General features: G+C 42.2%; 2 protein-coding genes and 1 pseudogene across 4 annotated transcripts; 2 read left to right on the forward strand and 1 right to left on the reverse strand.

The window, feature by feature from the left end:
- Window positions 1-2,796: 2,796 nt before the first annotated feature.
- On the forward strand, window positions 2,797-20,889 carry LOC142748644 (rho crystallin-like). 2 transcript variants are annotated; one of them, XM_075855791.1, is made up of 9 exons: window positions 2,797-2,976; window positions 3,411-3,578; window positions 4,405-4,532; window positions 12,775-12,829; window positions 13,715-13,837; window positions 19,480-19,589; window positions 19,665-19,830; window positions 20,496-20,578; window positions 20,710-20,889. In XM_075855791.1, the coding sequence occupies exons 1-9, from the start codon at window positions 2,878-2,880 to the stop codon at window positions 20,750-20,752; spliced, it is 975 nt and encodes a 324-aa protein (XP_075711906.1). In that variant the 5' UTR covers window positions 2,797-2,877; the 3' UTR covers window positions 20,753-20,889. The 2 variants fall into 2 exon arrangements, with proteins under 2 accessions (XP_075711906.1, XP_075711907.1); XM_075855792.1 differs by having other exon boundaries at window positions 4,405-4,521; window positions 12,752-12,829.
- Window positions 20,890-23,418: 2,529 nt separating this feature from the next.
- On the reverse strand, window positions 23,419-37,088 carry LOC142748646 (aldo-keto reductase family 1 member C23-like protein). 2 transcript variants are annotated; one of them, XM_075855795.1, is made up of 10 exons: window positions 36,986-37,088; window positions 30,615-30,712; window positions 29,155-29,322; window positions 28,550-28,666; window positions 27,334-27,411; window positions 26,002-26,124; window positions 25,474-25,583; window positions 24,968-25,133; window positions 24,362-24,444; window positions 23,419-23,667 (listed from the first exon to the last, which is right to left on the reverse strand). In XM_075855795.1, exons 2-10 carry the CDS (start codon window positions 30,699-30,701, stop codon window positions 23,625-23,627), a joined length of 975 nt encoding a protein of 324 aa, XP_075711910.1. In that variant the 5' UTR covers window positions 30,702-30,712; window positions 36,986-37,088; the 3' UTR covers window positions 23,419-23,624. The 2 variants fall into 2 exon arrangements, with proteins under 2 accessions (XP_075711910.1, XP_075711909.1); XM_075855794.1 differs by having other exon boundaries at window positions 36,981-37,035.
- A 27,907-nt stretch (window positions 37,089-64,995) lies between these two features.
- On the forward strand, window positions 64,996-68,466 carry LOC142748645 (E3 ubiquitin/ISG15 ligase TRIM25-like; annotated as a pseudogene).
- Window positions 68,467-72,089: the final 3,623 nt, after the last annotated feature.

A 72,089-nucleotide genomic window follows, 5' to 3' on the forward strand; every position in this document is an offset into this window, starting at 1 on the left:
CGGTTTTAGAACTCCACTTAGTTCACAAGCCACTTAAACCACCAAGCTCAGAAAGAGCTTGTTTGATTATTATTATTATCATCATTATTATGTTGTTTCTTTAGGCCCTTGGTTGACGCGGGTCGGGGGATTTTCTGTTAGTACTTTGGATTACGTTTATATGATGTTTGTATATATTCTAGTTATTGTTTAGCTTCGGATGAAGTGTAGATGTAAGTATATAAGAGTGGGGTGTATGTGGCCGGGTCTGGAATCGTTTTCTCTTCTCATATACAGAGATGTATATAAGAAAATTTGTTTATAAGAATTGGGTTGTGACTTTTTGGTTATATGGAATTAGTTATGTATTTGTTTTTCAGTTTATGTTTTGTAAATTTATATAAAATAAAGAGATACAGGATGTAACTCAGGATCAGTACAGGATAAGTAATGTATGTACACAGTGACTCCACCAGCAGAATAGTGAGTGCAGCTCTGGAGTATAATACAGGATATAACTCAGGATCAGTACAGGATAAGTAATGTAATGTATGTACACAGTGACTCCACCAGCAGAATAGTGAGTGCAGATCTGGAGTATAATACAGGATGTAACTCAGGATCAGTACAGGATAAGTAATGTAATGTATGTACACAGTGACTCCACCAGCAGAATAGTGAGTGCAGCTCTGGAGTATAATACAGGATGTAACTCAGGATCAGTACAGGATAAGTAATGTAATGTATGTACAAAGTGATTCCACCAGCAGAATAGTGAGTGCAGCTCTTGAGTATAATACAGGATGTAACTCAGGATCAGTACAGGATAAGTAATGTAATGTATGTACACAGCGACTCCACCCGCAGAATAGTGAGTGCAGCTCTGGAGTATAATACAGGATATAACTCAGGATCAGTACAGGATAAGTAATGTAATGTATGTACACAGTGACTCCACCAGCAGAATAGTGAGTACAGCTCTGGAGTATAATACAGGATGTAACGCAGGATCAGTACAGGATAAGTAATGTAATGTATGTACACAGTGACTCCACCAGCAGAATAGTGAGTGCAGCTCCGGAGTATAATGCAGGATATAACTCAGGATCAGTACAGGATAAGTAATGTAATGTATGTACACAGTGACTCCACCCGCAGAATAGTGAGTGCAGCTCTGGAGTATAATACAGGATATAACTCAGGATCAGTACAGGATAAGTAATGTAATGTATGTACACAGTGACTCCACCAGCAGAATAGTGAGTACAGCTCTGGAGTATAATACAGGATGTAACGCAGGATCAGTACAGGATAAGTAATGTAATGTATGTACACAGTGACTCCACCAGCAGAATAGTGAGTGCAGCTCTTGAGTATAATATAGGATGTAACCCAGGATCAGTACAGGATAAGTAATGTAATGTATGTACGAAGTGACAACTTTTTATGTAGATTATATCTGTATATGACATGTAAGACGGTGTTCAATGCTGTTTGCCCTTTGAACCATAGCAATATCCCTAGTTCTCACCCTAATACCTCAATCTAAACCAAGTGTATGCCCATCGTGTATGCTGTAGATCACAGAACTGTTCTAGAAGTGTTTGTGAATTTGACCTTGAATGAAGCTCTGTCATCACAGCTCAGCAGAATCCATGTTTATGCTCCCATTCATATTGCAGTCAGGAGCAGATTGTTGTCTCATGGATATAAAGTTTATTGTTTCATGGCATTATTACAGAAATAAGTCACTTTGAGTGTGAAGTTACAAGAATTTTCTCTTATGTGTCATTTGTACGTTTTCCCAGGTTCACGAATAGAATCCCAAAAGTGGAGTGAAGACTGACACTGAAACACGTAAAGCTCTAATAGAGAATAGGCAAAAGTAGGTGGATGTAACTCTGCATCACTGCAATTATGCAAATAAATATTTGCCATTTAAGGTCTGCCAAAACATGAAACTGCTGCCGTTTGTGGTATCTAATGTCTATAATAAGGTCTTACAGTTTTCTAAAAAGAGAAAAACAATTTGGAGGGGCATTTATAGAAATCACAGGACCCATAGCAAATCTCAGACTGGCCCCTAGCCCAAAATGTGATAAAAACATTAAAGGGTTTCCAGTTCTAAAAACTTGATGGCCCATCCTCAGGATAGGCTATCAATACCTGATTGGTGGGGGTCCGACTCCCTGCACCCCACTGATCAGCTGTTTTAAAGGGGGCGTGGAGCTTGTACGAGCGCTGCTTCCCCTTCTTTACTGTCACTTTAAATTACTACATTTTAATTGATTTGATTAATTTATTATTATTCCCTTCTTACCCTGATAAATTTCTGTTTACCTGCAGCCACCACTAGAGGGAGCTCACCACATGTAGATTTATACAGTCACTGCTGAACTCATAGGGAGCTGTATAAACATGTATGCATTGAGCTCCCCCTAGTGGTGGTTGCAGGTAAACAGCATTTTAATCATATAGGAAAGCAGCTGGAGCTGTTCAGTGCCGGCGTCTATGGCGAGTGTGTCACTGATAATCTACAGGTCATTTTATCAGTCTCATTGTGGCAAAGTTGGTGCCGATCCTGACCAGAACCCTATGAATCAGCCCTTATGGTGTTGTCTGGATTGCACTTATTTCCCATAAACCCAGTAATGAGTTTTCACCTTTAAGGGGGTATTCCCACCCTGATAGATGCGGGTTCCCAAATCTAGGATCTTCCATTAACGTCTAAGAAGTAAATAACCCTCAATAAAAAATTTTTTATCTTGCTTTGCCCTCCAGTTCTGCTATCTCACCCAGGGTTCAGCTTGTCGGATGTAAACCACTCCCATAGCTGATAGCAGACGAGGCGTTCCCATATATATATATCCAATATATACAGGTGAGGTGACGGCTTCAATGACAGACAGCATGGCCCTAACAAAGGACACCCGCATCGCCCTAAACGATGGAAACACCATACCGATCATAGGGCTGGGCACCTACGCTTCTCCTGATGTAAGTCACAATTATCTTCCTTCTCCCATCGTTATATCTGCAGCTTCTGATCGTGTCCCTTTGACACTGCTTAGAAATTTCTTGACAAGGGTAGAAGTCTGATTTACTTGTCTGACCGTCCAATAATCCAGAACATTTGATAATCCAGCACTGATCAGATTCTATAAGGAAACAGCCAGTTCTGTACATTCACAATGACATGCACTTCACTACTCCGGACCCTTAGCAGTGCACATTCTCTTTGTACTGGTTCATGAATATAATGCCGGAGCTGCAGTCAAGACTGACACAAAGGAAAAGAGATGGAAGATATGAAGTGTAACTCTACATGATATTCATATATTATTTAGGAACTGTGGAAAGCGGTGTTGGTGGACGATGTAAAGGCAGAAACTTACAATAGTGATGACTGTTGATGATTTTTTTCATTTTAGGTCCCAAAAAGTCTTGGTGAAGAGGCCACAAAAATCGCCATTGATCTTGGCTACAGGCATATTGATTGTGCTTACATCTACGGCAATGAAGTTCAGATCGGGAATGCCATTCGTGAGAAGATCGCTGATGGCACAGTCAAGAGAGAGGACATATTCTATACAGGGAAGGTAAAGAGTGCAGCTTACCCAATCAGAATCTACTGTCATTGTTTTACATTTAACCTCTACATGTCCATCCTGAGTAATTTCTTAATATATCTTCATACCGGTCAATACAGAGCTCCAAAGCCTCTGCATAGACAGTTACATTATAAAATTCTGTCTACCTGCAGCCACCACTAGAGGGAGCTCAGGAGAAAACTGCATACTGTTTATACAAAGAAACAGTATGTGGTAAGCTCCTGAGCTCCCTCTAGTGGTGGCTGCAGACTGCAGAATTTGTTGTACCTTGTAGTCGGTTTCATTTCCATGTGCAATAATTTTCAGGACCCTACCCATTAACCCACATCCCTAAATTATTCCATTACCCCACCTCCTATGATGTCATGCATAACTCTCCCAATTAGACCACACCTCCAGATATTATATTATGAGAAGTTTATCACACCTCAGCTGTGAATTTCCCTTTTTGAACCTATATAGTCATTTATTTGACCTTATTTATGTATTTATTGATTTATTTTTTTAATGTCATTCTTTTTATCTACTTATTTATGTATTCATTCATTTTTTTCATTCAATTTTTCTAATCCTTGATGTATTTTTCATGAATTTGTTTAATTAGTTGATGTTTTTTTAAATCATCTATTTAATTATTCATTTATTGAATCTTATATTAATTTATGTATTTTGTTTTATTCCGATTTTATTCATTCGTTTCTTTTTTTTTTCATTTATTCATTCACCTATTCACTCATTTATTCATGTATTTATTTCCCCATTTATTTATTTTTAGTTCATTCATTCATTCTTACTTTTTATTTTATTTTTTTAGCTTTGGTGTACTTTTTTTTCTCCTGAACTTGTCCGCAAGGGTCTAGAAAAGTCTCTGCAAGATCTTCAGCTGGATTATCTGGATCTATTTATAATGCACTGGCCTTTCTCCCTCAAGGTATGCGAAATGTGAAGAACTAACTTGTTTCTTAGAAGTAAAGATTTTTCATAATCCAAGTATTAAGGGGAGTGAAAAAACACGGCGCCACATGTGTGTATCAATTATGAATTTGATAGGCAAAAGATCGTAACTGCTCACCTGTAAAGTTGAAAGTAATCCGCGAGTACAAAGCTGCTGCCGATCCCAACGCAAAACTCCAAAGAGATGCCAAAATTGATTGATAAAGAATAAAAAACGGGATACTGAGGCGCTGCTTGATAAAGAGTTAATACATTTAATTGAGGTAGTATAAATAGACAATTGCTACGCGTTTCAACGCCGGACTGGCGTCTTCCTCAGGCAAGTTAAGATGACAGCAAGGAGGCACATATTTATACACATACGGAATGCAGGGCTAATTAAGCCTAATTCAGACCAGAGTCCTGAAAAAACCGCCAAAACCAGCGGGTCAGAGTTCAATCCAAACGTAAAGTGTTAAAACAATTCATTGTTGTCATATGTTAACAACATTAATGGAATTAAAATGATCAGACAGTACATAACCGCATAATTGCATAATTATATAGTAATTAAATCATTTAAACGAAATGGCATAAAATATTTGCGCAAAAAGGCAATGGATTATGAAATTGCACATTGAACATAAACTTAAAATAACACAAGAATTGAAGTAAGATAAATAAAAATGCATTTGCAACTGCTGGATACATATAGAAATAATTGTACCAACAATAGCAACGCGTTGTCATGGAGACCAGAAGCGACACAGCCGGGAAGGAAGTCAAAACGCCAGTGGAACGCAAGGTGAGACGCACAGCAAGCATCTCATAGGGCGCAGGCAGGACAAGTGTTTGTTTATGACACAGCAGGGAAGGAAAATCAGAACGCCAATGGAACGCAAGGTGAGACGCATAGACCGTTGTCATGACGACCGCTATCAAAAGAGATAAGGTGGCCGGGAGAGTCCAATCGAACCCATGGAACGCACAGTGACACGCAGGGTCGCGCATACAGAGAACCTAAGGGTTGCAACGAAACGAGGTCTGGAGCATCACGAAAATGTAAGTAGACAGATTATATTTAGATGTTATTCTGTCAATAATGTGCAGACTATTGAAATAATGGTCATTTTGGTAGGAAAAAATACAGGTATTGTCTGGAGTGCTGATGAAATAAGAAAATAAAAGAAAAAACTGGACACCTCCTCTATAATAAAAGAATAAAATATTAAAATGAAAAAGAATTAAGCAATATTAATATTCATAAGAAGAAGCTCATATGTAAAAATGCTTTAAAAGGTGCATTTTTTAAAATTAGTAAAGGATATCAGTCCAATGTAGATTCTGCGATGTCATTGAGGCCATTTGGATACAAGGTCCCCAGTTTGTAGATCCAAAAGTTTTCCCTTTGTTTTAACCTAATGAACCTATTGGATATATCTACAGGAATATACTCAATAGGGGTGACAGTTATGAGATCAAAGTTACATTTGTGCTTTAAAGCAAAATGACGTGATACACTATGTTTGGTGTATCCACTTTTAACATTGAACCTGTGTTTGTTGATCCTGTCTCTGAGGGTTTGGGTAGTACGGCCCACATATTGTCGGTTACATGGACATTGGAGAAGATATATAACATAGCTGCTTCCGCAGTTTAAAAAGCTTTTTATCTGAAACTTTTCGTTAGTTGACATAGAAGTAAAATCCGTTTTTTTATTAGTAATACTCAGGCAGCACAGACATCTCGTTCTCCCGCAGCGATATGAACCATTCATAATCAGAGAAGTTTTGATAGGTATTTGGGAAATATTCCGAAGTTTACTAGGTGCAATTAGGTTCCTCAGGGTTTTCGCCCTTCTGTACGTAATTTTTGGTTTAACTGGGAGGATGTCTTTCATAAATTGGTCATTTTTAAGGATATGCCAATATTTATGTATTGTAGAGCTAATGTACTTACTGCCTTTATTGTATGTGGTGATAAAATTACAGCTAAAATCAATCGATTTTTTAGGGTCTTTAGCCACAGGGTTGATGCACTCAAATTGTGTCAGAGCCTTCGCCCTAGTCTCTGCACCATTAATCAGACTCATTGGGAAGTTTTTTTCTTTGAACCTCTTTTTAAGCAACTTACATTCGTCAGAGAAATCTTTATTGCTCGTGCAGTTTTTCCTTATTCTTTTATATTGTCCAAAAGGTACATTTATCAGCCATGGTGGGTAGTGAGCGCTCCTAAAATTTAAATAGCTATTCACATCTACCCCTTTAAAATGTGTTTTCGTGATCACTGACTGACCAGACTTCTCTATCGCAAGGTCCAAAAAATCAATTTTAACAAATGAATAAGTGTATGTGAAAGAAATTCCAAAGTTGTTATTATTGAGATGGTCAATAATTGCAGGAATCACTGTTTGGTTTCCTTTGATGATAAAGAATAGGTCATCTATGTACCTTTTATAGAAAATTATATTGTCCTTATAATTGTGATCTCCGTAAATATATAGATTTTCATATGCTCCCATGTACAGATTGGCGTACGATGGGGCAAAGCGTGAGCCCATCGCACAGCCTCTAATCTGTCTGTAGAACTTACCCTCAAATGTAAATGCATTGTGTGTAAGAATGAAATCAATACAGTTTATTAGAAAGTCTATCTGATTGCTTGGAAGACGTGAATCCAGAGTTAAGTATGATGAAATGGTTTGTAGGCCAAGGTCGTGCGGAATGTTTGTATATAGTGAGGATACGTCAGCTGTTAAAAACCAAAGGTCCGTAAAATCATAAAGGGATTGTAGGTTGTGCAATTCTCTGATTAAATGTGTAGAATCTTTAAGATAAGATGGTAATTTTAAAACATATGTTTGTAGGTGCATGTCAATAAAATGGGACATATTGCTCGTTAATGACCCAATCCCTGAAATGATTGGTCTACCGGGAGGGTTAGACAAAGATTTGTGTACCTTTGGCAAATGGTATAAAAACGGAGTAGTAGGAAATGGGACCGTTAAAAAAAGTTTCTCTTTTTTACTTAAAATTTGGTCTAAAAAAGCTGTCTCAATGAGTAGTTTATATTCCTGTTGGAACAAAGGTATTGGATTGCACTGTAATTTCTCATAGAAATTTGTGTCAGACAATAATCTATATGCCTCATTTGTATAGTCTAAACGATCCTGGATGATGATACCCCCCCCTTTGTCAGCCGAACGTATTACTATTAGATGGTTTTTTTGTAGATTCTTCAATGCAATACGCTCAGATTTGGTAAGATTGTCTGAGGATAAAGTCGGTTGTTCAATAGTCTTAAAATCATTACTAACAAGATTATAAAAGGTCTCAAGGGCCGGTCCCCGATGGTGTAAAGGGTAAAATGTAGATTTAGGGCGGACATCTACCGCTAAGGGCTTAGGGATATGCGGGGGTATGTCGGGACTCTGTATGGCAAGGGGAAGGGCTATTACTGGGGAAATTTCAAATGCCGTAATAATGTAAGCTTGCGCATAAATCTATTTAAGTCCATAAATAAATCAAATCCATTAGGGGGGGTATTTGGGCAAAAGGAAAGACCCTTGGATAATAGACTGGTCTCGTCCTTATTCAATACATATTTAGACAGATTAAACAATTTTATTGTGTCTGCCTGTGTTTCTTTGGGAGGAGGGGGAAGTTTGTGTCTGCCACCTCTACATCCTCTAAATCTTCTACCAGTTTTCTTTTTGATGTAATTTTCTGAAAAACTGGGAAAAAGGGAGTTGTCATCTGTATTTTTGGACTTTTTATAATAGGTAGTAGGATGTCCCTTGTTTGTGATATTGGTGTAATTGGAGGCCTGGTGAAATGTGACGGGAGTCCTAAAAAAGATACTGCTGCCAGGGTATTATCCAAAATGGGCCCCAAACCATCAGTGGTGTTATTAAAAGGATATGGTAAAGTTATATGGTTACTGTCCTGAGTGAAGTCATCGTGTGTGGATAAATTCACCAGGGATGGTGGGAGGGGAGACATGTTGTCAATTTCAATAGAGTCATTAAATAGAGGGGATCTAGGGGATAAATTAGGTGGGGTGTCTGGAATAAGATTGTATAATTTCAAATGCGCCTCCAAATTGACTGCTTTGAAGGCATGTAGAGGAACCTGTCCTAAGGGAGTGAAATGGGTAGTATTAGGGTTGTGAGAAATTTTTGGATGATTTTGAATATTAGAATGTGAATGTTGGGCATGTATATGGCTGGCAGAAAGCAATTCCTGATTAGAAACAGAGACTATAGGCCTTATAATTGGATCAGTGTTGTTGGACCTACTGGTACTCATGTTGATTATAGATGTATGTTTAGTCAAGTTTTTATTTTTAATCAATTCTTTGTTTTTATCCATATTGACCATGGGACTATTAGTATTGGAAGTAATTCTTGATCTGGAGCGTTTACAATGATAGGATGAATTCCTTAGAGGGGTCTCGAGGATCTTTTTGGGGGGTTCCAAATGAGTGTGTTTGCTAAGTGGAGGTTTGGAGGTCCAGTCCCCTAATACATTGTCAATGTAGTCAGTTCTATCTCTTTTGAGTTTCCTCATTTTTTTAGAGATAGTGTCTCTTTCAAATTGTTGCAAACGGTCAATAGTTGACAGTTCCAATTTTTTAAAATCTGGAATGTTAGAAAAATGACATAGCTCATCGCTCAATGCATGTATAGTGGTTGCCAAACCGGCACAAATTTCAAGCCTTTTTCTCAATAAACAATAAACAATTTCCCCAGTAATAGCCCTTCCCCTTGCCATACAGAGTCCCGACATACCCCCGCATATCCCTAAGCCCTTAGCGGTAGATGTCCGCCCTAAATCTACATTTTACCCTTTACACCATCGGGGACCGGCCCTTGAGACCTTTTATAATCTTGTTAGTAATGATTTTAAGACTATTGAACAACCGACTTTATCCTCAGACAATCTTACCAAATCTGAGCGTATTGCATTGAAGAATCTACAAAAAAACCATCTAATAGTAATACGTTCGGCTGACAAAGGGGGGGGTATCATCATCCAGGATCGTTTAGACTATACAAATGAGGCATATAGATTATTGTCTGACACAAATTTCTATGAGAAATTACAGTGCAATCCAATACCTTTGTTCCAACAGGAATATAAACTACTCATTGAGACAGCTTTTTTAGACCAAATTTTAAGTAAAAAAGAGAAACTTTTTTTAACGGTCCCATTTCCTACTACTCCGTTTTTATACCATTTGCCAAAGGTACACAAATCTTTGTCTAACCCTCCCGGTAGACCAATCATTTCAGGGATTGGGTCATTAACGAGCAATATGTCCCATTTTATTGACATGCACCTACAAACATATGTTTTAAAATTACCATCTTATCTTAAAGATTCTACACATTTAATCAGAGAATTGCACAACCTACAATCCCTTTATGATTTTACGGACCTTTGGTTTTTAACAGCTGACGTATCCTCACTATATACAAACATTCCGCACGACCTTGGCCTACAAACCATTTCATCATACTTAACTCTGGATTCACGTCTTCCAAGCAATCAGATAGACTTTCTAATAAACTGTATTGATTTCATTCTTACACACAATGCATTTACATTTGAGGGTAAGTTCTACAGACAGATTAGAGGCTGTGCGATGGGCTCACGCTTTGCCCCATCGTACGCCAATCTGTACATGGGAGCATATGAAAATCTATATATTTACGGAGATCACAATTATAAGGACAATATAATTTTCTATAAAAGGTACATAGATGACCTATTCTTTATCATCAAAGGAAACCAAACAGTGATTCCTGCAATTATTGACCATCTCAATAATAACAACTTTGGAATTTCTTTCACATACACTTATTCATTTGTTAAAATTGATTTTTTGGACCTTGCGATAGAGAAGTCTGGTCAGTCAGTGATCACGAAAACACATTTTAAAGGGGTAGATGTGAATAGCTATTTAAATTTTAGGAGCGCTCACTACCCACCATGGCTGATAAATGTACCTTTTGGACAATATAAAAGAATAAGGAAAAACTGCACGAGCAATAAAGATTTCTCTGACGAATGTAAGTTGCTTAAAAAGAGGTTCAAAGAAAAAAACTTCCCAATGAGTCTGATTAATGGTGCAGAGACTAGGGCGAAGGCTCTGACACAATTTGAGTGCATCAACCCTGTGGCTAAAGACCCTAAAAAATCGATTGATTTTAGCTGTAATTTTATCACCACATACAATAAAGGCAGTAAGTACATTAGCTCTACAATACATAAATATTGGCATATCCTTAAAAATGACCAATTTATGAAAGACATCCTCCCAGTTAAACCAAAAATTACGTACAGAAGGGCGAAAACCCTGAGGAACCTAATTGCACCTAGTAAACTTCGGAATATTTCCCAAATACCTATCAAAACTTCTCTGATTATGAATGGTTCATATCGCTGCGGGAGAACGAGATGTCTGTGCTGCCTGAGTATTACTAATAAAAAAACGGATTTTACTTCTATGTCAACTAACGAAAAGTTTCAGATAAAAAGCTTTTTAAACTGCGGAAGCAGCTATGTTATATATCTTCTCCAATGTCCATGTAACCGACAATATGTGGGCCGTACTACCCAAACCCTCAGAGACAGGATCAACAAACACAGGTTCAATGTTAAAAGTGGATACACCAAACATAGTGTATCACGTCATTTTGCTTTAAAGCACAAATGTAACTTTGATCTCATAACTGTCACCCCTATTGAGTATATTCCTGTAGATATATCCAATAGGTTCATTAGGTTAAAACAAAGGGAAAATTTTTGGATCTACAAACTGGGGACCTTGTATCCAAATGGCCTCAATGACATCGCAGAATCTACATTGGACTGATATCCTTTACTAATTTTAAAAAATGCACCTTTTAAAGCATTTTTACATATGAGCTTCTTCTTATGAATATTAATATTGCTTAATTCTTTTTCATTTTAATATTTTATTCTTTTATTATAGAGGAGGTGTCCAGTTTTTTCTTTTATTTTCTTATTTCATCAGCACTCCAGACAATACCTGTATTTTTTCCTACCAAAATGACCATTATTTCAATAGTCTGCACATTATTGACAGAATAACATCTAAATATAATCTGTCTACTTACATTTTCGTGATGCTCCAGACCTCGTTTCGTTGCAACCCTTAGGTTCTCTGTATGCGCGACCCTGCGTGTCACTGTGCGTTCCATGGGTTCGATTGGACTCTCCCGGCCACCTTATCTCTTTTGATAGCGGTCGTCATGACAACGGTCTATGCGTCTCACCTTGCGTTCCATTGGCGTTCTGATTTTCCTTCCCTGCTGTGTCATAAACAAACACTTGTCCTGCCTGCGCCCTATGAGATGCTTGCTGTGCGTCTCACCTTGCGTTCCACTGGCGTTTTGACTTCCTTCCCGGCTGTGTCGCTTCTGGTCTCCATGACAACGCGTTGCTATTGTTGGTACAATTATTTCTATATGTATCCAGCAGTTGCAAATGCATTTTTATTTATCTTACTTCAATTCTTGTGTTATTTTAAGTTAATGTTCAATGTGCAATTTCATAATCCATTGCCTTTTTGCGCAAATATTTTATGCCATTTCGTTTAAATGATTTAATTACTATATAATTATGCAATTATGCGGTTATGTACTGTCTGATCATTTTAATTCCATTAATGTTGTTAACATATGACAACAATGAATTGTTTTAACACTTTACGTTTGGATTGAACTCTGACCCGCTGGTTTTGGCGGTTTTTTCAGGACTCTGGTCTGAATTAGGCTTAATTAGCCCTGCATTCCGTATGTGTATAAATATGTGCCTCCTTGCTGTCATCTTAACTTGCCTGAGGAAGACGCCAGTCCGGCGTTGAAACGCGTAGCAATTGTCTATTTATACTACCTCAATTAAATGTATTAACTCTTTATCAAGCAGCGCCTCAGTATCCCGTTTTTTATTCTTTATCAATCAAGTATTAAGGGGGTAATGGACTGTCAGAACAGGCGAAAACACATTTGTCTTAGCGTAGAAAAAAAAAATACAGGTTTATTTCTATTGGATAGAATTTAGTCGCCGTCTAATCCTCTCCATTGACAGAATTGATAACAGTGACACCTACAGGTTTCAAAAGGAAAGACAGGCTAACTCATATACAAACTAGAAGGAATATCATAAGAAAAGTAAATGACAAATGTTTATGCTCTTCAGCCAGCAGGAGCCAAGGACCCCAGCAACCCAGATAAACCCTTTGTCTATGATGATGTGGACTTCTGTGCTACTTGGGAGGTGCGTTCCTATAGGAGAATTAAGGAAAATTGATGTCTTTATTTCAGATATTATAGAGTTAATGAATGATCTGACTTAAAAGTGTTATCTGAGATTGGTAAAACATTTTTTACAGGAACAGCGCCACTCTTGTCCATGTGGCCATGTTTGGTATTGGAGCTCAGACTCATTCAAGTGAATAGAAAACACGGCCCATGGAGTGGCGCTGTTTCTGGAAATACGCAATTCTTTTTAATGGGTATAAAAGGAAAAGAGTAGAATCTATGCAAAGAGCTTACAATCTAAATAATAAATAAGTGATCATCTGCAAGGAGAGAGGACAAGGTTCACTAAAAATAAAAATTTTGCTTTAATAATGTGTGCTGATTATTTTTTTTTATATATCTTGATAGTGGTAAGAGCTCAGAGCCTGCAGCCACCACTAAGGGGAGCTCAGGAGCTCTCTGCATACTGTTTTATCATAGAGTTCTATGTATGTACAGTAGGTAGTAAGCTCCTCAGCTCCCCCTAGTGGTTGATGCAGGGAGTCAGAAGTTTATCATGTAACTCTATGTCTAAGCTGGGGATTTAGATCTATATATCAGGAAAACGGCGCTCCGACGTCTATTAAACTATAATATGAAATTAATTGGAACAGAATTTTTGACTCTTTTTAGAAAAAAAATGGCGTGGACATTAACTCCAGAGCCGCCTCACTCTCTGTAAGTGTAGACAGGATCATGGTTGAGACCCCTGTCAGCTATTTTGGAGGCTATTGAGAACTGTGTTTGTCACCCGGTCACTTAGCATGTATAAGGCTCGTAGCTGTTCCCCCTCTTCTTTACCTTCCCTGATTCACTGAAATGAATTAATATGAATATAGTCATCATTGTACTCTGATTATAGGTTCTTGAGGCGTGCAAGGACGCGGGTCTGGTGAAGTCCATCGGAGTATCGAACTTTAACAGAAAGCAGCTGGAACGTCTCCTGAGCAAACCAGGACTGAAGTACAAACCAGTCTGTAACCAGGTATCCCATACAGAATCCCATACATAACATACCGTTCACTGGGAGGACATTTTTTGAGACACCGATTCTGCTTCAGAGTTCAAAGGGGTTTTCTGGAACTTAACAAAAATGCAATAATAACATTAAAAAAAACAATACTCACCGGTTCAATCGCTGTTGACTTCCTTGCAGCGATGATGTGACGTTTTTGCATATGACTTGCCAATCACTGGCCTCAGTAGTGTTGCTAGCAAGAATGCCACGAGACCGCTGCAGGACAAGTCAACAGAAACCGGTGAGGACCACCAGAGCGGCGGCGCAGGTGTGGCTGGGCATTGAACAGGTGAGTATTGTGTTTTTGTCTGCCATCAACTTTCCTGCGTTACTACTGTATATTAGTTTCCTCAAAACCCCTTTAACATAAAACGAAACTTGATATCTGAGGTACTAGAATTAGGGCACACTGACACGAAGGGTTTTTAGGGAGATGGCTTAGTGGCACTTGAGGGGTGGGACACCGGCACTTGGGGGTCTCCGGTCGGCTGCTCACTGTTTTTTTTCTGTATACTCTGTATGTATGATCTGTTCTCCTCTGTACACTCTGTATGTATAGACTGTTTTTTTTCTGTATACTCTGTATGTATGGACTGTTCTCCTCTGTATACTCTGTATGTATGGACTGTTCTCCTCTGTATACTCTGTATGTATGGACTGTTCTCCTCTGTATACTCTGTATGTATGGACTGTTCTCCTCTGTACACTCTGTATGTATAGACTGTTTTTTTTCTGTATACTCTGTATGTATGGACTGTTCTCCTCTGTATACTCTGTATGTATGGACTGTTCTCCTCTGTATACTCTGTATGTATGGACTGTTCTCCTCTGTATACGCTGTATGTATGGACTGTTCTCCTCTGTATACTCTGTATGTATGGACTGTTCTCCTCTGTATACTCTGTATGTATGGACTGTTCTCCTCTGTATACTCTGTATGTGTGGACTGTTCTCCTCTGTATACTCTGTATGTATGGACTGGTCTCCTCTGTATACTCTGTATGTATGATCTGTTCTCCTCTGTATACTCCGTATGTATGGACTGTTCTCCTCTGTATACTCTGTATGTATGATCTGTTCTCCTCTGTATACTCTGTATGTATGGACTGTTCTCCTCTGTATATACTGTATGTATGATCTGTTCTCCTCTGTATACTCTGTATGTATGGACTGTTCTCCTCTGTATATACTGTATGTATGATCTGTTCTCCTCTGTATACTCTGTATGTATGGACTGTTCTCCTCTGTATACTCTGTATGTATGGACTGTTCTCCTCTGTATACTCTGTATGTATGGACTGGTCTCCTCTGTATACTCTGTATGTGTGGATTGTTCTCCTCTGTATACTCTGTATGTATGGACTGTTCTCCTCTGTATACTCTGTATGTATGGACTGGTCTCCTCTGTATACTCTGTATGTATGGACTGGTCTCCTCTGTATACTCTGTATGTGTGGATTGTTCTCCTCTGTATACTCTGTATGTATGGACTGTTCTCCTCTGTATACTCTGTATGTGTGGACTGTTCTCCTCTGTATACTCTGTATGTATGGACTGTTCTCCTCTGTATACTCTGTATGTATGGACTGTTCTCCTCTGTATATACTGTATGTATGGACTGTTCTCCTCTGTATACTCTGTATGTATGATCTGTTCTCCTCTGTATACTCTGTATGTATGGACTGTTCTCCTCTGTATATACTGTATGTATGATCTGTTCTCCTCTGTATACTCCGTATGTATGGACTGGTCTCCTCCGTATACTCTGTATGTATGGACTGTTCTCCTCTGTATACTCTGTATGTGTGGACTGTTCTCCTCTGTATACTCTGTATGTATGGACTGTTCTCCTCTGTATACTCTGTATGTGTGGATTGTTCTCCTCTGTATACTCTGTATGTATGGACTGTTCTCCTCTAGATACTCTATGTATAGATTGTTCTCCTCTGTATACTCTGTATGTATGGACTGTTCTCCTCTGTATACTCTGTATGTGTGGATTGTTCTCCTCTGTATACTCTGTATGTATGGACTGTTCTCCTCTGTATACTCTGTATGTGTGGACTGTTCTCCTCTGTATACTCTGTATGTATGGTCTGTTCTCCTCTAGATACTCTATGTATGGATTGTTCTCCTCTGTATACTCTGTATGTATGATCTGTTCTCCCCTGTATACTCTGTATGTATGGACTGTTCTCCTCTGTATACTCTGTATGTATGGACTGTTCTCCTCTGTATACTCTGTATGTGTGGACTGTTCTCCTCTGTATACTCTGTATGTATGGACTGTTCTCCTCTGTATACCCTGTATGTATGGACTGTTCTCCTCTGTATACTCTATATGTGTGGACTGTTCTCCTCTGTATACTCTGTATGTATGGACTGTTCTCCTCTGTATACTCTGTATGTATGGACTGTTCTCCTCTGTATACTCTGTATGTATGGACTGTTCTCCTCTGTATACGCTGTATGTATGGACTGTTCTCCTCTGTATACTCTGTATGTATGGACTGTTCTCCTCTGTATACTCTGTATGTATGGACTGTTCTCCTCTGTATACTCTGTATGTATGGACTGTTCTCCTCTGTATACTCTGTATGTGTGGACTGTTCTCCTCTGTATACTCTGTATGTATGGACTGGTCTCCTCTGTATACTCTGTATGTATGGACTGTTCTCCTCTGTATATACTGTATGTATGGACTGTTCTCCTCTGTATACTCTGTATGTATGATCTGTTCTCCTCTGTATACTCTGTATGTATGGACTGTTCTCCTCTGTATATACTGTATGTATGATCTGTTCTCCTCTGTATACTCCGTATGTATGGACTGGTCTCCTCCGTATACTCTGTATGTATGGACTGTTCTCCTCTGTATACTCTGTATGTGTGGACTGTTCTCCTCTGTATACTCTGTATGTATGGTCTGTTCTCCTCTAGATACTCTATGTATTGATTGTTCTCCTCTGTATACTCTGTATGTATGGACTGTTCTCCTCTGTATACTCTGTATGTGTGGATTGTTCTCCTCTGTATGTATGGACTGTTCTCCTCTGTATACTCTGTATGTGTGGACTGTTCTCCTCTGTATACTCTGTATGTATGGACTGTTCTCCTCTAGATACTCTATGTATGGATTGTTCTCCTCTGTATACTCTGTATGTATGATCTGTTCTCCCCTGTATACTCTGTATGTATGGACTGTTCTCCTCTGTATACTCTGTATGTATGGACTGTTCTCCTCTGTATACTCTGTATGTGTGGACTGTTCTCCTCTGTATACTCTGTATGTATGGACTGTTCTCCTCTGTATACTCTGTATGTATGGACTGTTCTCCTCTGTATACTCTGTATGTATGGTCTGTTCTCCTCTGTATACTCTGTATGTGTGGACTGTTCTCCTCTGTATACTCTGTATGTATGGACTGATCTCCTCTAGATACTCTATGTATGGATTGTTCTCCTCTGTATACTCTGTATGTATGGACTGGTCTCCTCTGTATACTCTGTATGTATGGACTGTTCTCCTCTGTATACTCTGTATGTATGGACTGGTCTCCTCTGTATACTCTGTATGTATGGACTGGTCTCCTCTGTATACTCTGTATGTGTGGATTGTTCTCCTCTGTATACTCTGTATGTATGGACTGTTCTCCTCTGTATACTCTGTATGTATGGACTGGTCTCCTCTGTATACTCTGTATGTGTGGATTGTTCTCCTCTGTATACTCTGTATGTATGAACTGTTCTCCTCTGTATACTCTGTATGTATGGACTGTTCTCCTCTGTATACTCTGTATGTATGGACTGTTCTCCTCTGTATACTCTGTATGTATGGACTGTTCTCCTCTGTATACTCTGTATGTATGGACTGTTCTCCTCTGTATACTCTGTATGTATGGACTGTTCTCCTCTGTATACTCTGTATGTATGGACTGTTCTCCTCTGTATACTCTGTATGTATGGACTGTTCTCCTCTGTATACTCTGTATGTATGAACTGTTCTCCTCTGTATACTATGTATGTATGGACTGTTCTCCTCTGTATACTCTGTATGTATGATCTGTTCTCCTCTGTATACTCTGTATGTATGGACTGGTCTCCTCTGTATACTCTGTATGTATGGACTGTTCTCCTCTGTATACTCTGTATGTATGGACTGGTCTCCTCTGTATACTCTGTATGTATGATCTGTTCTCCTCTGTATACTCTGTATGCATGGACTGGTCTCCTCTGTATACTCTGTATGTGTGGATTGTTCTCCTCTGTATACTCTGTATGTATGAACTGTTCTCCTCTATATACTCTGTATGTGTGGATTGTTCTCCTCTGTATACTCTGTATGTATGGACTGGTCTCCTCTGTATACTCTGTATGTATGGACTGTTCTCCTCTGTATACTCTGTATGTGTGGATTGTTCTCCTCTGTATACTCTGTATGTATGGACTGTTCTCCTCTGTATACTCTGTATGTATGGACTGTTCTCCTCTGTATACTCTGTATGTATGGACTGTTCTCCTCTGTATACTCTGTATGTATGGACTGGTCTCCTCTGTATACTCTGTATGTATGGACTGTTCTCCTCTGTATACTCTGTATGTATGGACTGTTCTCCTCTGTATACTCTGTATGTATGGACTGTTCTCCTCTGTATACGCTGTATGTATGAACTGTTCTCCTCTGTATACTATGTATGTATGGACTGTTCTCCTCTGTATACTCTGTATGTATGATCTGTTCTCCTCTGTATACTCTGTATGTATGGACTGGTCTCCTCTGTATACTCTGTATGTATGGACTGTTCTCCTCTGTATACTCTGTATGTATGGACTGGTCTCCTCTGTATACTCTGTATGTATGATCTGTTCTCCTCTGTATACTCTGTATGTATGGACTGGTCTCCTCTGTATACTCTGTATGTATGGACTGTTCTCCTCTGTATACTCTGTATGTATGGACTGGTCTCCTCTGTATACTCTGTATGTGTGGATTGTTCTCCTCTGTATACTCTGTATGTATGGACTGTTCTCCTCTGTATACTCTGTATGTATGGACTGTTCTCCTCTGTATACTCTGTATGTATGGACTGGTCTCCTCTGTATACTCTGTATGTGTGGATTGTTCTCCTCTGTATACTCTGTATGTATGAACTGTTCTCCTCTATATACTCTATATGTGTGTACTGTTCTCCTCTGTATACTCTGTATGTTTGCACTTAGGACTCCGATGTACATACATTATATCCCATATCTTCGTTGTGGTTTAATAATTAACGTCTCCATAATTGCTTACGAGTCACTAAGTAATTAATGCGTAAGTTTCCTCTTCATCTTAAAGGGACACTACACCTACAGCCCAGTAAAATAAAATCTACTGCTCCCTGTTATCAGCCATTTCAGGCTTGGAGAGACAATGACTGTAGTGTTTTTCAATGTGACGAGTGACCGGAAGTGTAGAAAACTCCCTGCCCCCCATGATCACTACTTTGTCACACATCTCCAATGCTGAGAACCTCCAAAATGACAGACAACTCTTATAAAGCATGTAATACAAATTAAGTATTCGATAATAAGAGCCGATGCTTATAATAATGTCCTTTGGGTGACAGGTGGAATGTCATGTATACTTGAGTCAGAGCAAACTGCAGGCATATTGTAATTCCAATGATATTGTGCTGGTGGCATACAGCGTCCTGGGGTCCCACAGAGACAAGAACTGGTAAGTATCATGTCACCCCCAAATATGACTTTACCTTGTGATTTGTGGTATTATTAACATTAATGCCTTCTAAAGGGTGGACCTGACTACTCCTGTTCTGCTTGAAGATCTAGTCCTGGCCAATGTGGCAGCGAAGTACAACCGTTCTCCAGCAGAGGTCGCTATGCGCTTTATCCTCCAGAAGGGGATTGTTGTATTGGCCAAAAGTTTTACTGTGGCCCGTCTAAAGCAAAATCTTGGGGTAACTACAACCTCTTATGTACTGGTTTTATGTATTATGTGACTATAAAGAAAAATCCTGAAATTATCCCAGTTTTCATACTGGCCACTGCAACACACACAATTAGCTGACATTTCTTGTTTTCCGCAGCTCAGTTTTTAGCTTTGCTATGTAGATTGGGAGAGGGTCAGCAGAGTCATCTCATTATTATTATTATTGTTATTATTATTATTAGAGAGTGGGGTTAGTTGATGTCTTATTATTATATGGCGGGGTCAGCAGAGTCATCTCATTATCATAAGAGGTTGGGTCAGCAGTCGCCTTTTTGTCATTTGAGGGTGGGGTCAGCAGAGTCAGCTCATTATAGTAAGAGATAAGGCTCTCTATGTGGCTCCCCTGCTACTCCCTGGTCTCTGGAGGACAGGCTGTCCTCCATCTTTTCCTGGAGACTGTATAAATCTGTGGACACTTTGCTGTCTTTTAACTCCCATTCATTGCTGCTGCCATAAAGCACTCGCACCCACTGCTGCACTGTCTATACAGAAAATACAGGAAGGACGTGTGTCTCCAATAAGGGCGCGGCGATGAAGATTTTAAAAATAAAAACTAAACTGAAATTACATACATGAAATTTTCACTTGAAAAATGTCCCTTCTATTATCAATCTGACATCTTTTTTTCATCAGGTCTTTGATTTTGAACTGAAGCCCGAAGACATGAAAACTCTAGAGGATCTGGATAAAAACTTGCATTACGGACCTTTTAAGGAGTAAGTTGGCTCTGAGGGGGTTATAGACAACGGGACCCGTCCTTTAAGACATTGGGCAAACAGTCCTACGAATTAAACAGCAAAAAAACATTATTTTATTGAATTTTTCTGTTATTTTGTTTTTCTTCCAGAATGAAGCAGCATCCGGAATACCCATTCCATGACGAGTACTAAGGCGCCAGCGTCTGGTCACACCGGCAGTATTAAACACGACCATTTCTGTATTTTAAATTTAACGGCCTAACGCAGAGAATACAATATCTGCTCTTTTATTTCCTGCAACATGACCAATAAATGAAATTAAAAAAACAGCAACAGCAAATCAATCTTTATTTTGTGATTCACATCTAACCGGAGAGAATACGGAATACAGAAGTTTATATTTCATTATAGTTCACTCTATACCTAAACAGTTAATATGATTCCTTCCCAAATTATAATCTGTTAAAAAGTTTATATGGAAGTGACACCTGGTGGTCACCTGCGGTACTGCAGCTTTTATAGTCTTTTTTTTATTTTTTATTTTATTTTAAACAGGAGATCCTGAGTAGCTACAGAGGGTGCAGAGTTAGCAGTCACACTTGGGCCCAAATGCCCCTCTGACACATTAGAAGAGACTATTATTATAATTGGCACATGGTAGATGAGGATGGGACGGCTGCTATAGATTTTGCAATGGGGCTCAGGAGCTTCAAGTTACACCTGTGATCAGCAGTAACAAACACAGGGTTTTTAAAGGGGTGATTCCAAGTGTGTTGGTGCCCATGACAGAGATGGCAAAATTCCCTCACTTTGCCAACCTTTTACATGCATTACATCACACATAAATAGTATTTGTGTAATACTCTTCGCGGTCTTAGAATAATTTGAAAGGGTAGTGCATGACTTCTATCTTTGGTGTTCTTTAAATCTGAGTCAAGCACCGCCCCCTCATGCCCTGCACTAGTCATAACACAGTATATCCGTTTTTGCTTGAGTGTTCCTTTAAGCAGTTAATACCTAATGTTTCTGATGATCTATGTTGATGAAGGGGTTAATATTGATATCCATTATCCATAGTGGTCCAGAATGGATTATTAGCCAATATCCTTGGAGGTCTATGATGGTTAACTTGTTAATCATACATTCCTTTCAGACTAAAATTCATAAAATTCTGACAGCCTGCAGCCGCCACTAGAGGGACCTCACGGCACATACATATAAACAGATCCCATAGAACTCAATAATCAGTATGTAGCTAGCTCCCTCTAGTGGCAGCAATAAGAATTTTATCATTTAAGTTAAAGTTCTCTATCTCCTACCTAATCTAATAAACGCTTTGTTGTAGGTAACTACCGTTTTTTTTTGTTTTTTTTAAAAAAACGTTTATTATTGACAAAGTTCTGATCATTTTTACATTTATGCACATTTTTTCTAAATTAGAAAAACACAGAGAATAAGGAGTCATGCACTATTAGAATATAATTTGCCAAAGGCATAGAAAAATAATTTTATTTGACAATACAGGTTTACATATAGATTAAAAAGTAGACTACAAATCAAACAACTGTATACCTCCAAATAACGTAGGAGGACAAAGAGGAACCGCTCCTATATAGCACAAAAGATATAATGTCAACTATTTATACCCCTTGAAAAAGCTATCCACGCGAAACGCGCGTTGGGGTCTCTCCACACTCGGAAAGTTACCAGGATCATAGGAACCACATGGGTTAGTAACATTACTCGCTGTGCCCTATATTGATTCACTCGCTTTTATACTTATAACTACACTCTGGGAAGATCTGTGTGCCTTATCTAGGCTTAGTTATTTTGAACCTTCTGTTTGACGCCTTGCATACATGCGAGCATGGCTTGTGCTATTTGATGTTATTTACCTCGTACTCTGTTTTATATTAACATGATTATGAGTTTGGCTACTTGTGATACGATCCATTTAGATACCTTACCTTGGTTTCTTGCTCTGTGTCATTCATTGCTATCAAATCTTCCTCTCAGAAATAGTTCTCATTATATCTTTTGTGCTATATAGGAGCGGTTCCTCTTTGTCCTCCTACGTTATTTGGAGGTATACAGTTGTTTGATTTGTAGTCTACTTTTTAATCTATATGTAAACTTGTGTTGTCAAATAAAATTATTTTTCTATGCCCTTGGCAAATTATATTCTAATAGTGCATGACTCCTTATTCTCTGTGTTTTTCTAATGTATTTTGGAGTTTCTATTCTGACATTGGGGAGGTCTAATTCCGCACTCGCTGGTGACTTAGCCCACATAGTAATTTTCCATGTTGAGACATATGTTTATAAAAAAAATCGAAATGCCAAGTGGGTGATGTAAAAAAAAAGTGTATGACGCTGACCAATCAGCGTCATGCACTTTTCTTCATTCATCCCCAGCTTTATTCACAGCACAGCGTGATCTCGCGAGATCACGCTGTGCCGTTACTTACTCCCGCAGTTCCTTCCCCGGAGCGAAGGGAGAATGACCAGACATTGGTCCAGCCATGCCAGCATGATTATCCTCCTCAGCAGCAGTCCTGGCATGGCTGGAGGCGATGCCTGGTCATTCTCCCGCTGCCTCGGTGAAGGAACTGCAGGAGTAAGTGACATCACAGCGTGATCTCGCGGGATCATTCTGTGCTGTGAATAAAGCTGGGCACGAATGAAGAGAAGTGTATGACGCTGATTGATCAGCGTCATACACTTTTCTTTACAACGCCCACTTGGTGTAACGAAAAAAAACGCCCAGTTAGAATAAAATAGCATAAATGTAAAAATGATCAGAACTTTGTCAATAATAAACGTTTTTTTGTTTTTTTTAAACACAAAAAAACCAGTAGTTGTCTGCATCAAAGCGTTTATTAGATTAGGTAGGAGATAGGGAAGCATTAAACTGGTGACAGAGCCCCTTTAATGTTATTTTCTGACCAGGGTTGTTAGAAGACTCGAAGCCCCCCAACGGGCACCGCTGATATGATCATGAATTCGTATGGTAAATTTATTTAGAAGCGCTCCAGATAGCTTGACTTGACGAAAACCATTCTCTTCAGTATTCATCGGCGAAAGGAAACTTGGGGTGATCCTCCCATCTTAAAAAAAAAAAAAATATGTGTGAGGTCGAGTCCACTCAGATATCCGCTAACATCTCCACATCGAAGAAACTACAGCAAAACCACCACAATGGAGCTCCAAATAAACCTGCTTCACCTCATACCCTGATAGAGTTAAATGGGAAGTCTTCATGGTTATACGAAGCCTTATAGGGCATATAGACATATAGACCTTCTATGAGCCCCTCTGGCATACTCGAGCATATGCATTACATAGATGACCGTTCATCTTAATGACCACCATGTAATATTACATCTTCCCTGCAGTGGCCGATACGTTGTTTTTTTTTTTATCTCTGAAATGACCCCCTTTAAATGCAAACATTTTTTTCACTGCATATGGATTTACACACCTCTCAATTGAGCTACTTATATCTGTATGCAGTGAGCTCCCCCTGGTGGTGGCTGCAAGTAAAATTAATTTTATCATAAGGGAAGCAGCAGGCGCAGTTCATTGCCGTGCCCACTTTCACCACACCTCAAAAATACCTATGCCACCGGTTATTCCCCAATTTTCCCCACACTGCTCAAAGGCATATCTGTGCTCCCCTATATGGCTGCCTGACTGGGTAGATTTTCTGTTCAGGACTTTAAGAAAGCTGGATGACAACCCTTATGGCAGCTATAATGGCAACCGTTTCAGAACGGATGGGGGAATTTTAATTTGCCTTACCCTATGGCTGGAACGTAGCGATAATTCCTGTTGAGGGCTTCAAGGTCTTTTATATCTTCCGGTGGTAAGTAAAAATCAAACACCTGTATTAAAAAAAAATAAAAAATGAATGACCCCATTAAAAGCGACATAAGTCAGCAAAGTGCCCTGATACACAATAGTGCCAGCAGAGTACCCCATAAACAATAGTGCCGGCATAGTCTCGTGGTATTATCTACGGTATTATTTATGGTGGGGGATAAGGGTAACATCTCTGGTGGTCTAGGATAGTAAAAGAAATGTCATGAATATATCTTTATAGAGGTTGCAGTTCTACCTTTCTAACCCAGAGCTCTAAATTACCTGCATATATGTAAAGTTAAAATATTTTTTTTTTTAAAGCTGGCTGCCACCACTAGGGGGAGCTCACTACATTGGTTTTTACTAATCCCATAGAATTTAATAATAGTTGTAGAAATCCATATGTTAGACGCTCCCTCTAGTGGCGACTTCAGGCAGAATAAATGTTATTATTTAACCCTGTTGCATGGCTGGTTCTACAGAGCGGGGCCGAAGGCAATGGAGGGGATCTACATTTTTTTTTAATCATTGCATTCCCATCCAAACCTGAAAGTTTTCTTGGATCCTCTTCAGGTTGAAGCTCTTAGCCAGGACCACAACTCCGAGCTGTAGAAAATATCTCATGGCCACCTGAGCCGGGGTCTTATTGTGTCTCTTGGCTATGGTGACTAAAACGGGATCCTCAAGGACGACTGGTGAATTTTGATCAATCCTAAAAAATACAAGGTCAGTCCCATATACATTTCGACAACTATTTATAGAAGTAGTGGAATAATACATGACTACAGGATCAGACTACACAGTGTTTGTTTGTAGTCTGTAACCAAGGAGACACATAGGTCTGCATAGGAGCTGTATACATAAAACAGTAGGAAATTGTTAAATCCAGACTGTTTACAAAGTAACTTTTTATTTTAGAAGCATTGTAGCGAGTAAAATAAATGAATTGAAAAAGTATACACACCCTATAACCTCCATAGAGAAAGGCAGAAACATTTTAATGTGTGTTTATAATAACATATAGACCCCCAGCTATAAACATCGGTCGTTACCATTTTTCATCCCGGCTGGACCCGAGCACGCTGTATCCAACCAGAACGATACCTTGAGACCTGCAGTAGTCCAAGAGTTTTCTTTGATTCAGATAAATATGACATTCCACCTGTAGGGGGCAGAACTTTCCCAGTCAATCCAAATAGAATAATTGTGGCTATAGATTAAAACCTCCTATACCTCAACTATAGGGCTGCACTACTGAGAGATTCTGGTGACAATGATTCTTCTGATTTCTGTCACTTTGCAATCCAGGGATGATGTAGATATTGATGTGGATGGTGATTTGGATTCATACAAGGTTTCCATGGAAAAAATAATCCTTAAAGAAATCAGAAGGGGAGGTGATGTCATCAGAATCTCTCAGTAGTGCAGCCTCAGGCTTCAGGCCTGTAACTTCAAGTGATCAGATCTCAGGATAGAAATTAGATACTAAAGAACGGTTTTCACAATTTTAAGTGTCTGAAAAGGGACGTTCCTCCCTTAAATTGACATTAAATCAAATAAAGTTACTGTATTAAGTTTACCTGGTTGCACACGGGCTTGTACTTCAGTCCTGGCTTATTAAGAATAAGCTCAATTTGTCTACGATTAAAATTGGAAACCCCAATCGACTTCACCAGTCCAGCGTGTTTACACCTTTCCATGGCCTTGAAATAAATAGAAAAAGTTTCAATGTAGAGTTTTTTAAAGGCGTTGTCTCGTCCACTTTGAACAATTATTTTTTGTTAAAAGGCTCCACTGATTTTAAGTTGATCACAAGGTGTGTCCCGCTGCTGGGATCCACAGCGATCAGCTGTAATTTGTGGGGAAACTCAGCAGCAAGTGTTAAATTTCCCTACAGCGCCACCACAGGTGAAATGAAGCATTACACAGTTCTAACTGGAACCAATGAGCTGTCTGTATGATGCATGGATGCACCAGGTCCTCCAGTGTGAGAGACACTCTTTGTAGGCACTCTCTGCTCTGGTTAATAGATGAGGATCTTGAATGAGGGACTCTTCTCCTCTATCATCCCAGTATACTCTAATAGGATGTTTAATAATTGGGTTTTCTAAACCAGACAACCCCATTATATCTTAGATTATCAATGTCCCTGAGCGATTGGACAAGTATGACATCCATCTACCAACACATCTCCAATGCATCTTCAGACCTTCTAAACTACATTTCACCACTGGTCTGAAGAAGTTCAGTGAAGAACCATAGTTGACTCCATGCACCCCACTTCACCCTAACTCCGACAACTAAAAGCTGTCCTCTGATGGCTGAATGTTCGCCGCTGGGGTTCCTCAAGTTATTTTACAGCAATACGGTTAATTTGTCAGTAAGAGATAGAGTCAGGTATGTCCTGCCAAGCTTCTACTGCCCTCAGTCCAGTGTCAATTCGGAAGACCTGATTAAGACTGGTTGCTAGGTGCGAGCTATTGGCAAAGACTGGTTGTTAGGCAGTATATGCCTAGCAACCAGATTGTCAGATATGACAGTTGTCCAGCTCAAAACGGGATTGGCACTGTGTTAATAGCTTGGCAGTATTCACAGCATGTCATTCCACATTACAAATTTTCTAAAAATGAATTTAGTAGGCGTGCCTCATTAAACCAATACTTTTACCAAAAATGTATAATCAAATTTAGCTGGCTGTACTGGAATATGGCTGCTATCTTCCGGATACAGCACCGCGCCTGTCCATGAGCAGTGTGTGGTGTTGCAGCTCAGCTACATTTAAATAAATAAGGCTGAACTGCAATACCACACACATCCTGTGGACAGGTGTGGGGCTGTTTCTGTACAACCCCTTTAAATCATGAAACACAAATTAACACAGAGAAGAGGAAGGGAAAATACCAGAGACTCACCTCCCAAGTGTCTCGTATGTCCGTATTATGATAAAGTATTTGCCCATTTTCATCCATGGGAAATGGATCATCCCCGGGCTATAAGAAAGAAAAAAAAAGGATTAAGAAAACAACAACCTGTCCCAGCAATTGAAAATTGGTTTCTAGAGGATTTTGGATTTAGCTCTTGACCCCCTCCCTGAAATAATGGCGACACCCTTATAGCAACAATAAGTATACCACCATAAACAGTGTCAGATATCATGCTCTTATTACCAGTGCCAAAGTGTGCCCTTATAAACAGTGCTAGCCAAAACATGCCCCCATAAACAGTGCCAGCCTGAGCATGCCCCCATAAACAGTGCCAGCATGAGCATGCCCCCATAAACAGTGCCAGCCTAAGCATGCCCCCATAAACAGTGCCAGCCTGAGTATGCCCCTATAAACAGGCCAGCCTAAGCATGCCCCTAAACAGTGCCAGGCTGAGCATGCCTCCATAAACAGTGCCAGCCAGAAAGCGTCTCCATAAGCAGTAACCAAAAGGCCGAGATAGAATTGGAACCCAAATCAGTTCTAAGAGCTGATCAGGGTGTCCCACTTTTTATTTGACCCCAGGGTAATTGGACTTATTTTTTAACTCTTTGAAAACCAGGTCATTTTTGACCTTGAAGGGCCAAAATTATTTTTGGTTTTTGCCTCTTGGCATTCCGGTGGTTCTAACACTTCTAGTTTTAGGTTGACATAGTTGTTTGAGGTCTTGTTTTTTGCGAAACTAGTTGTGTTTTCTTTTGGTGCTAATTTTGAGTACATATATATTAGTGACTACGCTACTGGATGAACTGTTTGCACCCTCACTTATTGGCTCCAGTCCCCTACCTTGTAGACTGTAAGTCCTCGGGGGCAGGGTCCTTTCCCCTTCTGTACCAGTCTGTCATTCATTAATTCCATGTTTATTGTACTTCTTGTTTTTATTGTCTCATGTTGCTTTTAAACCCTTTTTCCTATTATTTAGTATGCCTATGTATGCCCCAACAACGGGCATCATAGAGAGACAGCCCTAGGGTCCTTCAATGGACCCTCGGCTGTCTACCCATATAAGGTATGGGCATAGATTAAACGTGCAGTCTCTTTACTTTTTTTCCTTGTATGCCATGAGATTGGATCGGGGCATACAGGAGGTTAGGGGTCCTTAAGGGTTTAATTATAAACCAATATTTCGCACTCTATATAATAACACCTTCATTTCCAGAGGAGTGTGAATAATGAACAGGTCCATGTACTCCAGCTGTAGGTTCTGCAGAGACTTTTCCAGGACTGGTCGAACACGATCAGGGGTTTGAAATGTGCTCCAGAGCTGGCGGAATAAAGGAAAATATTCATCAGTATAAGTCCTAAAAGGCATTTCATGCGAAAATACAAAAATTCTGTCTAACTATTAAAAATTTTATTGAGTTGTTTTTTAGTTTCACCTGTTAAAGGGACAGTTTTATGATATGCTGCCTTCAGCCGACATTAGCGGGAATTCAGGAGTGTACTGAAGACAGGCTTATAATTAAGTTCATTTGGCAGTTATATGAGCTGTATGCAGTGAGCTCCCCCTAGTGGTGGCTGTAGGCAGCATGATTTTTTTCATGTAACTTTAGTTCGTCTACTAGTTCGGAATTGGAGGTCTATTTCTGAAAAATGAAGCTCAACGTATATAAAGATATGTATTAAAAATTTATTTTTATGCAATTACATTTTTAGTTTACAATTGTTGCACTTTAACGTCCAGTTGTGCAGAATACCAGCTGATCGGAGTTTTACTGTATATATAATAAGCCTATAGGTGTTTATCATTACCTTCCCCGTGTAAAACAAATCTTCTCTTCTCACCGTCCCATCAGTGATTTTCTCTCGCATGGCTCGGCCAACATCTGCCTCATTCCCATAAAGATCGGCGCAATCAATATGTCGATATCCGACCTCAATAGCCACCTTGGTTGCCTCCTCAGCCAGAATCTTAGGAAACTCAATACAGAAAGGGGGGGGGGGGAATAATTACCAAATTACGAAATATGTTATGGATCATTGGGCAACTATAGAAAAGAGGATAAAATTCAGGGTATAGAATCTACAGGAATTGTATTATGTGATAAAATGAAATCCTAAAAGCACATAGAAAGCCACAGTATGATGTTCAGGTTGGAAATAAAAAACTAATATTGAAAAACATCTTACCTTGTCACAATGAATTAAAGTACCGGAATTCATGAAATTAATCTATAATGGGTTGTAGTTTTTTTTTGCATTTTAATGTCATTTTAATTATTAGAGTGAAAAGTTATTTATTAAGACACATAATTAGAATGTTACTTCAATTAAATTTAAATTCATTGAACTTTTATTTTAAATCCTAAATTCTAAAATTAAATTTAAGTGTTTCTATAATTTTTGGAAATTTTTATACAGATACATTTCTTCAAAAAAAACAAATTAGTTGATGATATTATTTAATTTTTTCATTAAATATATCACTAAAATGATGTAATAGTGATGATGATAATAGTAATGAAAATAATAATAAAAACAAATATAGTAATAAAACTAATAATAATATATTAACAGAATAATTATAATATTAGTGGTGATAAAAATAATAATAAAAAAACAATAATAAATGAAAATTAATAAAAATAATATATTGATAATAATAAAGTATAATAGCTACGATAATAATATTTGTGATGATGATGATGATAATGATGGTAATAATAAATAATAATAATAGTAATGAGAATTCGATTAAAAAAACTAATATAATAATAAAACTAATAATATAAAGACAAAATATTTATAATACTATAGTGATAATAATAATAATGAAAAAATGAATGATAATAATGTATAATAGCTAAAATAATAATAGTAGTGATGCATAAAATAATAATATTATAATAAAATAATAATAGTAGCGATGATGATAATAGTAATAATGCATACATTAAAATAATAATAATAATAATATAAAATAATAAAAATATAATAAAATAATAACATCTACAATAATAATAGCAGTGATGATGATGATGATAATGATAATAATAATAATATCATTAAATAATAACAACTACAATAATAATAGCAATGCTGATGATAATAATAATAGTAATAATGAATAAAACAATAATAATATAATAAAATAATAAAATAATAACATCTACAATAATAATAGCAGTGATGATAATAATACAATAATAGTAATAATACATAATAGAATTACCAAATAGGGAGATATTTAGGGTCATATTTAATGCACTCACTTTTTCTGGGGCATAGGTGCCAAATCCAATCACCGGAATTTTGTGTCCATCATTCATGATAATGTAGGACTGCGCACAAAGATCCATTTTTCTTGTATCTAGTTAAGGAGATATGAATGTCCTTGATAGGTTAGCAGCTTTTTATAAAGTCATGTCACCCCCCCCCCCCCTTCTCATGAATACAGAAAGGTCTTTATATTACATGATAAGGTTCAGAAAAGATGTATCACATTTATCTATATTTTTACCTTTTTGTGTGTAAACTTCCTTTACGGTTATGTGATATTTATTCAATACATTTTACACAAAATTGTGTTGACTATTTTTGTGGCAACTCTTTTTTTTTTTTTTTCACTTTTTTCACTTTATTTATGTTTTTGTTCCTTTAGGGGACAGATTTTTAATCATTAATTTAACTTTATTGTTCAGACATATTTATATCTTCAGCAATGAGGACCTGGCTTCTGATAATTGCGCATTAAAAAACAACAACATGATTGGTACTATTATATGGGCCCTAATATGCCTGTACTATTATATGGGCCCTAATATGCCTGGTACTATTATATTCAAGGGCAGATTGGGAATTTAAAGAGGCCCTGGAAAAAAATGTAAAAGTGGCCTCATGTTGTGGGTGGGTCCAAATTGGCAGCAGGCGGGGCTAACACAAGTAGTCGGGGTCAGCAAATTTTTAGCCATATCCACATTGGTTGGACCAATGCAAAAATACATTGGTAGCCGGAGCCTGTCGGCGACGTTAATAAACAAGTAAGCGAGGACCTGCACTTGTAACAGGGCCAATGCAACAGAGCAGTAGGCAGAGCAGACTAACAAGTAGCTGATACCATGGGAAAGAGGAAAGCCTGGACCGCACATCCACTCTGCTATACCTGATCTATTGCGGATCGGCAAAATGAAAACATTTTGAACATGCGGTTCTATTAAGTGTGGTATCAGATGGCAACCAATGCCACTGCAACACAGCACCTGCTGAGGGAGCAACCCAGGCGACCAACAGCACCCATGATGCCACCTTGGCTCTGGTTCCCCCACAGACACTACACTACTGCAAGACTGATTGCCACGCAACACCACAAAAAAGTGAACAGATGGAAGAAGCTCACCTTTCCTTGGAGTCCCTGTGGCCAAACTGAGAACAAAACCCTCATGCACTCTCCTGGTGGTCAGTGATGCTGTGGTACTGTGTCTGTGGGGGGACGTGGCCCAGAGCCAATGTGGCAGCATGGGTGCTGTTGGTCTCCTGGGTTGCTCCCTCTGCAGGTGCTGTGTTGCAGTGGCATTGGTTGCCTTGAGATACCGCACTTGATAGAGTAGGGACCCACTTTAAAGAGGTCGCCGTGAAGTGACAAGTGGCTCCTACTGTTCGATCAAAATGTAAACTAAGAACCTCATGTTCATACATTTTTTAATTTTGCCGATCCGCAATAGATCAAGTGTAGCAGAGTGGATGTGCGGTCCAGGTTTTCTTCTCTGCCATGGTATTAACAAGTAGCTGACCCAGCACCCAGTGGGTGCAGCGCACACATCAGTTTTGAAAGAAACACAGATTAATCCAATAACAGAAAGTTCCCAGGACTGACAAGGTTGGGGTAATTGGGTGGGGGAATTCCTTGCTGTTGCATGAGACAAAATAGATCCCATTGCTTTTTCTACCTTTAACAAAGACTAGGATAGTCAATGGTCAGGTGATCATAGTGATATTAAAACATATATGTTTCTGAACTTTTGTATTCTACCCCTGTCACTGAAAAGAGGTTCCACCCTCTTAATGCCCTCTGTACCTCTACTTGGGGCGCTACAAAAAACATGCTTTGTTAAGTTATTGAGTAAAAGGTCGGGGGTATGTCCTCAGGACGCAGATACAGTTGAACCCAATGCTGAAGCAGGGAACAATCAGCTCCATGCTTCAGCATTAGTTCAGAGAGGAGGAGCAGAGTGTCGGTCAACACTCTGGCAGGGGATTCCGCTCCAGGAGTAGCTCCAGGAGTAGCCCTGACACCACTCTCCATATATGGAGAGTGACATCAGGGATTCACTCTAGGAGCGGAATTCAGACCCATGCTCTGGCAGGGGATTCTGCTCACCGAGAGGGAGTCCAAATGGACCTACACTACCGTTCAAAAGTTTAGGGTCACTTAGAAATTTCCTTATTTTTGAAAGAAAAGCACAGTTTTTTTCAATGAAGATAATATTAAATTAATCAGAAATACACTCTATACATTGTTAATGTGGTAAATGACTATTCTAGCTGCAAACGTCTGTTTTTTTAATGCAATATCTACATAGGTGTATAGAGGCCCATTTCCAGCAACCATCACTCCAGTGTTCTAATGGTACATTGTGTTTGCTAACTATGTTAGAAGGCTAATGGATGATTAGAAAACACTTGAAAACCCTTGTGCAATTATGTTAGCACCGCTATAAACAGTTTTGCTGTTTAGAGGAGCTATAAAACTGACCTTCCTTTGAGCTAGTTGAGAATCTGGAGCATTACATATGTGGGTTCGATTAAACTCTCAAAATGGCTAGAAAAAGAGAGCTTTCATGTGAAACTAGACAGTCTATTCTTGTTCTTAGAAATGAAGGCTATTCCATGCGAGAAATTGCAAAGAAACTGAAGATTTCCTACAACGGTGTGTACTACTCCCTTCAGAGGACAGCACAAACAGGCTCTAACCAGAGTAGAAAGAGAAGTGGGAGGCCCCGCTGCACGACTGAGCAACAAGACAAGTACATTAGAGTCTCTAGTTTGAGAAATAGACGCCTAACAGGTCCTCAACTGGCAGCTTCATTAAATAGTACCCGCAAAACGCCAATGTCAACGTCTACAGTGAAGAGGCGACTCCGGGATGCTGGCCTTCAGGGCAGAGTGGCAAAGAAAAAGCCATATCTGAGACTGGCTAATAAAAGGAAAAGGTTAATATGGGCAAAAGCCACAGACATTGGACAGAGGAAGATTGGAAAAAAGTGTTATGGACAGACGAATCGAAGTTTGAGGTGTTTGGATCACACAGAAGAACATTTGTGAGACGCAGAACAACTGAAAAGATGCTGGAAGAGTGCCTGACGCCATCTGTCAAGCATGGTGGAGGTAATGTGATGGTCTGGGGTTGCTTTGGTGCTGGTAAAGTGGGAGATTTGTACAAGGTAAAAGGGATTTTGAATAAGGAAGGCTATCATTCCATTTTGCAACGCCATGCCATACCCTGTGGACAGCGCTTGATTGGAACCAATTTCATCCTACAACAGGACAATGACCCAAAGCACACCTCCAAATTATGCAAGAACTATTTAGGGAAGAAGCCGGCAGCTGGTATTCTATCTGTAATGGAGTGGCCAGCGCAGTCACCAGATCTCACCCCCATAGAGCTGTTGTGGGAGCAGCTTGACCATATGGTACGCAAGAAGTGCCCATCAAGCCAATCCAACTTGTGGGAGGGGCTTCTGGGAGCATGGGGTGAAATTTCTCCCGATTACCTCAGCAAATTAACAGCTAGAATGCCAAAGGTCTGCAATGCTGGAATTGCTGCAAATGGAGCATTCTTTGACGAAAGCAAAGTTTGAAGGAGAAAATTATTATTTCAAATAAAAATCATTATTTCTAACCTTGTCAATGTCTTGACTATATTTTCTAGTCATTTTGCAACTCATTTGATAAATATAAGTGTGAGTTTTCATGGAAAACACAAAATTGTCTGGGTGACCCCAAACTTTTGAACGGTAGTGTATCTACAGGGGGGTATAGCGCTATCTACATGGGGGTGGCACGATCAACATGGGCAGTGAGGCACTATCTACATGGGGACTGGCACTAGTGGTAGCTAAGGGGACATAATACTGTATGGGGGCAGCTAAAGCGGCATTATACTGTATGGGGCAGCTAAGGGGGCATTATATTGTATGGGGCAGCTATGGGGCATTATACTGTATGGGGAAGTTATAAGGGCATTATACTGTATGAGGCAGCTATGGGACATTATACTGTATGGGGGACAGCTATGGGACATTATACTGTATAAGGGCAGCTATGGGGGCATTATACTGTATAAGGGCAGCTATGGGGGCATTATACACTATAAGGGCAGCTATGGGCGCATTATGCTGTAAGGGGGCAGCTATGGGGCATTATATTGTATGGGGCATCTGTGTGGGTATTATACACCGTGTTCCAAATTATTATGCACATTGGATTTAAGTGTCATAAACATTTAATTATTAGTTTTTCAATTAAACTCATGGATGGTATTGTGTCTTAGGGCTCTTTGGATCATTGTAATCAATCTCAGACATCTGTGATAATTAGTTTGCCAGGTGTGCCCAATCAAAGGAAAACTACTTAAGAAGGACGTTCCACGTTATTAAGCAGGCCACAGGTTTCAAGCAATATGGGAAAGAAAAAGGATCTCTCTGCTGCCGAAAAGCGTGAAATAGTGCAATACCTTGGACAAGGTATGAAAACATTGGATATTTCAAGAAAACTTAAGCGTGATCATCGTACTGTGAAAAGATTTGCGGCTGATTCAGAGCACAGTCGGGTTCGTTCAGATAAAGGCAAAATGAGGAAGGTTTCTGCCAGACAAATGAATAGGATTAGGAGAGCAGCTGCTAAAATGCCATTGCAAAGCAGCAAACAGGTATTTGAAACCGCTGGTGCCTCTGGAGTCCCGCGAACCTCAAGGTGTAGGATCCTCCAGAGGTTTGCAAGTGTGCATAAAGCTATTATTCGGCCACCCCTAAACAATGCTGACAAGCAGAAACGGTTGCAGTGGGCTCAGAAATACATGAAGACTAATTTTCAAACTGTGTTGTTTACTGATCAGTGCCGTGCAACCCTGGATGGTCCAGATGGATGGAGTATTGGATGGTTGGTGAATGGCCACCATGTCCCAACAAGGATGTGACGTCAGCAAGGAGGTGGCGGAGTCATGTTTTGGGTGGAATCATGGCGAGAGAGCTGGTAGGCCCCTTTAGGGTCCCTGACGGTGTGAAAATGACCTCTGCAAAATATGTAGAGTTTATGACTGACCACTTTCTTCCGTGGTACAAAAAGAAGAACCGTGCCTTCCGTAGCAAAATTATCTTCATGCATGACAATACACCATCTCATGCTGCAAAGAATACCTCTGTGTCATTGGCTGCTATGGGCATAAAAGAAGAGAAACTCATGGTGTGGCCCCCATATTCCCCTGACCTCAACCCTATTGAGAACCTTTGGAGCATCCTCAAGCAAAATATCTATGAGGGTGGGAGGCAGTTCACATCAAAACAGAAGCTCTGGGAGGTTATTCTGACATCCTGCAAAGATATTCAAGCAGAAACTGTCCAAATACTCACAAATTCAATGGATGCAAGAATTGTGAAGGTGATATCAAAGAAGGGGTCCTGTGTAACATGTAACTTGGCCTGTTAAGTTTTTTTGATTGAAAGAGATTTTGATTTGTGTAAATATGACCTCCCGATGCTGCAAATTCAACAAATGACCATTTTAGTCTCTTTACAACCTTTAAAATGTTTTGATCTCTGTTGTGCAGAATAATGTGAAGCATTTTGAGTTTTTTACTTCTAAAAAAAAATCTGTTATCATTAGGAGATTTGTTCAATAAAATTCGCATTATACTCCAACGGTTGATGGCTTGAAGATTATACTGACTGTCATTTGCATCGACTATTTAGGAAAATCAGCGAAAAATAACATTTGCATAATAATTTGGAACGCGGTGTACAGGTACACCCAGATCCTTCTCCACAAGTGACTCCCCAGTGTAGCGCCCCCTAGGACATATGATGCCTGCAGATTATTACACCCAGATCCTTCTCCACAAGTGACTCCCCAGTGTAGCGCCCCCTAGGACATATGATGCATGCAGATTATTACACCCAAATCCTTCTCGACAAGTGACTCCCCAGTGTAGCGCCCCCTAGGACATATGATGCCTGCAGATTATTACACCCAGATCCTTCTCAACAAGTGACTCCCCAGTGTAGCTCCCCCTAGGACATATGATGCATGCAGATTATTACACCCAGATCCTTCTCAACAAGTGACTCCCCAGTGTAGCTCCCCCTAGGACATATGATGCATGCAGATTATTACACCCAGATCCTTCTCAACAAGTGACTCCCCAGTGTAGCTCCCCCTAGGACATATGATGCATGCAGATTGTTGGCACCCCGATGCATAACTTTACATTTATCTACATTAAACTTCATTTGCCAAGTGGACGCCCAAACACTTAGTGTGTTCAAAGTTATTCTGAGATTTATTTGGAGATAGTCACAAGCAATAAACTTTTACAGAGACACTTTTTCTTTATCAACAATAGTTACATTACACGTTATAGTTACCGTACATGTCTCTCCGCACCCTCCAGTAAGTTTCCTCTCCAGTATGTTCCTCCAAGTATCACTTCCAAGTGGCCTCTCCCATGAGCCATGCTTGGGGTTTTATACCGCTTTGTCCGCCCCTCTTGGAGACACATAGTCCGACCTTCCTGATCAAAGAACGTCCTCATGTTTCATGCAAATATAGAATACCGGAGCCACTTATCAACCACCCTTAGCCTTTATAACCTCCTGCGTTTGTCCATGGATAAGACTTATTGTTCACACTACTGGTTCGCATCTGTAAGAGATACCTGTGAATGTCTGGGTCCTTTGTTGTGAGAATCAGAGTAAACAATAGGTATCTTGCATACTAATGAGACGCATTTCAGTGAGACACGCAACTATACCCATGATCCCCCTTCTTTGATTGATTCAAATAAAATCCACTATATGATATAATATATAACATTATACAGTTAGGTCCAGAATTATTTGGACGGTGACACAATCTTCATGATTTGGGCGCTGCTACCACCACATTGGATTTGAAATGAAACCACTGAGATGGAATTGAGGTTTAGACTTTCAGGTTTAATTCAAGGTTTTGATCAAAAATATCCTGTGAAACATTTAGGAATTGCGGCCATTTTTCTACACAGCCGCCTCATTTCAGGGGTTCAAAAGTTATTGGACAAATTAACATAACTATAAATAAAAAAAAATGTCTTAATACTTTTTCGAGAATCCTGGGCATCAATGACGACCTGAAGTCTAGAACCCATGGACATCACCAAATGTCGGGTTTCCTCCTTTGTGATGTTTGCCCAGCCTTTACTGCAGCCGTCTTCAGTTGTTGCCTGTTTCTGGGTCTTTCTGCCTTAAAGAGGCTCTGTCACCACATTATAAGTGCCCTATCTTCTACATAATGGGATTGGCGCTGTAATGTAGATCAAGTAATGTAGACCAATCAGCGACCAATCAGCGTCATACACTTCTCTCCATTCATTTACACTGCAGATAGTGATTTTATTACGTCACTATATGCAGCCACATAAACACACAGTAACGTTACTCAAGTGTCCTGACAGTGAATATACATTACCTCCAGCCAGGATGGGATGCGTATTCAGAATACTGACACCTCTGCACTTCTCTGTGAATTACAGCATAGCAGGCGTAGTCTCGCAAGATTACGCTGTAAACTGTCAATTACAGCGAGATCTCGCTGTGCTGTGCTGTAGTCTCACACAAACGTTAGTGAAGTGTCAGGATTCTGGATAGACATCCCATCCTGGCTGGAGGTAATGTATATTCACTGTCAGGACACTTCAGTAACGTTAATGTGTGTGTATGTGGCTGCACATAGTGATCTAGTAAGAACACTATATGCTGTGTAAATGAATGGGGAGAAGTGTATGACGCTGATTGGTCAGCGTCATACACTTCTCTCCACAACGCCCACTTGGTCAAAAAGTAAAACACGCCCAGTTGGGCATTAAGAAAGTCATTAGCATAAACCTAAAACAGGTCATAACTCAGGCAAAAATTATAGTTTTCTAAATAAAAAACACTGCTGTGAACTACATTACAGCGACGATCTCATTATGTAGAAGATAGGGCACTTATAATATGGTGACAGAGCCTCTGTAAGTTTTGTCTTAAGCAAGTGAAATGCAGCTCGATCGGGTTTAGATCTGGTGACTCGGCCATTGCAGAATATTCCACTTCTTCGCCTTATTAACTCCTGGGTTGCTTTCGCAGTATGTTTTGGGTCATTGTCCATCTGTGCTGTGAAGCGACGTCCAATCAACCTGCTGCATGTGGTGGAATTTGAGCAGAAAGTAAATCCCAGAACACTTCAGAATTCATCTGGCTGCTTCTGTCTTCAGTCACATCATCAATAAACACTAGTGACCCAGTGCCGTTGGCAGCCATACATGTCCATGCCATTACACTGCCTCCACCATGCCATCACACTGCCCCCACCATGCCATCACACTGCCTCCACCATGCCATCACACTGTCCCCACCATGCCATCACACTGCCCCTACCATGCCACCACATTGTCCCCACCATGCCATCACACTACCTCTACCATGCCATCACACTGCCCCCACCATGCCATCACACTGCCTCCACCATGCCACCACTCTGCCCCCACCATACCATCACACTGCCTCCACCATGCCATCACACTGCCCCCACCATGCCATCACACTGCCTCCACCATGCCATCACACTGTCCCCACCATGCCATCACACTGCCCCCACCATGCCACCACATTGCCCCCACCATGCCATCACACTACCTCTACCATGCCATCACACTGCCCCCATCATGCCATCACACTGCCTCCACCATGCCACCACTCTGCCCCCACCATACCATCACACTGCCTCCACCATGCCATCACACTGTCCCCACCATGCCATCACACTGCCCCCACCATGCCACCACATTGCCCCCACCATGCCATCACACTACCTCTACCATGCCATCACACTGCCCCCACCATGCCATCACACTGCCTCCACCATGCCACCACTCTGCCCCCACCATACCATCACACTGCCTCCACCATGCCACCACACTGCCCCCACCATGCCATCACACAGCCCCCACCATGTGTTACAGAGAATGTGGTGGCTACCAATACCCCAGGTATTTTTCATTATTATGTATATTCGCTTCTCTTGGACACAGCCGGGTCTTTGATGCTGGGAGAGCATGGTGTGTTGTTGTTTGGCATAGCAAGCAGGGTAGCCCGCTCTATGAATTATCAAGGCGTCACAAATAGGCTTCTACCTGGCTATACACGTTGTGCCTCATGACGTACACACTATCCCTCCATGTTTCACTCACTTGCACCCCATTATCCATTTATTTCTATTGAGGCACTTCATTTATTACTGCCCCCTATATTTCACTTATAGTATTACACTTGCACACACACTATTCATTTATTATTTCTTACTACACATCCCATGCACCACACACCACTCCCCTCAAGAATGTGGTGGTTCTGGATCATGAGCCGTTCCAAGCCTTCTCCATACTTTCTTCCTCCCATCATTCTGGTACAGGTTGATCTTAGTTTCATGCTGTTCCAGAACTGGGCGGCTTCTTTACATGTTGTTTGGTAAAGTCTAATCTGACCTTTCTATTTTTGAGGCTGATTAATGGTTTGCACCTTGTGGTGAACCCTCTGTATTTGCTCTCATGAAGTCTTCTCTTTATGGTAGAATTAGATACTAATCCACCTACTTCCAGAAGAGTGTTCTTCACTTGAGTAGATGTTGTGAAGGGGTTTTTCTTCACCATGGATTCTGCGATCATCCACGATCATCCACCACTGCTGTCTTCCGTGGACGTCCAGGCCTTTTGGAGTTCACGAGATCACCAGTGCGCTCTTTTTTTTCAAGAATGCACCAAACTGTTGATTCGGCCGCTCCTGACATATGTGCTTCTCTCTGATGGATTTCTTCATTTTTTCAGCCTAATGATGGTCTGTTTCACTTGCATTGAGAGCTCCTTTGACCTCATGTTGTGGGTTCACAGCAACAGCTTCCAAATGCAAATGCCACACCTGGAATCAACTCCAGACTTTTACCTGCTTAATTGATGATGGATTAACGAGGGAATAGCCCATGTAGCCCATTAGGTAGCTTTTGAGATAATTGTACAATTACCTTTGGTTCCTTGAAAAAGAGGCAGCTACATATTAAAGAGCAGTAATTCCTAAACCCTTCCTCAAATAAGGATGTGAATACCCTCAAATTAAATCAGAAAGTCTGCACTTTAAGCCCTTATTGACTATATAACCGTATATTCAATATGTTTTGGTAAACAGCTAAAATGCCAAACTTGTGTCACTGTCCTAATAATTCTGGACCTAACTGTATGTGGCTTTCATTTTATGAAACCTTAATTTCTTACAACTGGTATTGTTAATACTTTTAACTTATATGGCACACATGTACAGTATGTTCACTACTATGACTGAAAGTATATGGGCACCGCTTTGCATCTATGCACTGATAGTTTCATAAGAAAAATTTTATGAGATTGGAACTTGTAAGGAAAACAAAACATTACCGTGTAGCTATAATGTACTGACATATGGTTTGCACTTACCATGTAGCTAGCAGAAATTTATGGGCACTACAATATGGCTGTCACTAAGGTTTAGGTGCCAATAAATATGGCACTATGAAGAAGGTGGTAAAAATGGCACTAAAAGATCTTGCCCCGCCCCTGCTTATTGTCCCGGTATTATAGTGTTCTAGGCCATTGTTATGTAAAAATCTGTTCCAGGAGAGTCTATAAGTAAGAGTGATCCCGACTTCGTAGGACCCAACCCCATATCTGTGCTGAGACCTCTTCTGGCTCCTGATCACTGTGTGATGTGTTTTCTTCCTTTGTCCGCCACCTAGGTTCCAGATCTCTTATTCCTCTGGTAGTTGAGCCCAGGAGGAGCTTAAATTGCTGGAACTAGAGATGAGTAAAACCAGCCCTTCGGCCATCTAGATCAATTTGCAACATGAAAAATATCCGCTGAAATGAGAATATGGATTTCCGTTTGTGATTTTTCCCTATTGCTTTAAGTATGTCCATCATTTTAAATTTTTAATCTAAATAGCTCCAAAATTCTGTGATGATAACTTCCTAATATATCTCTATGGGGATTGAAGCTCTGTTTGTCTCACACAGAGCTCTAAATCTCCTGCATAGACATAGAGTTTAACAATAAAATTCGGGCTGCCTGCAGTCACCAGTAGGAGGAGCTTAGCACATACAAATTATACATTGAACTCAATTAAAAATGAGTATGCAGTAAGGTGCCCCTAGTGGTACCTGTAGGCAGCCCAAATTTTATTCTGGAACTCTATGTCTATGCAGGGAATTTCGAGCTCTGTATCAGAAAAAAAAGAAACTATGACTTAGGTCTTTGCGGATCAAGCCTTAGGCCTCATGCACACAACCGTAGCCATGTGCACATCCGTGATTTTCGGGTCGGCCGGCCACGGAGTGTCTGCCGCGAGCCGCCCGCAAATCTCGGGCTGTGCACATGGCCGCTGCCATTCAATGAGCCTGGACCGCAGAGCCGTAATAATGCTTGCCCGTTCTTTCTGCGGTCTGGGCTCCAGGGCCATGCATGGACCGTGGAAACCACGGTCGTGTGCATGGCGCCATAGGAATGAATGGGGCTGCAATTCTCCCGTGGATTTTCAGTCAGAATTGCGGCCGCAAAATCACGTTCGTGTGCATGGGGCCTTAAACTGCTACTGTCATGAGACAGACATGGTACAGAGTGACTGGCATCTCCCACACTGACAATGGCACCAACTTTGCGCTGCAGTAACTTACAGATCAGGATTGTGTCATGCATCTAATGATGTGACACAACCATTCTGCTTGGGTGATCGGTTTTGCTATTAACTTGTATTAAATTGCGATTAAATTGTAAAATGTTCTACTTTCACTGATCCCTGAAACAGCCGATTATGCCAAGAATCACAATCCTGGCAAATCTTTTCTTTCATTTCGGTTAGCAACTATGGAGGTTTAATTTAGTCACAGAGTCACCCAGGCTTCTTAGAAATTCACAGTCCCTGCTTTCTTCTACCACTTTTCTCTTTCTGTGGCTCCTCATATTTTATACTGAATTCAAAGCAGTGCCTGATCGATTCCCAATAGCAAAAAGCTAGACAATCAGGATAATAGTTTTAACCCAATAAATAATAGCATTTTAATCCAGCATTCTGATATTTCCACGTGAAGTTTTATTAGTTATTCACATTTATGTAAAAGCAGTAAATCTGATCATCTCCTTCTTACACAATGTACCTTCATTATCACAAAGTTAGAATAATGCTACAATTTTCAATAAACTCTAACAATGAAGTCTCTGTTCCCACACTATGGAGTCCGAATAATTCAACTTTCATTGGAATGTGCATTATTTCACCTTCCCCCACCCGCCAGACAATGCTGATTATGCGGACCTACCAGAAGAAATGAATATAAATGTATTGGTTTTTAGGATTCTACTTTTATGTCAAGGTATAATAACCACTTGAAGTTAGAGGCCTAAAGTCTGAGGCTGCACTACTGAGGGAAGCCAACATGTCTATTCCCGTCAGTGCAGTGTTGTCATTGAGACCTTATGTGAATTCAAGCGATTGAAATGATCAATATCTACATCCTCCCTTGCTCGAATTGGGAGAAAAAGCTGTGTATATGTGCGGACATTGATGTTGATGGTATTTTCAATCCACACATGGTCTCCATGACATCACAGAAATCAGAATGTTGTCATTAGAATCTCTCAGTAGTGCAGCCTCAGGCTTTAGATCTGTTGTAGTTTTATATTGTCTGCAACACAATTTTAAAATGTCACATGACTCAGGATAAATGTGCCCAATAATAAGCTCCACGGCTTGTCCGAGATAACGTACATATGTTCCGCTTTTGTTCGACAAAATTCCTAAATAAATATGTTGTACAGCTCTAACTAACAAGCGCCGCCAACTCCACACCCAATGGGACACCATTTTTGGAAGACAAATTTCAAAAATATCTTAGGTGTTGTTAGGAGTCTCAAAAATGGTGGAATTGTTTTGAAGACCCTCTTACACAGGACTCTCATTTACGATAACATGGTAAATATGCTCCGTTGGTCCTCACACATAGAGACTGAGAAACGGGGACCCCTGTTTTCCATGACAACCAATTCGATCCCAGCTCAGGGAACAAAAGCTAAACTTTGGTTGAAACGGTCAACAACCTTCAAAGAGCATGCATCACATCACATCAAGCCTTGTTGGCCGGTCAGAAGCCCCGAAAGAAATCGCATGGAGGCGTTTCACCATCATCAAAGATTTGGTAGAAGAAAGGAATGCTTTGAACAAATTAATTATGTATCACACAAGCTATCCCGGTGTTCCACACACCGACCCTGAGTGGTCAATAAGGGGTAGCTTGCTCTATTAGCAACTTGTGCTTACAAGTTTTTAGCCCCAGATTGGCATTTTGGCGGACAACTACCTAGATGAACATGAACTCATTGATTCTACTCTACGTGGACGTTCTAATTATCGGGATCTTTCTCAATGACAGTTTCTCTCTTTTTCAAGGATTGTTGAATTGAAGAGATCACACTTGGACCTTTGCGCTTGAAGTCTGATAGTCCATTCAAGAAAATTGTTGGTGGAGTCTTGCTTGAGCCCACCATAGCGGGAACCGTGATAGACAAAACATAAAAAACGGGTATTCCAACACATGAGACTTTCATCTTTGAATACGAAAATCTGTAGTTTTAATATTCATTATGGAATGGACATTTTGGATGGTGGCGTAGCTATAGGGGTCGCAGCGGTCGCAATTGTGACCAGGCCCCAAAGCCAGGGGGCCCGTGGCCCACCCGCACCACATCAATAAAATGTTACTATAGTAACTGGGGACGCGGGCGCCTGTTACTATGGTAAATGACGGTACTTACCTGCCTGGTTTCCGGAGCGCAGCGGAGGTCCTGACACCAATGCGCTGAGGATAGGCCATCAATGTTTGGGGACTGGACAACCCTTTAAGCCTACGATGTAGCAGGTTTAGAGGGCCCATGAGATAGGATCACAGATTGTGTGATGCTGTCTGCTGGACCCTGTATTTTAGCCAATCACATGGTAGGCTTAGATACAGGGCCCATGTGTGATCCTGTCTGATGGGCCCTGTATATAAGCCTACCACACGGTAGGTTGAGATACAGGGCCCCAGCAGACAGTAATCTTATACTGTATAAGATTACTGTCTGCTGGGGCCCTGTATCTAAGCATCTTACATAACCACTGTAAAGGATCTGCCAGGTACTACGTCTGTGTATACTCCCGGGATTAATCAGTCGACACCTGAGGCCAGACCTCTTAGACTGACACCGGCTCCCACCAACCAGGGTGGCAGGCTCAGGAGTGGGAGAGCCTATCGCGGCCTGGTCAGTCGGAGTTAGCTCCGCCCCCTGTCCATTTATACCTGCCGTGTTCTCTTCCTCAGTGCTTGTTATTCTTCTTGGATTCCTGGCCCCACTGCTGCCTTGCTCCAGCCTGCTTCTGCCGTGCTTCTGCCTTGCTTCAGTTCCGCTTATCCTGCTTCGCTTTGCCCCTGGCTTGCTTCCTGCTCCGTGCTCTCGTTGGTATACTCCACTACATCCTGATCCTGACTGACTCATTCACCGCTCCGTTTCCTCGCGGCGTTCCGTGGGCTACTGCCCCTTCCCTTGCGTGTTCCCTGTTTGTACTCCCTTGCACTTAGACAGCGTAGGGACCGCCGCCAAGTTGTACCCCGTCGCCTAGGGCAGGTCGTTGCAAGTAGGCAGGGACAGGGCGGTGGGTAGATTAGGGCTCACTTGTTCCCTTCACCTCCTTCCTGCCATTACATAATAACAAGCCCATACCTAGTCTACCATTTCTCCTACGCTGACGCTATCATGGACCCCCTTGAGACCCTGACCCAGCAGATGCAGGGCCTCTCCCTACAGGTCCAGGCCCTGGCTCAGAGGGTCAACCAGGGTGACGCTGCCTTAGTAGTACCCCTCACCTCACCTCTAGAACCCGACCTCAAGTTACCTGACCGGTTCTCAGGGGACCGTAAGACTTTTCTCTCCTTCCGGGAAAGTTGCAGACTTTATTTCCGCCTAAAACCTCACTCCTCAGGTTCCGAGAACCAGCGGGTGGGTATCATTATATCCCGACTCCTGGAAGGGCCCCAAGAGTGGGCCTTCTCCTTGGCTCCTGACGCCCCTGAACTTTCTTCCGTTGATCGTTTTTTCTCTGCCCTCGGACTCATTTACGACGAGACTGACAGGACTGCCTTAGCCGAGAGTCAGCTGGTGACCTTACGTCAGGGTAGGAGACCTGTTGAGGAATACTGTTCTGATTTTAGAAAGTGGTGCGTAGCTTCTCGGTGGAACGACCCGGCCCTAAGGTGCCAGTTTAGGTTAGGATTATCTGACGCCCTGAAGGATCTGCTGGTTAGTTACCCCTCTTCTGACTCCCTAGACCAAGTTATGGCCCTAGCAGTACGACTTGACCGACGTCTCAGGGAACGTCAGCTTGAACGTTTCAATGTTTTCCCCTCTGACTTCCCTGCGATTCCCCCCGAGGTCTCGTCTCCTCGCTCTTCCATGGAGGACTCGGAGGTACCTATGCAACTCGGGGCCTCCATGTCCCCTCGACAACGTAGAGAGTTTCGCAGGAAGAATGGTCTCTGCTTCTATTGTGGGGACGACAAGTATCTACTGAACACCTGTCCCAGGCGCAAGAATAAACAGCCGGAAAACTTCCGCGCCTAAGTGATCATCGGGGAGGTCACTTGGGCGCACAGGTATTTCCCGTTAATATGAAACGCAATAAAATTTTGCTTCCCTTTCAGGTCTCGTTTGCTGGCCGGTCTGCCACTGGCAGTGCCTTCGTGGATTCTGGCTCATCTGCTAATATCATGTCTGTGGAATTTGCTATGTCTCTAAAAATGCCTTTTATTGATTTGCCTTATCCTGTCCCGGTAGTGGGTATCGACTCCACTCCTCTTGCTAATGGTTATTTTACTCAGCATACTCCTGTTTTTGAACTCCTTGTTGGCTCCATGCATTTGGAGCAGTGCTCTGTACTGGTGATGCAGGGATTATCGTCCGATCTGGTATTAGGTCTTCCCTGGTTGCAGCTGCATAATCCCACGTTTGATTGGAATACTGGGGATCTCACCAAATGGGGTAGTGAATGCCTGATGTCATGTCTTTCGGTTAACTCTATTTCTCCCCGGGAGGGGGTAAACACGCTTCCTGAGTTTGTTCAGGACTTCGCTGATGTGTTTTCTAAGGAGGCCTCCGAGGTGTTGCCCCCTCATAGAGATTACGATTGCGCCATCGATTTGGTGCCTGGTGCCAAGCTTCCTAAGGGTAGGATATTTAATCTTTCATGTCCTGAACGTGAAGCTATGAGGGAGTATATCCAAGAATGCCTGGCCAAGGGTTTCATTCGCCCCTCGACTTCTCCTGTAGGTGCTGGCTTCTTCTTCGTGGGGAAGAAGGAAGGTGGTCTTAGGCCGTGCATTGATTATCGGAACCTGAATAAGGTCACCGTAAGGAACCAGTATCCCCTTCCTTTGATTCCGGATCTTTTTAATCAGGTTCAGGGGGCCCAATGGTTTTCTAAGTTTGATCTACGGGGGGCATATAACCTTATCCGCATCAAGGAGGGGGATGAGTGGAAAACTGCGTTCAACACACCCGAAGGTCATTTCGAATACCTGGTCATGCCCTTTGGGTTGTGTAATGCCCCTGCCGTCTTCCAGAATTTTATTAATGAAATTCTGAGAGATTACCTGGGTAATTTTCTTGTAGTGTACCTTGATGACATACTGGTGTTTTCCAAGGACTGGTCCTCCCACGTGGAGCATGTCAGGAAGGTCCTCCAGGTCCTCCGGGAAAATAATCTGTTTGCGAAGACCGAAAAATGTGTGTTTGGGGTACAGGAGATACCATTTTTGGGTCAAATCCTCACTCCTCATGAATTCCGCATGGACCCTGCCAAGGTTCAGGCTGTGGCGGAATGGGTCCAACCTGCCTCCCTGAAGGCGCTACAGTGTTTTTTGGGGTTCGCTAACTATTACAGGAGATTTATTGCCAACTTCTCGGTCGTCGCTAAGCCTCTTACGGACCTTACTCGCAAGGGTGCTAATGTCCTCCATTGGCCCCCTGAGGCCGTCCAGGCTTTTGAGACCCTCAAGAAGTGCTTTATCTCGGCCCCCCTGCTGGTTCAGCCCAACCAAAGGGAGCCATTTATTGTGGAGGTTGACGCATCCGAGGTGGGAGTGGGGGCCGTCTTGTCCCAGGGTACCAGCTCCCTCACCCATCTCCGCCCTTGTGCTTACTTCTCTAGGAAGTTTTCGCCCACGGAGAGTAACTATGATATTGGCAACCGCGAACTTTTAGCCATTAAATGGGCTTTTGAAGAGTGGCGTCACTTCCTGGAGGGGGCCAGACACCAGGTAACGGTCCTTACTGACCACAAGAATCTGGTTTTCCTAGAATCTGCCGGAGATTTCATGGCCAATCCTCCTTCCGAGAAGGATCCTGCTTGTATTTTACCCCCCGGTATAATCGTTTCTGCCACTGATTCTGATTTAGCTTTTGACATCGCGGCTGATCAAGGTTCAGCTCCCGGGAACCTCCCTGGGGACAAACTGTTTGTCCCCCTGCAATACCGGCTAAGGGTACTCAGGGAAAACCATGACTCCGCACTATCTGGTCATCCTGGCATCTTGGGTACCAAACACCTCATTACCAGAAACTATTGGTGGCCTGGGTTGCCTAAAGACGTTAGGGCTTACGTTGCCGCTTGTGAGGTTTGTGCTAGGTCCAAGACCCCTAGGTCCCGAACTGCAGGCTTACTACGTTCCTTGCCCATTCCCCAGAGACCTTGGACCCATATCTCCATGGATTTTATCACCGATTTGCCTCCATCTCAGGGCAAGTCGGTGGTGTGGGTGGTAGTAGACCGCTTCAGCAAGATGTGCCACTTTGTGCCCCTTAAGAAACTACCTAACGCCAAGACGTTAGCTTCTTTGTTTGTTAAACACATTCTGCGTCTCCATGGGGCCCCAGTCAATATCGTTTCTGACAGAGGGGTACAATTTGTTTCCTTATTTTGGAGAGCTTTTTGTAAAAAGTTGGAGATTGATCTGTCCTTCTCCTCCGCCTTCCATCCCGAAACTAATGGCCAAACGGAAAGGACTAACCAATCCCTGGAACAATATTTAAGGTGTTTCATCTCTGACTGTCAATTTGATTGGGTCTCATTCCTTCCCCTCGCCGAATTTTCCCTGAATAACCGGGTCAGTAACTCGTCAGGGGTCTCCCCGTTTTTCTGTAATTTCGGGTTTAACCCAAGGTTCTCCTCCGTTTCTCCTGGTTGTTCCAATAATCCAGAGGTAGAGGACGTTCATCGGGAACTGTGCACAGTCTGGGCCCAGGTTCAGAAGAACCTAGAGGCGTCCCAGAGCGTACAAAAGATTCAGGCTGATAGTAGACGTTCTGCTAACCCCCGGTTTGTCGTCGGGGATCTGGTCTGGTTGTCGTCCAGGAACTTGCGCCTGAAGGTCCCGTCCAGGAAGTTTGCTCCCCGATTTATTGGACCTTATAAGATCATTGAAGTCCTCAACCCTGTATCCTTCCGTCTGGAGCTGCCCCCATCCTTTCGCATACATGACGTCTTCCATGCCTCCCTCCTTAAACGCTGCTCCCCGTCCTGGTCCCCCTCGAGGAAACCTCCTGTTCCCGTTCTCACCCCTGAGGGGGTGGAATTCGAGGTGGCCAAGATTATGGACAGTAGGATGATCCAGGGCTCCCTCCAGTACCTGGTCCATTGGAGAGGATACGGGCCGGAGGAGAGGACTTGGGTACCTGCTCGTGATGTTCACGCTGGGGTATTGATCAGGAGGTTCCACCTTCTCTTCCCCACTAAACCGGGTCCTCTTAGTAAGGGTCCGGTGGCCCCTCATAAAAGGGGGAGTACTGTAAAGGATCTGCCAGGTACTACGTCTGTGTATACTCCCGGGATTAATCAGTCGACACCTGAGGCCAGACCTCTTAGACTGACACCGGCTCCCACCAACCAGGGTGGCAGGCTCAGGAGTGGGAGAGCCTATCGCGGCCTGGTCAGTCGGAGTTAGCTCTGCCCCCTGTCCATTTATACCTGCCGTGTTCTCTTCCTCAGTGCTTGTTATTCTTCTTGGATTCCTGGCCCCACTGCTGCCTTGCTCCAGCCTGCTTCTGCCGTGCTTCTGCCTTGCTTCAGTTCCGCTTATCCTGCTTCGCTTTGCCCCTGGCTTGCTTCCTGCTCCGTGCTCTCGTTGGTATACTCCACTACATCCTGATCCTGACTGACTCATTCACCGCTCCATTTCCTCGCGGCGTTCCGTGGGCTACTGCCCCTTCCCTTGCGTGTTCCCTGTTTGTACTCCCTTGCACTTAGACAGCGTAGGGACCGCAAGTTGTACCCCGTCGCCTAGGGCGGGTCGTTGCAAGTAGGCAGGGACAGGGCGCTGGGTAGATTAGGGCTCACTTGTTCCCTTCACCTCCTTCCTGCCATTACAACCACATGTTAAGTTTAGATACAGGGCCCATATGTGATACTGTCTGTTGGACCCTGTATCTAAGCCTACCACATGGTAGGCTTAGATACAAGGCTCCAGCAGACGGTAATCTTATACTTAGATACAAGCCTACCTTGTGGTAGGCTTAGATACAGGGTCCAACAGACAGTATCACACATGGGCCCTGTATCTAAGCCTAACACATGTGTTACTAATAGTTTTTTTTTTGTTTGTGTTTTTATACAGGTTTGGTCGTTGGACTACGTTGGATTTGAGGACTACTTCGATGACGGCTTTTTTATTATCAATAAAATGGCTAATGAGGGCTGTGTGGGGGGTTTTTATTTCAATAAAATATTTTTTCTATGTCTTTGTATTCTTTTTAAACTTTATTACTACCGCCTAAGTAATGGCCGCCGGCTGATTGACAGTTTCCATTACTAATGCGGGGCTTAGTGTTAGCCGGTGCAGAGGCTAACACTAACCCCCATTATTACCCCGGTACCCACCGCCACCAGGGGTGCCGGGAAGAGCTGGGTACGATCTAGTACTTGATCATCTGTAGTGATGGTCGGATACTGGGGCGGTATTATCAGGCTGGGAAAGGCCAGAAACAGCAGCCCTTCCCCCCACCCTGGTAATGCTAGTCTGCTGCTGCTCTATTGTATCTGGCTGCTTATGAAAAACACATGGCATTTAAAAAAAAAACACAGCAGCAGCAGGCTAGCATTACCAGGGTGGGAAGAGCCACTGTTTTTGGACTTCCCCAGCCTAATATTACCAGCCTGCGGCCACCCCAGTGCCCGACCATCGCTACAGATGGTTGGGTACTGGTTCGTAACCGGCTCTTCCCAGGACCCCTGGTGGCGGTGGGTACCGGGGTAATAATAGTTGTTAGTGTCCGAGTCTGCACCGGCATAACATTAAGCCCCGCCTTAGTAATGGACGCTGTCAATCAGCCGGCAGCTATTAATAAGGTGGTAATAATAAAGTTTAAAAAAATACAAGGACATAGAAAAAAATATATTATTGAAATAAAAAAAACACACAACCCTCATTGACCATTTTATTGAGAATAAAAAAAGCGCTGTCATTGAAGTCGTCCTCGAATCCGACGTAGTCCAACAACCGAAAAATAATTAGTAACACATAAAGAAGCAAAACAATTATTATTCTTACCTTTCCTGGGTCCAGCGCTGGAGCCGCAATGTCAGGGAGCTGGGCCCTATATCTAATCCAATCATGTGTGATACTATCTGCTGAGCCACTGTATCTAATCCTATCATGTGTGATACTGCCTGCTGAACCTTATATCTAATCCTATCATGTGTGATACTGTCTGCTGAGCCACTGTATCTAATCCTATCATGTGTGATACTGTCTGCTGAGCCACGGTATCTTATCCTATCCATAGTTTATAGGGTCGTAGTTCTATAGATATGCTGTCTCCTATGCACACATACACACACACACACACACACACACACACACACACACACACACACACATACATTTTCTTGGGGGGTATATGTATTGGGGCTATTTCCCCTGACATTTTAAGTCTTTAGTGATGCTCCTAGTTGCTAGTGCTGCATAGTTGGGTCACTTAGGAGACCCAGCGATGCAACTGAATGCTGCGGGCTGTCGACCATGAGAAGTTTGCGGTGGGGGGGCCCAATAAGAACTTTTGCATCGGGGACCCATGTGCCTTTAGCTACGCCCCTGAAGGGGTATACTGTTGTGACTATTGGGAGAAAGCCACTGTTGTCACTACTGGAGGAAGGGGGAACTGCTGTGACTACTAGGGGAAGGTATGTACTGCTGTTACCACTGGGACAAAAGGCACTGCTGTGACTACTGGAGGAAGGGGAAACTGCTGTGACTAGTTGGGAAAGAAGAGTACTGCCGTGACTAGTGGGAGAAAGGCAGAAGTCCTACTGTGACTACAGGAGGAGAACACTGCCTTGACAACTGGAAAAAGAGGGGAGGCCCTGCTGTGACCATTGAGGGAAGGAAGGGAGGCACTTCTAATACTGGAAGTAGAGAGTGGGACACTGCTATAATTACTATAAAAACATGGGTGACAATGCAGTGATCACTCTCGGACACCGTTCACATCTGTATCAGGGCTTCGTTCCGACGTTCCATCAGAACGGAGCCCTGACTGACACAAAGGAAACCATAGGCACCGTAGTCGACTACGCTATTGATTATGTCAAAGCAATGGAACCCTTGCACAACAGAGGCAAACGGAAACCATTGGCACCGGATCCGTCACTATTGAAATCAATGTTAATGGAAACAGAAACCTATGGTTTCCATTTGTGTCAGTCAGGGCTCCATTCTGACGGAAAGCTCAGACGGACGTCGGAACGGAATCCTGACGCAGATGTCAACGGAGACTTAGCTAAAACATTGACTGATTGGGATTACTCCTTTAACTACTTGAAGTGAGAAAAATAACACTGTTGTAAATGATGGAAGGGAGAGGGGTGTAATGCTGACATTACTTTCTTGGGGTACAGCAGTACTAGCTGTCAAGGGGAAGCATTGTCACACAGATCTACAAAGTATTCATGTAGCTAAAATAATTTTTAGACGTTTTGTTCTTCTAGAAGAGATTTTCCCATGAAAATTCTTAAAAAATATATATTTTTTTAAATGCTCAATTACCTGCACTCACTATTCCAATTTTGTAAAAAAAATAAATAAAAAGGTCCCACAATTCTATTAGTACCTATATCAATATTCATCCTGATCCATCTGGTTCACGTAGCGAAGATGAGACCCGATGATTTTTATAGGATCAGTTCACAATGTGCGTATGGGAATAGTCCAACTGTCCATCGATGTTTCCAGCTAGGGAAAAACAAATATCGGATGGGTTGTATTGTTACCCATCCAAACACATGTTTGCCTGGTAGATTGCAGAACAGATATGGGAACTTTTTAGAACGTTAGTCACTGTAATACATGGAACATTTCTTTATAGAAGAGTTGGTTGAGAAGTTTATTAAGTCTACTCAGCTCATTCCTTTTACCTGGACGTTCTCCTTGATCCTTTTTGCAAGCACCACAATGCCTCGTTGCAGAAGATGCCTCATTGCCACCTGAGCGGGCATTTGCCAATATTTTTTAGCAACTTCAATCAAGACTGGATCTTGAAGGACAAAGGGACTCTTCTGATCCACCCTGGAAGAGAAGATTTAGATTAGAGATGGTTAAGGATAGGCTGAGTATATTGCATTCATGTATACATTTATTGTAGGTAGACGTCCTCATTAACGGCTACTGTATCCCAAAATGAATAAAAAATGAAAAACCCATTGTGCATTGGGAACAGTCCTAAGGCCTCATGTACACAACCGGATTACGGGTCTGTGTGGTGTATATATATATAATTATACGATGCTCATAGCCTGCACCATATAGGACTGTGGGTCCTTTATAGAGGCCCAAAGGGGCCCTGTTTACTGCTGTATAGAGTCCGATCATTCCTGTGTGCATCAGCCCAAAATAGTGACTCGATACACATCATGTGGATAAAGACTAAAAAAATAAATAATTAATAAAATATTAAATGTTAATTTTTTTTTAAATGTAATGCCCCCAATGTTTATTTTTGTGTCCAATTTTTTTACATTTAAACCAATGGAAGGGGTTGGTGTGACATAGGGGTGCATTGTTCTTCTATGGTATATCAATGCCTTACTTACCATTTAGCATCTCTACTGGATCCCAAAACACCAAATGCCACCAAGGTAATATGACTTGCATAACCCCAGCATTTTCTATGGGTACTTCTGCTCTTGTTAGGACTGTTCTGGCTGCTCCAGTGTCCGCTAGGCAGCATAGGACCTTGCCTTGTGGAAGCGTTAATTCCACTTGGGCACTAGGTCCATGTTCAGCTTCTACATTAATGGGCAATATTGGGACAGTGGACTCTGGATTGCCCTTTTCCTAATCATCATCCCCTTTTTGAAGCAAACAAGGGTACAAGGCAGGTTCCAGCGCAAAGTAATTCTTGAGAAATGGATAGTTTAAAATGGAAACATGGTTCCAATTTTATTGTAGAAACAGTAAAAGAGGGAGACAATATCCCACGGAGAAAGGTGGATGTGAATGGTGCACACTGCCTACGCGTTTCAGACAACCGCAGCGTCCTTAGTCATGGCTGAAGTCAGACTAAGGACGCTGCGGTCGTCTGAAACGCGTAGGCAGCGTGCACCATTATATGTATTGTCTCCCTCTTTTACTGTTTCTACAATAAAATTGAAACCATGTTTCCATTTTAAACTAGCCATTTCTCAAGAATTACTTTGCGCTGGAACCTGCCTTGTACCCTTGTTCGCTTCCACAGATCGTGTGCCGACACGAGGACCCGGGCGCAGCTGGCAGCGGGATTCTGCCGAAGGTGAGCTGGAGGTTTTTGTTGTACTAACTGATTTTGGGTTTAGGGACGCTGAGGTAGTTTGGGATAATTTGTTTTAATGTGTCCCTGTTGTCCACAATGGAAGCACAGACCTTTCTCTTTGCCTCATCAGGATCTGGCTTCCTTACTTGGTTTCCCCTGGATCTATTTTCCTGTTGCCTGACATTGCCCTGGGTGTCTGTGACTAAATTAATCATTATGGACTGAGATTTATTTGCCTTTTTTTGAACTGTCTTACTTCCTGCTATACTAATGCCCTTAGGACCAAAATTGTTTGTTCCAAATGTATCAGAATACAGTCTGGTTTGCTCACCTGCAATTTGTCCCTTAATCCTGTTCTTAGTCCATTTATGACAATTTGTCGGAATAGTTGTCTAATTTCAAGTCAAATCACTGGTCTGTGGAAATAGTAGTGCTTGTCTACCATTTCATCAGTCTTCTGGGCGGCATCTAGTAATCCTGTGGCCGCCTCTGAGGCCAACTGGTCAGTGTACTTATTACATCTTGTCACGAAGCGGGTTAGTGGACCCACTAGGCCGTACCGCCGCAGCGGGGAGGCAGCTGGCCAAACAACAGGACACCCCAGAAATACAATGTCCCGCACAAGGGTACCTGAATAGTCCAGATGGTGGCCGCAGCTCTGGCACAGATGAGATGGGTGCAGCAGATGGCGCCAAACGTGGCGGATGACACAGGAGCCGCAAGTTGCGCCAGACGTGGCGGATTCCTCTGGATGTGGCAGATAACACAGGACGTGGTGGATTCCTCCGGACGTGGCGGATTCCTCCGGACGTGGCAGATGACACAGGACGTGGCGGATTCCTCCGGACGTGGCAGATGACACAGGACGTGGCAGATTCCTCTGGACGTGGCAGATGACACAGGACGTGGCACGACTTGATACTAGGGCAAAGCACGGGAAACAGGAACGGGCAACAAGGTACGGGTAACAACAGGAACGGGAAACACTAAGGGACCATTTGCAAGACAGACTGGGAAAACTAACAACGCTCAGGCATCGAACTAGGGGGCTGGACCCCTCTTATAGCCCAGGGTACTCACGGGTCAAAGGTCGTTCAAGATGTCCGGTGCGCGCGCTGCCCCTTTAAGAGCGGGGACGTGCGTGCGCGCGCACCCTGCGGGCTCCGGCGGAGGTGAGTGGATGCAAGCGCTGGCGTCTCCTGAGGAGGAGGCTGGGGCCAGCGCTTGCCGACTCGTGGCTGCGGCTGTCAGCGGGAGGCTGGAGCTGACAGCCCGCAGCCACGGACATTACACATCTCTGGATCCAATTTTCACCTGACTCGGGTGTCTTTGCATTGTCCCTACTGAGGCCGGTTCGACTTGTCCAACCATGTCGTGCTATATGTTGCCTGTATTCTGGTTAAATGTCTACAGAAAATTATAGGATTCTTGTGAGCATCTGGCAATTTACTTGCCATGGCCAGATGTTCAGGTTGGGTCCATAGCTTATACCAAGTAGTAGTTTGTTTTCTATCTTCTGGAACCACAGCATCCGTACCGGCTGGTTGCAGAATACTCGTGGTCTGGGTAATTACTGGGAAGGTCTCAACATAAAATGGGTTATTAGAGGTAACGGGCTATAAAGGTGTGGTTGACCAATTAGTCTCTACCCTTGGGGGAGGTTAGTAGGTAGTTTTTACTACCATAAGGGAGTGGTGAACCTTTCCAAATTTATTGTCACCATTTTTCGCACAAATTTCATTAACATGTGAGTGTGAAACATTGCAAGAACATACCCATGTATTTTGTCCTGTTTTTCACTGGAGTAGGGAGTATGCGGAATCGCAGTTGGCTGAGTAGCCGCTGTCGTTCCATGTGAGCAAGTACCCCAGCACTCATTAACCTCTAGTGGTTTGGTATTTCTACATTTAGAACAAAAGGCGGCATTTATAGGATTACATTATCTATCTATGGGGCACTCCCACCCTCTGTAGATAACAGTTTTAGGATCTCGATACATCTGTGATCCTTCCCTTATAGTCTTTTCCATATTGATACCTGAGATGGATATAGGTGGGGGTATAACCTGTACTAGTCCTGTGGGAAGTCGAGGTTCAGGTATCTGAGGTATCAATTGGGGAGGGTTGACTATCATAGTGGTAGATATGCCTCTATCTATAGTGTGTTCTTCTGATTCCTGACCTTGTATGTTTGTAGCTGGTTCTAATACAAATGTTGGCACTGATTTTTTCCTTTCCTTTTCATCACTTTTTCGGATACTTCTAACCAAGCTTGTACGTTCTCTTCGAATCCCTTTTTAAAGATCCAATCCCTCTCACAGCAAATTCTACCCATCTGTCAGGATCTAAACAACCTGTATCCAGCATCTTTCCTTTCCTCAAAACATCCCTTATTCCTTCTCTCGCCCACCCTTGAGGAAGTAACCAAAGATAGCGAAACGCGCGTTGGGGTTGTACTGTGGACCTCTCAGCACGGACATATCGTGAGATTTTCACTTTTTAATGGGTAAGACAGCATCACTATAACTGCTCACCATACAACTACTGATTTTCCCTAGGTCACTATATTTTGGCCAGGTATTTATCCATTGTTGCCACATAAACATTAGGACTTTGAGAATTATCAGTATATGACCCACTCGGATGAGATACTCTATATATTTTATTGTATGGGTAGTGAATATGGGTCTGCCCTAATATACCACTCTGTTGTTTAATTTTGTCCTGTGCTGTATTGTATACCACGGTATTAGTACTAGAGTCTTCTTATGATGTGTTTTTAAATGTATGTTATTTTCTATTAATAAAATTTATATATTCTTGCATACTTAGACGCTATAGCTCTTTTTCTTCGGTATGGTTCTATAATTATGGAGCAGTCTATTTGATATAATATGGGGGGAAGTTGGTTCTCCAAACTTTACCTAGCCTGTAACCAACATATGCTTAGAGCTTATCTATCTTCCTAATAATGTTACAGAACATACACATGCAGGACAAGACACCTATTGATCACTGGCTGAAAGCACCTCATATGGGCACTTCATAGAACCTCAGAGATTACTTAATCATTTCAGCTGGACGGCTTTATACAACGCCACTTCTAGGAGCCCCACTGAGTAGATAGTCAATTCTTCAGTTTCATTTCTGGGGTGCCTAATAGCCTGGCCAGTCAAGCCAACTGCAATGCTTGGGTTAGTTCTGTAATCTGTAATGAAGAGGACCATTCCACTGACTCAGATATGGCTCATATCATGCATTCACAGCATCCAGCACCTATGCCTCATTGATTTTCCTATTCTCACTCGTGGCCATCTGAACCTCATATAGGTCACAGATCAGAACACCAGAAGAGCTGTCCAAGACCAATGGGCAGGAGTGGAAACCTGTCACTTCTCACAGAGTTCTACAAGTGTCGTCCCATCATGGTTCAATCACACATTCAATCATGTGCTTAGCCTCCATAAAGCACATATAACAAAGACAAGATCCCAGACAAATTCACTGAGATTTCCCGCTGCCCACCAGACCCGAAAGGGACTTACCCCGCAGAAGAAGAGAGTTAAATATAGTAAGACATTGGCTTACTTACCGCTGTTTTGTGTCTCTCCCGTCCTCCCAGAAGTGCTTCTACTTGTTTCAGATCAGGCAGGGGTGATGGGGGAATCTCGCGGGAGCCTCCAAATTGGTAAAGTAATCATCATTGACCACTCTGAGTTCTTTTAAAATAACAGAAGTTGTCCAGGACCATCAAATTTGCCACCGGTCGGTAGAAAATGGCACGCCACACAAGATGGTATACAAAAAGTCTGCGACCCTGCAAACTGAGCCTTTATTTATACCTTCACACTTTCAATTAATACACATCAACCAATCAGATAAGGACAACTGTAGAATACATGTAGTATCCCAGTACACTCCCTACTCCCATAATAGGAGTAGTTGTCGTATGGTAGTAGGTTTGTCACAATGTAATAGTACTGTGTGTCAGTATGCCTCTGTTTTGTCATGTATTTCCTGTGCATACACTGTGTATATTATCATTTGCTGCCATCTATGGTTGACCCACTGTAAGTGCATGTGAGTGTAGGATTTCAATTACTGCTGAGTCATAAACAGTTTTCCCTCCAGAAACTTCTAGTATTCTGTGGGTGGAGACTTTAGCCCAGCCTACCTCTTAGCAGAGGGAAGAAAAACCAGTGCAGACGAGTTCTGGGGAGTCTAGTGTGAGGTGCCAGCGACCCCTGCTGTGCAAGAGATGGCAGGGAATCTACAGCTACCTACCTGCCACGCCAAGGAGCTGCATGGTGAATCTCACGGCCCATGCAAAGCACAGATATTCCTAGGACCCTTCACCAGTCCATACAGAGGGGATAACATATACATTTCTACCGCCTCCGAGAAGGAGAGAATCTATCTGCCAGAAAGGAGCAGTTTCAAGAGGAGCCTTTCTGCAATCCTGGACCTTAAAGTAGGCCTCCGGTCAAGTCCAGTGCTCCGTGGTTTCCAAGCCACGTGTCTTAGGTCCACGTCCGGCTGTCGGATACCGCGGCCCAGTAACCGTGAGTAACTACATTTCCCTCAAGTTAGTCACCCGCCGGGAGCCAACCGGTGCAGATCCCTTCTGTAGCCATAATAAGGACTATGTCTCCCCCAAAACCATAAACTGCATAATCTGAGGAAAGTACTGTGTCAGCATCACCCCTCACCAGCATATCCCTGCAAGTCAGCTAACAAGGGGTCCTCCTCACATGCGCACTCCGCTATACCAGGGGTCCTCCTCACATGCGCACTCCACTATACCAGGGGTCCTCCTCACATGCACACCACACTATACTTGTAATGAGATTCTGCATTGCTGTGAATTATTGCTGCACTTTATGGAAGTTCTCCTTAGTAAAGAGACTTTTGGTTAGCAGAGAACTGTGTCTGATTTTGCGTTCCATTTTTTTTTGACAATTGACTTGCTGCGTGTCCTAACAGAGGTGCCCAGGGTAGGACCCCACTGCCGCGACCGTGACATCACTAATAAACCAGCCATTAGGAGGACTTCTACCCCCATCAGGTCCTCTCATAACATCTGCATCCTCTGGGATACCACATACATATGTCACTTTTACATATGGTACCAGTTTCCCTCTTCGCTACAAATATATCTGGAATATCTCATGATGTTATCTACATCCTATCTGTATGTGAAGGGGTATGTTATGCTTACAATTAAAAAACTTTTACATATCTCTTAAATGGTTAATCGCAGCTATTTTCTTAGTGAATATACATTTTATAAGTATTACTATCATAGTATCATCGGGCAGCAGGGTGGCTCACGGGTTGCTCTGTTCTCTCGCCATGCTGTGGTCCTGGGTTTGAATCTGACCATGGGCAGCATGTGCATGGAGTTTGTGTGGGTTTCCTCCAGGTTTTTCGGGTTTCTCCTACACTCAAAAAACAAACATATAAATAACCATGATCCCTATAAAATATGAAAAACATTTCCAGGATAAAACAACTGTTTTCCATTGGCACTGATGAATACAATTAGTCACGTCCCTCCAATGGTGGCAGGCCCCACGGCTGCTATGAGGACCATGGGTTAAGGGACCAGGTGCCAAGAGGCCACCTTCCCACTGTGTCCCTGACACATTCAATTTTATCTATACCCTCAGAAAGCAGATGGGATTGAATAATACTGAGTGCAACTTAGATCCCTCAGCCGCACACTGCAAGGTGGAAGAAGAATATGACACGTGTGAAGCTGCTCAGTCACTTCCTGGACGGGCTGAACCCTGGAGGAGCGGGATGGCGCTGAAAAGGCAAGGGAGGTGAGTATTTTCTACGTTTGTGGCAGCAGGCATAGGGGGCACAGTAGATGCAGTATTAGCCGACACCTAGGTCAACTCCGCAGGCATAGCATTAGGGGCACCTAGGTCAGCACAGCAGGAGCTGTACTAGAGGGAACCTGGGACACGGCAATGAGCACAATATCAAGGGCAGTAGCAGGAACAATATTGGGAGTAGCAGTAGGTGAGTCGTAACTGGAAGAAGCCTTGAGGAACGTTTGGGCCAAATGCAGAGGAAAGATAAAGTAAGTAACTAGAATCATAGAAGACATAGACCGTGACCCTCTGACTGTATTTTCTTTTTGTGATTTGATTTTTGCAATTGGACCCTGGGATTCAGGGTCGTAGCTAATGGCTCATGGGCTGTTCTTATTGCCCCCCCCCCCCTGCAAACTTCTCATGGCCGACGGTCCGCAGCTTTCAGCTGCATCGCTGGGTCTCCTAAGTGACCCAACAATGCAGCACTAGCAGCCGGGGCGTCACTAAGGCTGGGTTCACACCCACTATTTACGGACGGAATTCAGGCGTTTTAGCCCCGAATTACGTCCGAAAATGCGTCTCAAAAGCGTTGGCAAACATCTGCCCATTCATTAGAATGCGTCTTACGATGTTCTGTGCTGTCAAAAGGTGGCAAGTAAAAAAGACGCCCGCATCAAAGAAGTGCCTGTCACTTCTTCAGACATAAATGGAGCCATTTTCCATGGACTCCATAGAAAAACAGCTCCAATTACGTCCGTAATGGACGCAGCGAAAGACGCCTGCACATGCCTTTACGGCTGAAATTACGGTGCTATTTTCTCCTGAAAACAGCACCGTAATTTCAGCCGTAATGGACGCTGCCATGTGAACATACCCTCAGGGCTTAAAATGTCAGGGGAAATAGCCCCAATACATATGTGTCTGCCCAAAAAAAAAAAGTGTGCATAGGAGACAGCATAGCATATATATAGCACTACGACCCTATAAACTATGGATAGGATTAGATACATTGGCTCAGCAGACAGTATCACACATGATAGGATTAGATACAGTGGCTGAGCAGACAGTATCACACATGATAGGATTAGATACAGTGGCTCAGCAGACAGTATCACACATGATAGGATTAGATACAGTGGCTCAGAAGGCAGTATGACACATGATAGGATTAGATACAGTGGCTCAGCAGACTATCACACATGATTGGATTAGATACAGGACTCAGCAGACAGTATCACACATGATAGCATTAGATTCAGTGGCTCAGTAGACAGTATGACACATGATAGGATTAGATACAGGACTCAGCAGACAGTATCACACATGATAGGATTATATATAAGGCCCAGCAGACAGTATCACACATGATTGGATTAGATACAGGGACCAGCTCGCTGACATTGCGGCTCCAGCGCTGGACCCAGGAAAGGTAAGAATAATAATTTTGCTTCTTTGTGTTACAGATTATTTTTGTGTGTTTGGATTTTTTTTTACAGGTTCGGTTGTTGGACTTCGGATACGAGGACTTCAATGACGGCATTTTTTTATTCTCATTAAAATCGTTAATGAGGGTTGTGTTTTTTTATTTCAATAAAATATTTTTTCTATGTGCTTGTATCTTTTTAAACTTTATTATCACCGCCTTAGTAATGGCCGCTGGCTGATTGACAACCTCCATTACTAAGGCGGGGCTTAATGTTAGCCGCTGCAGAGGCCAACACCAACCCCCATTATTACCCCGGTACCCACCGCCACCAGGGGTACTGGGAAGAACCGGGTACGAACCAGTACCCGACCATCTGTAGTGACGGCCAGGCACCGGGGTGGCCGCAGGCTGGTAGTATTAGGCTGGGGAAGGCCAAAAACAGTGGCACCTACCACCCTGGTAATGCTGCCTTCTGCTGCTGTGTTGTATCTGGCTGGTTATGAAAATTGGGGGGGGACCCGACATCGTTCTTTCCAATTATTTTTTTTAAATGACGCGGGGTCCCCCCTATTTTTCATAACCAGCCAGATACAATAAAGCAGCAGCAGCCTGGCATCACCAGGGTGGGAAGGGCCACTGTTTTTGGCCTTTCCCCTCCTGATAATACCAGCCTGCGGCCACCCCAGTGGCCGACCATCACGACAGATGGTCGAGAACTGGATGGTACCCGGCTCTTCCCAGCACCCCTGGTGGCGGTGGGTACCGGGGTAATAATGGGGGTTAGTGTTAGTCTCTGCACCGGCTAACACTAAGCCCCGCCTTAGCAATGTATGTTGTCAATCAGCCGGTGGCCATTACTAAGGCGGTAGTAATATAGTTTAACCAGTTCAGGACCGGGCTATTTTGCGCCTTCAGGACCAGACACCGTTTAGCCATTTTTAGCACGTGTTAGTTAAATGGCTATAACTTTTTTATTTGTTGGGCTAACTACGTGATTTTTGCGACGTTTTTTCCGTAGACAATGCAGGTTTCATTTTTTATCGTTTTTATACACACCTTTTTTGCGATTTTAGAATTTTTATTCATAAAGTTTGAAAATAATAGTAAAAAAATAAGCTTTTTTACGTTTCAGCTATTTTTTTGGGGTAATAACATAGTTTTAACCTAAAATAGACCTTTTATTTGTGATCGTCATTGTCTACCGTAAATTTTAATATATTACATGTCTATATTAGGGTAATTGGGTCAGCGCTAGCGTTACAACAATGATTGGCGGGGGGAACATGTTTTTTTGGGGTGGGTATTTTATGTGTATTTATTGTTAAAAAATTTTTTGCACTTTACTTTATTCTTTTTTTATTATTATGGTCTGTCCCCCAAAGGTCAAAAAAGACCTTTGGGGAACTTTATATATATTTTTTCTTTCTTTTACACCATGTTTTTCCACTGTAACTGGGACTGCACAGCAGCCCCAGTTACAGGGGAAATCAGCCCTCTCATAGTGACGATTGTCACTAATAGGGCTGTACTGGGTCTTGTAAGACCCAGCAGCAGTCTGTCACTAACGGCACCCGGCGATCATGTGACCAGTCACATGATCACCGGGAGGAATAGAGACAGCGCCGCTGCTGCTGTCTCTATTCCTATACACAGCGTTCATTGAACGCTGTGTAAAAACACATCGGAGAAGACAGAAGCAGCGAAAGCTTCTATCCTCTCCTCAGGGTCCCCGGCAGTCACTGACAGCCGGAGACCCGACATTCAGCTGCCCGATCGCGCGGGCAGCAAGTTAAAACCCGAGCCGTAAAAAGTCTATGGCTCGGGTTTTAAGGGCCCTGACCGCAGGCCGTAAATATACAGCCAGCGGTCGGGAACCAGTTAAAAAAAACACACAAAGACATAGAAAAAATATTTTATTGAAATAAAAAAAAAACCCACACAACCCTCATTAACCATTTTATTGATCATAAAAAAAAAGCCGCCATCGAAGTAGTCCTGGAATCCGACGTAGTCCAACGACCGAACCTGTAAGAAAACACACAAAAAAACGATTAGTAACACATGTGTTATGCTTAGGGTCCCACAGACAGTATCACACATGGGCCCTGTATCTAAGCCTACCACAAGGTAGGCTTAGATACAGGGTCCAGCAGACAGTAATCTTATACAGTATAAGATTACTGTGTGCTGGGGCCCTGTATCTAAACCTACAGTGTGGTAGTCTTATATACAGGGCCCATCAGACAGGATCACACATGGGCCATGTATCTAAGCCTACCATGTGATTGGCTTAGATACAGGGCCCAGCAGACAGGATCACGCATGGGCCATGTATCTAAGCCTACAGTGTGATTGTCAGTGTGGTAGTCTTATATACAGGGCCCAGCAGACAGCATCACACAATCTGTGATCCTGTCTCATGGGCCCTCTAAGCCTGCTACATCGTAGACTTAAAGGGGTTGTGCAGTCCCTAAACATTGATGGCCTATCCTCAGGATAGGCCATCAATAGCTGATGTGTCGGGGTCCGTCTCCCGGGACCCGCCAATCAGCTGTTTTGAAGGGGCCGCAGCACTCGTACGAGAGCGGCTTCCCCTTCATTTCACTACTCGCTCACACTGTGAATCGCCGAAACTGATTCACAGTGTGACCGGAATGAAGTGACTGGAATGAAGGTGAAGCAGCTCTCGTACGAGTGCTGCGGCCCTTTCAAAACAGCTGATTGGTGGGTCCCGGGAGTCAGACCCCGCCAGTCAGGGCAACTAATCTTACCTTCCTCTTCAGCCGCGGCAGAAGTTCTGTCCTCTCGATGTTGTGCGCGGTGCATAGCGCTGTGATGTCATGCGCTGCGCACAGCGCTTGACGTCAGGACCTCCGCTGCGATCCGGAACCAGGAAGGTAAGTACAGTCTGTTACTATAGTAACAAGGGCCCGCGGCCCGAGTTACTATAGTAACTTTTTATTGATGTGGTGCGGGGGGCTGTGTGCCCCCCTGGCTTCGGGGCCCGGTCGCAATTGCGACCGCTGCAACCCCTATAGCTACGCCAGTGGAGCCTATAAACTGAATGCTTACAAAGCAGGAAGAGAGGCTATAAATATGAAAAATGTTCTGGTTTGTGAATGTTTAACCAAAGACCGAACAGTCTATAAAAAAGAAGAATATGCTGAACACACCCTGCTGCCAGTAACATAGGTCACATTTGGTTTCGCTGCTTCTAAGTAGCATCCGCCATGGCGTCCGCTGACCTGAGAGACGAGCTGCTCTGCTCCATCTGTCTGAACATTTTTACAGATCCTGTAACCCTGAGATGTGGACACAACTTCTGCCGGGTCTGTATTGAACAGTTCCTGGATATACAGGACGGGTCTGGAGTTTATTCCTGTCCTGAATGTAGAGCAAAGTTTCAGGAGCGGCCGGCACTGCAGAGGAACATAAATCTACATAATGTAGCAGAACGTGTCCTGTCAACTCAGCCACGTCAGGAGGAGATCACCGGGATCTGCTGCACTTACTGTGTGGACTCTGCTGTAGTAGCTGTTAAATCCTGTCTGCTGTGTGAAGCTTCTCTCTGCGATAAACATCTCAGAGTTCACAGCAAGGCAGCAGAACACGTCCTAACTGAACCAAATACTTCCCTGGAGAACAGAAAATGTCCCGTCCATAAGGAACTTTTAAAGTACTATTGTACCAAGGATGATATGTGTATCTGTGTGTCCTGCAGTTTGGCCGGAGAACATCGGGGTCATCAGGTAGAGATGCTGGATGAGGCCTCGGAGAAGAAGAAGAGGAATCTAAGAAACGTTCTGCAGAAACTGATCACAAAGAGAGAGGAGACAGAGGAAAGAGTCCAGAGTCTGGAGGAGCGCAGGAGAAAAGCTCAAGAAAAAGCAGCTGGAGAAGAAGAGAAAGTCACTTCCCTGTTTATAGACATCAGGAGACGGGTGGACGACCTGGAGAAGAGGGTCCGGAGTGAGATCTCCAGGCAGGAAGAGCAGGTGTCACTATCAGTCTCATATCTGATCCAAAAGCTGGAAATAAAGAAGGACGAGCTGTCCAGGAAGATGAGGGACATTGAGGAGCTGTGTAACATGACTGATCCACTGACTGTCCTACAGGGACCAGACACAGGTGACTTGTATGGTCCTAAGGAGTGGGGAGGTGATGAGGACACTGGGAGACATGATCAGACACATGATGTAGATGTAATTACGGGGATGTTACACGCAGGTTTCTCTGATATAATGACATATCTGCCGACCATCTCACCTGCAAAACCAAATGACATGAGGACACGCCATGGCATAGTCCGATCATCAACCAGTCGCCCACAAGTTTTGTCTTTATCGCGTACAGGATATAGGGGTGATGATGTAATGGTCAGGACTAGGAATGTTGGGGCGAAGGTATTGGATGCCGGAGAGGAGGGGGATCTATGGGGAGGGTCCTGCAGACATATTTATAGAAATAAAAACAGCTGGTAATAATATCCATATATCAGACGACCAGAAAACTGCAACCAGGACATATATGATCCAGAATCGTCCAGAAACAGAAGAGAGATTCCAGGATAATTGTCAGGTGATAAGCGGCAGGAGATTTTCCTCAGGGCGACATTACTGGAATGTGGAGATCAGGAGTTTAGGATTGTGGAGGGTCTGAATGTGTTACCCCAGTATAGACAGGAGGGGGCGTCAGTCATATATTGGAGATAATAACAAGTCCTGGAGTTTATGTGGAGGGCAGGTGTATAATAATCAGTATTCAGTGAGATATGACAGTAAAGAGATCCCATTACCTCACCAGATCTCCAGTGATAGAGTCAGGATATGTCTGGATTATGAGGCCGGGCAGCTGTCCTTTTACGAGCTGTGTGACCCCATCAGACACTTACACACCTTCACCGCCACCTTCACCGAGCCCCTTCATGCTGCATTATATGTACGTGGTGGTTGTATAAAGATAACAGGGGAGCAGCTGTAAGGAACCATCATCGAAGGAGAAATCTGCCCAGAGACTGGTGACATCACAGGGAGCGGAATATGATTGGTGCAGCATTCAGCCAATGGGATAATTTATAGAAATAAGGTTTTTTTTTTTTCTTGGCGCCTGACTGTAGGAAATAGGATAAAATAAAAAAATAACCAATACTCACCTGTAAAATCCCCTAGGACTCCGGTGCTCCCCGATGGTCTTTGTTTACATGTGAGGAGAAAGGCCAAGAATCCCTTCCTTAGTGTCAAATGAGAATATTGTTGAAGACAGACTTAAAATCATGTGTAATAAATTCCTTGAGAGAGGTTACCCTAGACTTGTTATCGAAAGGGCTACCAATAAGGTCAAAGGACGCAAACGTAGCGATCTATTAATGAAAAACTTGCATAAAAAGACACATAAGAGAATTCCCTTTGTATCAACCTTTTCCCCTATCAGTAAGAAGATTTCTAAAATCCTTAGGGATTACTGGCCTATACTCAGTGATACATTCCCTGATAATATTGAATTTCAAGACCCTCCTATGATGTCCTTTTGTAGACCCCCTAATTTAAGGGATCGATTGGTACGTACAGATATTGGTTCGTTGACCAAAACCAATGTTGAAAAAAAAGGGATGTTTTCCCTGCCTTGGATGTTGCAACTGCAATAACATCATGAAGGGTAACACCTTGGTACATCCTAGGACCGGGAAAAAATATGGGATTAAGCAATTCTTTACGTGTCAATCTAGTTGACAGGAAAAAGACCCTAAAAAAAACTTGAATTAAAATGGATTTATGAATTGGACACCCTAGAAACAAAAGGGTTGAATAGGGAATTCAGGACAACGGGTATCTGTTAAACATGTACCCCTTAGCATGGCTCTGGCCACATCATCATCAGTAGTAAATTTATGATAGAGTGCCTGACCTTAGGTCATGTAATTGTGGGTAGTTATTGGATATTTTATGAATAATTACTTATTTGCTTTTATCTTTTTCGTACTTTTTTAGGTTATTTACACTATATGGGGAATCACTTGGGAATTTATTGTGTAGAAAGCCTTGGAAAGTCCTGATCATTTTATCAAAGATGTGGCTCAACCTGAAATCTCTCTGCCTGTCTCATCGAAGAACATATTTGTTGGACGGTGATAGGTTGACTACTGTCCGTGATGAAATATAGGTAATTATTGTTCTTTAGATGAGACACGCAAGACTCAATGGAAACGATGTGCTCCATTTGGGATGTGCTAGCGTCTTCCTAGTCGCTTAGATAATCTGCTCCCAGATGACGAGCGTTGTGCCTAATAGCAGGCATCATCGCGTATGTTATCGCGGTGCGCATGCGCAGTCCGTATTGTGATTGCCATGCGCAACCATGGAGACAGCTGACGCCAGATATCGATGACAGGAAGTTCCTGTCATGCGCGACTAGGTTCTATAGACGCTGCTAGCGCACTGAGCCCGAACCTACTGATCTACAGGTATTCTCTTGGCGATCTATGTATATGTGATTATTATGGTATATAACTGATAATATAGGGGTTATTTAATTGTTCTATTATGCATTTTTATGGATATACACTTATTGTTCATACGAAATTTGTACAGGAAGTGATGTCATACGAAATACGCTATATAATGTGTGTACTGAATCACTATTGTTATGCTTGACAAAGACCCAACCGGGCTTGAAACGTTGTCGTTTTTTATTGCTTGGTGAATAAAGACCAATTCTTTTGGATACCTGAGTGCTGCGGTCTTTCTTACATTTATTCTGTCACATCCATCCACGTCACGTGAATATACGGCATGTCATCGCCGCAGCACAGTAAACAAAGAGCCCCAGGAAACATCGGCGCTGTATTTAACAGGTTTGTATTGGTTATTGGCAAAGCTTATGGTGCAAATGTCAAAGGTACCCATAGGCACCCATTATACCAATGGAGACCAGAAGAGTGTTCTTTTGGCCTCTGTCGGGTGGTATACGTCGGGGATACAGTTTTATTCCATTTATGAACATACAGTAAAAAAAAGTATATTGCGTGCCATCCGTTTTTTTTTGCATAAGAGCCTATGGGTGACGGATGCTACTGTATCCATATCACATATTCCGTTTAACGTATATGTCATGAGATTTTCATGACGTACTGTATACATTTAACTGATGCAATTATAGGCTACGGGTGGTGGAGGCTACTATATGCCGAAACGGTGGCTTCTGTCAGAGGTAAACGCCTGAGGTTTCTAGTTGGGGAATCCTCTCAACGGAGACCTTCAACAAACATTGGGTACTCAATGGGAAATGGTCGTACCAATAAGACTAGAACTAAAAGGGGACAGTAAATTGAGATAAATGACAGTAAATCGCCAAATGCATGCTAATCAACCTTTAGTCCCTCGGCGAGATCCGACGTACAGTTACATCAGATGTGCACCATCACAATATGGCACAGGCTCAGGAGCCACGTTTAATAGAGACCACAGCATCTGAGTGGTTAGACAGAGGGAGGGGGTGTCAATCGATTACCATGACAGCCAGAGCCCTATTGAAGGGCTCTAGGTCTGCAATAAGTGCTCTATTATTAAGTCCTGAGGCAAGGCCTAATAGTAGAGCACAGATAAAGGCAATACACTGCAATACATAAGTATTGCAGTGTATTGCATGAGCAATCCATAGATCGAATGGTAAAGTCCCCTAGGGGTGGCTGCAAAAAAAAAGTTAAGTAAAATGTTTAATAACATTTTTAAAAATACGACAAAAATACAACTATCTAATAGTAAAAAAAAACAACAACTTTTCTTACCTTTCACAAATTATGTAAGCAATAAAAAAGTAAACATAATTGGTAATAACTGAGTCCGTAAAAGTCATTCCTAATGCAAGAGTAAAAAGTGAATAAAAAGTAGTATGTACACCAAAATGGTGCCAATAAAAAAATATGACAGCTCTCACACCGCTCCAGCAATAAAAAAAAATAAAAGTTATGGCTTTCGGAATATGGTAACACAAACAATTATTTTTTTTAAAACATTTTTGTTTTTCTTTGTAAAAGCAGTAAATATTAATAAAGATATAAACTTGGTATCACCATTTTCCCACTTTCCATCCAAATTTGCATAAACCACGCCTATTTTGCAGTCTGGCAATTTCCCATGATTTGCTATCTAAATGTAGCCTAAATATTAACACAAAATGATAACATGAAGCACCTGCTCATAACAGTGCCAGCCTCAGGACCCCCATAACAGTGAGATGTGCAGTACCTGGGTAGGAGAATGTACCCACTGCTCCATGAGAGCTATAAAAATCCATATGCAGTGAGCTCCCCCTAGTGGCAGCTGCAGAAAGGCAGAATATTATCGTGTTACACTATGGATGTGTCAATGGAACCAGGGGATTTGAAGCTCTTTATAAAAAATACATATATATTTTGATACTTGTCTCAGTATTCTACACTGTTAATTCTACTAACCCTGTCTACTGTACACTACCGTTCAAAAGTTTAGGGTCACTTAGAAATTTCCTTATTTTTGCAAGAAAAGCACAGCTTTTTTCAATGAAGATAGCATTAAATTGATCAGAAATACACTCTATACATTGTTAATGTGCTAAATGACTATTCTAGCTGCAAACGTCTGGTTTTTAATGCAATATCTACATAGGTGTATAGAGGCCCATTTCCAGCAACCATCACTCCAGTGTTCTAATGGTACATTGTGTTTGCTAACTGTGTTAGAAGGCTAATGGATGATTAGAAAACACTTGAAAACCCTTGTCCAATTATGTTAGCACCGCTGTAAACAGTTTTGCTGTTTAGAGGAGCTATAAAACTGACCTTCCTTTGAGCTAGTTGAGAATCTGGAGCATTACATTTGTGGGTTCGATTAAACTCTCAAAATGGCTAGAAAAAGAGAGCTTTCATGTGAAACTCGACAGTCTATTCTTGTTCTTAGAAATTAAGGCTATTTCATGCGAGAAATTGCCAAGAAACTGAAGATTTCCTACAACGGTGTGTACTACTCCCTTCAGAGGACAGCACACACAGGCTCTAACCAGAGTAGAAAGAGAAGTGGGAGGCCCGCTGCACAACTGAGCAACAAGACAAGTACATTAGAGTCTCTAGTTTGAGAAATAGACGCCTCACAGGTCCTCAACTGGCAGCTTCATTAAATAGTACCCGCAAAACGCCAGTGTCAACGTCTACAGTGAAGAGGCGACTCCGGGATGCTGGCCTTCAGGGCAGAGTGGCAAAGAAAAAGCCATATCTGAGACTGGCTAATAAAAGGAAACGATTAATATGGGCAAAAGCACACAGACATTGGACAGAGGAAGATTGGAAAAAAGTGTTATGGACAGACGAATGGAAGTTTGAGGTGTTTGGATCACACAGAAGAACATTTGTGAGACGCAGAACAACTGAAAAGATGCTGGAAGAGTGCCTGACACCATCTGTCAAGCATGGTGGAGGTAATGTGATGGTCTGGGGTTGCTTTGGTGCTGGTAAAGTGGGAGATTTGTACAAGGTAAAAGGGATTTTGAATAAGGAAGGCTATCACTCCATTTTGCAACGCCATGCCATACCCTGTGGACAGCGCTTGATTGGAGCCAATTTCATCCTACAACAGGACAATGACCCAAAGCACACCTCCAAATGATGCAAGAACTATTTAGGGAAGAAGCCGGCAGCTGGTATTCTATCTGTAATGGAGTGGCCAGCGCAGTCACCAGATCTCAACCCCATAGAGCTGTTGTGGGAGCAGCTTGACCGTATGGTACGCAAGAAGTGCCCATCAAGCCAATCCAACTTGTGGGAGGGGCTTCTGGAAGCATGGGGGGAAATTTCTCCCGATTACCTCAGCAAATTAACAGCTAGAATGCCAAAGGTCTGCAATGCTGGAATTGCTGCAAATGGAGCATTCCAAGACCAAAGCAAAGTTTGAAGGAGAAAATTATTATTTCAAATAAAAATCATTATTTCTAACCTTGTCAATGTCTTGACTATATTTTCTAGTCATTTTGCCACTCATTTGATAAATATAAGCGTGAGTTTTCATGGAAAACACAAAATTGTCTGGGTGACCCCAAACTTTTGAACGGTAGTGTATATATCACGTAAAATATCTAACAATATCTTAAAGAAACACTAAAGCTAGAAATGAGCAATAAAGTACAAGAAAATCTTGCCCAGCATTTGTCAGTCTGAATGATTTTTTTTTCCTAACTCCTGAAACAAACAGCCTTGTAATAATGTTACAGAGAAGAGTAATTTTTGTCCGACAGGAGTGGGACTTTATCAAGGGACAAGTTTAGAGTGTCTGGTCAGAGCAGTGGGGAAGGTCTCCTG

This window comes from Rhinoderma darwinii, chromosome 3, assembly GCF_050947455.1.
Source record: "Rhinoderma darwinii isolate aRhiDar2 chromosome 3, aRhiDar2.hap1, whole genome shotgun sequence".
Taxonomy (NCBI): domain Eukaryota; kingdom Metazoa; phylum Chordata; class Amphibia; order Anura; family Rhinodermatidae; genus Rhinoderma; species Rhinoderma darwinii.

Excerpts from the sequence above, each read along its gene's own strand:
- LOC142748644 (XM_075855792.1), top strand. The coding sequence starts at position 2,878 with ATGACAGACAGCATGGCCCTAACAAAGGACACCCGCATCGCCCTAAAC. Across the intron at positions 12,830-13,714 it reads ACTTCTGTGCTACTTGGGAG|GTTCTTGAGGCGTGCAAGGA; the intron begins GTGCGTTCCTAT and ends CTCTGATTATAG. Across the intron at positions 13,838-19,479 it reads ACAAACCAGTCTGTAACCAG|GTGGAATGTCATGTATACTT; the intron begins GTATCCCATACA and ends TTTGGGTGACAG.
- LOC142748646 (XM_075855794.1), bottom strand. Across the intron at positions 28,667-29,154 it reads ATTTGTTTTACACGGGGAAG|CTCTGGAGCACATTTCAAAC; the intron begins GTAATGATAAAC and ends TTATTCCGCCAG. Across the intron at positions 25,584-26,001 it reads ACAAGCCCGTGTGCAACCAG|GTGGAATGTCATATTTATCT; the intron begins GTAAACTTAATA and ends TGCCCCCTACAG.